Source organism: Dipodomys spectabilis, unplaced genomic scaffold (assembly GCF_019054845.1).
Source record: "Dipodomys spectabilis isolate Male_0828 unplaced genomic scaffold, ASM1905484v1 ptg000147l, whole genome shotgun sequence".
Taxonomy (NCBI): Eukaryota; Metazoa; Chordata; class Mammalia; order Rodentia; family Heteromyidae; genus Dipodomys; species Dipodomys spectabilis.
In genome coordinates, this window is record NW_024870824.1 from 17,324,618 (window position 1) to 17,395,040 (window position 70,423).

At 48.6% G+C, this 70,423-nt stretch overlaps 1 protein-coding gene and 1 non-coding gene across 3 annotated transcripts; one reads left to right on the forward strand and one right to left on the reverse strand.

Moving 5' to 3' along the window:
- The first annotated feature begins 10,117 nt into the window (after positions 1–10,117).
- Positions 10,118–56,238, forward strand: Ndst1 (N-deacetylase and N-sulfotransferase 1). 2 transcript variants are annotated; one of them, XM_042691959.1, is made up of 15 exons: positions 10,118–10,210; positions 23,906–24,804; positions 30,144–30,638; positions 36,246–36,333; positions 37,706–37,860; positions 39,435–39,620; positions 41,195–41,323; positions 42,183–42,365; positions 43,460–43,556; positions 45,554–45,677; positions 47,703–47,877; positions 51,016–51,186; positions 52,634–52,743; positions 54,171–54,273; positions 55,048–56,238. In XM_042691959.1, the coding sequence occupies exons 2-15, from the start codon at positions 24,292–24,294 to the stop codon at positions 55,165–55,167; spliced, it is 2,649 nt and encodes an 882-aa protein (XP_042547893.1). In that variant the 5' UTR covers positions 10,118–10,210; positions 23,906–24,291; the 3' UTR covers positions 55,168–56,238. The 2 variants fall into 2 exon arrangements, with proteins under 2 accessions (XP_042547893.1, XP_042547894.1); XM_042691960.1 differs by lacking the exons at positions 10,118–10,210; positions 23,906–24,804; positions 30,144–30,638; positions 36,246–36,333 and having other exon boundaries at positions 37,778–37,864.
- On the reverse strand, positions 15,916–15,979 carry Trnaa-ugc. The gene has a single exon. It is a non-coding gene; the product is annotated as a tRNA-Ala (tRNA).
- Positions 56,239–70,423: the final 14,185 nt, after the last annotated feature.

Genomic DNA, 70,423 nt, shown 5'->3' on the forward strand with positions numbered 1-70,423 from the left:
TTGTAGAAGGAAGGCATTGGCAGTGTGTTCCTGCCAGCTGTGAAGGTTCCATTTGGTAAAGGCCTCTGGATCATCCTGCCCTGTGGCTTGTGGTCCTCTTCCCATATAATCTCCTGCCGACTAGCCAAAGACCCAGGCTCTTCCTAAGCTACCCCACTGTACCCCAGCCCAGGGGAGCCTTCCCCTGAAGCCTATAGCTGGCCTGGTCACAGGGACTTGGGAGAGCTTGGGAAGGAGCAAGCTGGGCTCAGCAGTTCTCAGAGGTACCTTGTGCTACTTGTGAATCCTGGGGCAGGGAAGCAGGGAGCAAATGAGCAGACATTAGTAAATTACTTTTACTCACCAGCTTCTTGTCCAGCTGTCTGTCCATTTGAGGTTTATGGACTCTTTAAAAACTAGCATACATTCGTTGTAGAGGGGGGTTTTTCATTGTGACATTTCCACACATGTAGGTAATGTATTTCCATCAGTAGCTCCATCCCCTCCCTCCCTGCTTCCTAATACAATTTAAAGAAGTTTCATTGTTCTGTTTTTATACTTGCTCACAATGAATTCCCACTATATCCTTCCTCTTTCACCTCATTAGCCCAATTCTCTCTCATTAACATCCCTCCCAACAGAATCTGTTTCTTTTTCCTTCCTCAACCCTTGATTAATGAACAGTTTTCATTGAGGTTTTTTTTTTTTTTTTTTTGTATGTGTGGTGTGGCTTAAACTCTGGGCCTGGGCGCTGTCCCTCAGCTCTTCAGCTCAAGGCTAGTACTCTACCACTTGAGCCACAGCACCACTTCTGGCTTTTTCTGCTTCTGTGGTGCTGAGGAATTGAACCCAGGGCCTCATGCATGCAAGGCAAGCCCTCTACCACTGAGCCACCTTCCCAGCCCACACTTGTGCTTTTTTGAATACAGGAATCTCACAGAGGGCTGGGAAGGTGGCTCAGTGGTAGAGTGCTTGCCTCACATGCATGAGGCCCTGGGTTCAATTCCTCAGCACCACGTAAACAGAAAAAGCTGGAAGTGGCACTGTGGCTCAAGTGGTAGAGTGCTAGCCTTGAGCTGAAGAGCTGAGGGGCAGCGCCTTAGGCCCAGAGTTCAAGCCCCACAACCAACAAAAAAAAGAATCTCACAGAGTTTCCTGCCCAGGCTAGCTTTGAATCAAGATCCTCAAATCTCAGCCTCCTGAGTAGCTAGGATTATAGGTGCCTGGCGATTTGTTGTGTTTTTTTTTTTTGAGCTTGACTTGTTTTACTTAATTATTTGATATCTTCTAATTTCACCCATTTTCCTGCAAATGACATAATTTCATTTTTCTTTATAACAGTGTAATATTCTATTGCATGTGTATGAATGCACATGTACACATGCATGTATACACATGCATGGTGTCTTCTTTATTCATCTGTTGTTGGGCACCTTGGCTGATTCCAGCATTTAAATATTCTGAACAGAGCTACAATAACAAATACTCAGGTGTCTTTCTTGGAGATTGATTTACTCTCCTTTGGAAATAGGCCCAGTAGTGGTTATTTTTAGTTTTCTGAGGAACCTCCATACTGATTTTCACAGTAGTTGCACTCATTTGCTTTTCCACCAACATTGTATGATCTCCCCACTTTCCTCCCAGCCCCTCCAATCTGTTGGACTCAGTTGAAATCTTAACTGTGTCCCCAGATGAGTTCAAATGTTTCCTCCTGGGAAGGATCTAGGTGCTAAATGAAAAATCTAGGAAGTTTGCAAAAACTGCATACAGTGATCCATCTTTCACCTATTGCACGTTCCAGAGCCCCTGTGATAGGTGAAAACCCACCAAATAGCAGCGTTATGACCCTCCTGTATCACGGTTTACTTATTGTTGCTTTGTGGATTTTCACCCATGATAGGTGAGGGATCACTATGTTTTTTGTTTTTGTTTTGTTTTTTGTCTGTCATGGGGCTTGAACTCGGGGCTTAGGCGCTGTCCCTTAGCTCTTCAGCTCAAGGTTAGCATTCTACCACTTAAGACACAAGCACCACTTCCAGTTAATGGTGGTTAATTAGAGATAAGTGTCTCAGGGACTTTTCAACCCAGGCTGGCTTTGAACCGTGATCCTCAGATCTCAGCCTTCTGAATAGCTAGGATTACAGGCGTGAGTGCCCAGCTTTACATCAAAAATTTTTTTTTAAACCCACAATACAGTAAAGCCGCAGTAAGTGAACCACAATATAGTGAGGGACAACTTTGTAGTTTTTACCCTGCTCCTCTGGTTTCTTTTGTTCATACTAAAGCCAGACTCTAGAGGTTTAGGACCATGTCTTAGTTCATGGAGCCCTAGGATGGTAGGGTGGACTCCTGGTTGACTTCGGGGATCTTTCTCTCTCTGGGAGTCACATTTGCTCTCTGCATCAGCTTGCTGAGTTCTTATAGCTGTGGCCAAGCATGACTCATGACTCACCCTTCGGCTAACACAGGACATCAAGCATATCACATCAGGCATGTCATTTCAGGGTGGGTGAGGAGTCCTGGTCCAACTCAGCTAGGCCCAGAAGACTTGCCCATTACCGTAGGTACCAGCCCAGGAGAGGAGTACCTGGGCCCAGAGGAGGCTGGCTGGAAGCCTGGGCTATAGAAAGCAAGTACTGTATCTGTGGAGTCAGCCTTCCACAGGAGGACCTGGCCTGGGTGGGGGTGGGGGGTAGTGACCTTGTCCTCTGCTGTGGTCTTCCACTGTATGGTTCTGTAGCATACAGGCCGACATTTCAAATGTAAGCCTGCCAAGTGCAAGCCTGAACAAGCCATTTATATTGGGTAAACTGAGATACTCACCAATGTCATGCACGAGTATGTGGAAAACTGGACCAGAACCCAAGTCCAGTTCCTGTACAGGGTTACTGGCAGATCACCCAAGGGGCAATCGTTTGGTAGTGTAGGAGGACATGGAAGCGGAACCTGCCAGGGCCAAGCCACCCTGGAGGCATGGAACTAGTTGGGTATGTGACCTCTCAAGCACCCTCTCTCCCCTTCTTTGTTTTTCCCTGAACTTTATCCTAGAGGCCAGCAGTCCCCGTGCCCACTTCCGCCTGGCACTGGCTTCATGCTGTTTCTTCTGAGCACAAAGCTTTCTTCTGACCATTCTCCTGCTGACAACAGGAAGAGGGCAGGCGTGGCCCTGGCTTCCTTCCTTTGCTTCCTCTTGCTGGAGGCCTGGGGCAGCACTGGAGGACCACGAAGAGGAGCAACGGCCCCTCCATGCTCCTTCTGGGGACCTGAGTGTCAGGAACCAGACAGATGTAGACATTAGACAAGCAGATGTGTAGTCAGCTCCATTCCTGTCCATTAACTCATGCCATGAGCTCAGCAGTTGTCCTGGGAGAGTACTGATTGGTCTGGACTTGGTCATGTGAAACCTTGGGATTTAGTTGGCATGGGAATAATATCAGTCCCCAGGGGCCTGACTCCCAGGTCATGGAGACCAAAGGTAGGTTTGAAAGAGGGAAATAAGAGTGCCTCATTCCTCATCAACACATTAAAAAAAAAAATTAAACATTTACTTTGTCCCAGACCATTTTTTCCTAGGATCCATGACATAGTGGTGAACAGAGTAGACCAAGTCCCTGTGTTGGACTAAGGGCTTAACTGCTAGATGTGGGATGGAATCAGTAACCCAGCGAACAAATATTTGGGTGGGGGATAGCTAGTGTGATTTGAGAGCCTGGCTCTGCCCTGTCAGGTGGGTATCTCTGGGAAGGGGATTGCAGACTGTGGAAGGGAGGCAGGGAAAAGCTGCAAGTCTTGGCTGCAGGATGGAGCAGCCATGCCAGGGCTGTGAAGCAGGGTGGGCTCAGGCATGCAGGGAGCAGCAAAGTGGCTGTGGGATGGAGCCCATGCTTAGGGCTTCTTGCCCATCAGAAAGACTTTTTTGAGCCTGGGTGAAGGGGAAGCTGCTTGGCCTGCGGCTGAGGACTGGCCTGCCTTTTCCTCCACAGGGAGAAGAGCCGGGAAAAAGAGGAATGCAGGATGACCTGCTGGAGGTGGCTGCCATTACTAGAGTAGTGAGGACCCAGTGGTGAAAGGAGCACCAGAAGCAGGTTGAGCTGATGGGATTAGATACAAGGAGTGAGAAGAAATGAGTGTTGGCTGCCAGGTATCTGGAGGAACTGGAAGGACAGCCTTGTCACTTAAAGACAGGGAAGGCTATTGACAAGCTGGTTTGGAGAGAGAGAGAAATAGAGCTTTGGAGTCAGCTGTGTTAGGGAGGAGCACAGTCTGGTGGAGATAGATCCTGGACCTTGTGTGCCTCTGTGGCTTTTGGGGTGTGAGGGGTGCTCTGTGGGACCCCCTAGCTCTAAGCGTCTACTGTGGGAGAACTCCATGATCTCTCCTCTCTGCAAACCTCTTCCTGCATTTCCTTCCTCCTGGGCAGAGGGGGCTCATTGGTGTGGTGGAGATCCAAGCCTTTCTGTCTTATACGCCGCCTGGTGTAGTTGCTCCTGCGGGAGCGGGAGGCTGGAAGCCTCAGGCTTTCTCCTGGTTCTACTACCAACAGAGCTCTCCATCTTAATTTACTCTCCTTTGCATAGCAGTGCTGGCCCCAGAGTTCTGAGGAGGTAGGAGAGTATAGTATTTTGAATCTAGGCTTGGTTAGGCATGGTGGCTTACTTCTATAATCCCAGCTACTTAGGTGATCAGGAAGATTGAAGTTTGAGAACCAGCTTGCACAAAAAGTAAGATCTCATCTCAACCAGTTGAAAGCTGAGGACAGTGGCATGCACCTGCCATCCCAGTTATGCCAGAAGCATTGATAGGAGGATTGAAGTCCAAGTTGGCCTGCCCTTAAATCCAGAGACCCTATTCAAAAAATAATCGGCTAGAGATGTGATTCAAGTGATAGACCACCTGCCTGACAAGCATAAGGCCCTCACTTCAAACCCCAGTACTCCAAGAAAAAACAAAAAATAAATCTGGAGTCAGGCAGGTATGAATGTCTGCTCCATTAGGCTAGTGACAAAATCTCACTGAGCCTCAACATTCTCATCTGTGAAAATGGGCCATTCACAATGCCTGTTTCACAGGTTACTTTGAGAGTTAAATGAGAAATGTAAGAAACCATGTATCACAGGTCCCTGCAGAGCTGGGCACTGCTCACACCTCTAATCTTAGCTATTAAGGGGGCTAGGATCTGGGGATTGCAGTTCAAAGCTAGCCCAGTCAGGAAAGTCCAGGAGATTCTTAGCTCCAGTTGAACCACCAGAAAAAGGGAAGTGGAACTGTGGCTCAAGTGGTAGAGTGCTAGCCTTGAGCAAAAGAGCTCAGGACCCACCCTGAGTTCAAGCCCCACAACCAACAACAACAACAAAATAAAAGCCCCTGGCACATGACATCCAGTTAACGGAGAACATTAGTTAGTAACAATGGCTTTTGTGGCCCATTAGGTTAGGGAGCTTTGCTTAGTCGGTGGTGGGAGCCTTGGGAAGTTATTGCGCATGAGCATGGTTTTAAATGGTTTAATGGAAAGCTATGAGGACAGAGCTTAGGGCTGGTCATCTTCTCAAGTCTCTGTTCCTATCCACCTTCTAGAGGTGGAGGTTTGGGGACTGAGGGCTGATCCTAGGGATCCTTCCTGCTTCCCTCCCCAAGGGTCCTCAGTGACTTGGCATGGCAGCCTCTAGAAACCCTTGTCTTTCCATCCCAGTGGTTAGCTTTATGGAAGTAGGAGTGAGACATTGAGGTGACTTATGCAGCATATAGGGTTCATGGTGATACGTGCCTTTAGTCCCAGCACTTAGGAGGCTGAGGAGGAGGATAAGAGACTGAGGAAGAGGATTGCTTGAGCTCAGAATTTTGAGGCCAGTCTGAACAAAATTCTCCCTTAAAAAAATTTTTTTTACTAAGTAGTTGTACAAAAGAGGATACAATTCCCCCAAATCAGGTTATGAGTATAATGCATCTTGATCAGTGTCACCCTTCCATTGTTATCTCTTAAAAAAAAAATTGAGAATGGAGTTGTGGCTCAGATGGTAGCATGCTAGCCTTGAGCAAAAAAGCACAGCACCAAGGCCATGACTTCAAGCCCCAGGACCAGCACACACACACAAAATTAAAAATAAATAAATAGATATATTTTAAAAAAAAGTGTTAGGCACTGGTGGCTCACCCCTGTAATCCTAGTTATTCAAGATACTGAGATCTGAGGATCACAGTTTGAAGCCAGCCCAAGCAGGAAATCTGTGAGACTCTTACCTCCAATTACAGAAAAAGCCAGAAGTGGAGCTGTGGCTCAAGTGGTAGAGTGCTTGTCTTGAGCAAAAGGAACTCAGGGACAGAACCCAGGCCCAGAGTTCAAGCTCTAGGACCTGCCCCCAAACAAAAAACAAAACAAAAAAGATCCCCAGCCAAACAAAGAAAACCCTCCCCCCAAAAAGCAAAACAAAAATAACAAAAAAGCACATAGCATTCTGAGCAGGACTGGTGTGGCATGTCATTCCACTGGGCACTTGGACGCGACTTAGCTGTGGTCTGGGCCCAGACTGGGTGATGCTGTCTCCAGTGGAGCCGTGGGGAGGGCCACATCTGAATGAATGGAATGTGGCCCTCTCAGGACCCATACTTAACTGGTGCCTGGCCCAGCCAAGCCCTTTGCTTCTGTAAGTCTTTCTATAGCAGTTGAGTTATGCCAGGTCAGCCAAGGACATTTTAGGTCTCTGGGGCTTTGGGCAGGGCATTACTAGGTATTGTTCGCCTAGGATCTAAGTGCCTTTAGAGATAGTGGGGGGCTCTGGAAATATTCCAGGGACTTTCCCCAACAGCTGGTCTAGAGAGAGCAATGCACTTGACTAAGGTCTTATGGCATCCTCCTTATATATGTCACCTCCTTCTGTTCTTGTGTCCCTTGCCTGGACGCCTGGCCTCCTTCCCAGACAGACGTTTATACAGCCTCCCTCTTGTGGGCTCCTCATGAACTTGTTTATCCTTCTTTTATTGTAATCTTGCCGTGCCCTACCAGGCACACATACTACATGATGTGTCTGGCCTCCTGTCTTCTCCAGCCATTGCTTGTGGTGGAGCCTCCCAGACAGCCGTCAGCACAGAGGTGTAGATCTTAGGCTTAGGAGCCATTCTGCCTGGGTTTGAATGCCAACCCTGACCCTTCTAAGCCTGATGGTCCACCTTCCTGAAAGCAGTGCTTACTTAGGCTAGGGTGGGGTGCTTAACCAAGTGTGATACTTAACCGAGTGCTGGTGCTGCTGTGGTGATTTGGTATACCAGGACTGGCTGGCCTGGCATCATTGGGCAGACCCAGTCCTTCACAGGGAGGCATAGGCCATTTCTCAAACATGGTGTCTTGGTGTGCCTTCTGGGAAGTCAGTAGTTCTATTTCCCTCTTCCAAGAAAGGAGGGAGAAATCCCTATTGAGCTTTTATGAAATGGGAAACAGATTTGTACCATTCTAACACTTCACAGTGGCAAGTGGTAGCTGTGCTGTGCTGTGCTGATGGCAGTGAGGACATTGTGACCATGGTAGTGGACAGCTGGTGTGGCTGTAGGCTGGCCAGTATGAGGAATTGCCTGTGCCCACACAGCTCTCCCTTCTTGCCTGTACCCGGCCACCTCGCACCTTAGTCCCAGCATTATATACTAGAACACGTGGGAGGTGCAAAGTCCTGATGGCATTTTCCAGGCCCTGGTGGGTTTGGGGTGCCAGTGGCTGATGCCGTGGAATGTGGGGATTAAGAGCAAGAGAGGTGCTGATTCAGAGCTCAGTGAAGTGTTTCCCAATGGGGAGCTTGAGCAAGTTTCTATGAGGCCCTCAGGATCTGGAGGCCAAGCAGTTAGTAAAGCTTTGCAGGGTGAGCAAATGCGCTTTGCACCCGTTTGTGGAGATGTACTGGAGATCAGATTTGCTTCCTGTACCAGCATCCTGATAAGGCTTTTGAGGGGCCATGGTATCATTTGGCCCAGTTCCATTTTACGGGTGAACAAAGTAAGGCCCTGCAGCTGATGCTTGCCTTAGGTGCTGACAGGTTAGTTCAAAGCTGTGAGTGGAGTAAGATATCCTGATACCTCCAGGGCACTTGCTGCAGGTGAGGAGGAAGAAGGGGAGGAATAGGAGGAAGCAGAGAAGGAGGGATTTCATTAAGGTTATTACTGGTACCTTGCTCTTCTAACCTGGTCAGGGTCCTGGGCAGTGCCTAATTTAGGATGTAAACTTGAGTCTCCTGACTCTGTGCTGTTCAGAACACCTAGAGGCACCTTCCAGAGTCCTTGCCTTGGTCCCTTTAAAAGGAGTCTGTCTAGAGTAGGTCAGCAGGTACCGTGTGTGTGTGTGTGTGTGTGTGTGTGTGTGTGTGTGTGTGTGTGTGTGTCTGTGTGTGTGTGTGTGTGTGTGTGTGTGTGTGTGTGTGTGTGTGTGTGTGTCCGTCCCTGGGGTTTGGACTCAGGTCCTGGGCTCTCCCTTTTTTCGGTCAAGGCTACCATTCTACCACTTTGAGCCACAGCTCCACTTCTGGCTTTTTTTGGTAGTTAGTTGGAGTTAAGAGTCTCACAGAGACTTTCCTGCCTAGGCTGGCTTCCAACTGTTGATCTTCAGATCTCATCCTCCTGAATAGCTAGGATTACAGGCATGAGACACTGGTGCCTGGCTCATCTGATACTTTTTGCTCTTTCTATCCTCAGCTGCCTGATTTTCAGAGGAGCTGGTTCCTGTCCCGTCCTCCCTTATGGTTGGGCTCCGAGGTGTGTGCTAAGCCCCCAGGCCTCTGTGCTGGCTGCAGGCTCTTGTGGTACTGAGCCTCAGCAAGTCTGGAGGGACAAGTTGCTTTCATGTGGGCCTCCTTGGTCTCAGCAGGTCTCATGTTTGCCCACCAGGCCTCCAGGAGATTAGGGGGCTTCTGTGACTCCACATGCCTCCAGGCTTTTCCCTGGCTCTGAGTCATCCCAGCTGCTTGCCTTCCCCTTGCTTCTGGCCATAGGATCTGAGGCTTTTCAATGTTCCCAAGTCATCTATAGCTGGCTGGTTTGGGGGTATCCTTTGGGCAGTCTCCCCATCACTAAAGCTAAGCCTCTTGCTGGCACTAGATAACTTCCTTTTGTCCTTTTTGAGTCAGGGTCTTGCTGTAGAGCCCAGGCTGGCCTTGAATTCTTGATTTTCTGCCTCAGTCTCCCAAGTGCTGAGATTACAGATGCTCACGTCTTTTTAAGACCTGGCAAGGCTGCTGATCCCTGCAACGAATTCCTAGGATTTACCTATGTCTGGAAGGACCCCCTAGCTACTCACATAGTGTGACACAAAGGCTGGAAGGCCGGTCTTTATCTCTGGACTGAACACACCATCATATTAGTTCTGCTGCTCTTAAGTATGAGATTATGCCATCAGCAAGGTGCCTTGTGCTGTCCTTTGGCATCCTCTAAGATGTCAAATACCTTTTCAGGTAGTACTTCTGGCTGCTAGCTACCAGGAAGCAGCCTGTGGCTGGTTTGCTCTTTTCTAGCTTACCATGTGACTAGGACTGAGTTGTTTTTTTTCTCTCTGGGCCTTGGCTTTGTGAGGCGTTTTCAGCCCCATCACTTGGACATACTTCTGCCAGTCACTTTTCTTCCTCCTGGGGTGATGGGAGGGGCCTGGCAACTGAGCTGGCATAGGGCAGAGGCCAGAAGCCAACACCATGGACACTTTGACTACCAGCTGGTCCTGAGAAGATATTAGTCTTTTCTTCTTCCTTATTTGTAGGACAGTTAAGAAAACTGGGACCTGGAGGGGAAGGGACTTGTCTGAGTCACCTGGGGAGTCAGGCAGAGCTATAACTCTGTCTGCCAAGGGCTCTTACTACTCCTGCCTGCCACTCTCTTGAAAGGAACCAGAGTGCCCACTGGTAGGAGGGTTTGGGGACATGTGTGTCCTTTTGCATGAAGGGTACCTTCAGGTGGGCCCTTCCTGCTATCCTAGACAGATTTGGGGGAGTACTTTCTCTTTGTGAGGTCTAGAAGGTAACAGCTGGCGTTCCTGAAAGGGTTGGGGCAAGGAGCAGGCTTCCAGCATTGTGGTTGGTGGCTCAGGGTGCCCTAGAGCCACCTCCCTCCCTGCTTTTCCCTCCCTCCTAGGAGGGACTGGGTGGACAGTAATGCCATTTGTTCTGGCTCTCAGATTAGATGCAGCTGAGTAAAGTAAAGAGTGTGGAGCTGTTGAGAGCCAAGCCAGAGGAGCTGAGCAGCCGCTGCCTGGACTCCTGGAACTCTGGTGGGTCTTGTCATTCCCCTGTCTCCCTGTTCTTTCCTGGCGTCCTGTGCTCTCTGACTGCTGTACCTAATCCCTTACTGTGTCCACATATGCTCTGTGCATGTGCACACCAGCCTAAGAGGGGCCTCTAGTATGTAGCTGGCCCCTAGCACTGGCCAGGATACTATCTAATTGGGATCCGAAGCAGGTTATGCAGTTCCAGGCACTGACCTGACAGATTGCCGAGGGAGAAGGAGATAGGAAGAGGTGACAGAAGGAGTTGAAGAAGAGCTGAGTTTCTCTTGTAGCTTACTGGGGGGCTGGGAAGGTGGCTCAGTGGTAGAGCACTTGCCTTGCATGCATGAGGCCCTGGGTTCGATTCCTCAGCACCACATAAGCAGAAAAAAAAAGCCGGAAGTGGTGCTATGGCTCAAGTGTTAGCATGCTAGCCTTGAGCTGAAGAGTTGAGGACAGCGCCCAGGCCCAGAGTTCAGGCCCCACAACCGCCCCCCCCCCAAAAAAAAAAAAAAAAAAAGCTTATTGGGACAGCCAGGTATCCACAGAGACCCACCTGGAGCCAAGTCCAAGAGCTGAGAGTTTATCCTGGGTACAGTGAGCACTGGGGCACTCAGTTGCCACTCAGATGTACCAGAAGCATTTGTGCCTCCAGCCCCAGAGACCATGAGAGCAGGGCTTGCTCTCATGAGGCACCCCAGAAAGCTTCCAAGTTTGGCGTATTGGTGGGGCCTGAATTTGTGGGTCTGCAAAGAATCTGGTAGCAACTATCATCAACTTCTCAAAAGATTCTGTGACTCTAGCAGGTCCCAGCTTCTGCTAGGATCTGTGCACACCTTGTTGAAGAAACGGGTTCAGAGGAGTAATAGCCGGGGCTCTGAAATGTCTAGAGGAACTCTTCCTGCTGAGCTCCTTACTCAGCCCCCAACCTCCTGGCTGTTGGGGCCTGGCTGACTTCAGGGGACCCTGCCTCCTCGTGCCTCCTCGTCCTGGGGATGGTTGGGAAGCTGATGTGGATTACATACATGTCTTGTTCTGCATCTGTGAAATGGAGTATCCCTGCTTCTAGAACCTCTCAGCTGGCAGCCCAGAGCTGGCCATGCTGGAGGCTAGGGGCTTAGCAGGAGGGGAAGATAGGAGACTCTCAGGAACAAATCAATCTTTACTTACTTGGGAGCAAATGACAAATAAGCAGGTAATGATTGGGAAATGCCTGGCACAGACCAAGCCCATGAAACATGTTTTAGTCACCATTGTCCTTGGCCTGGCATTCCAGCTGAGATCACCTGCTTCAACCCTCACTCCTGCCCCCACCTCTTCCCTCGTATGAGGCCTTTGACTGGGGCTGACTGAGGTCCTGACTCTCTAGAAGCCATGGTACCTGCCTCCAGTCAAGCTTTCTGTGGGGCTGGAATGAAGTTTGTTATTGCTAGAGAAGCCAGCTCAGCAGTCTAGGGCTTGTGACCTGCAGATAGACTTTGAGGTTGTGAGGTAGAGATGCAGGGGCACTGGTACACAGATAGAAATTAATAGGAGGGGCTGGGAAGGTGGCTCCGTGGTAGAGTGCTTGCCTTGCATGCATGAGGCCCTAGGTTCGATTCCTCAGCACCACATAAGCAAAAAGAAAAAAGTCGGAAGTGGCACTGTGGCTCAAGTGGTAGAGTGCTAGCCTTGAGCTGAAGAGCTGAGGGACAGTGCCCAGGCCCCCCCAAAAAAAGAAGTTAATAGGAACTTGGCCAGGAGCTTGAAAGATACTGTCAATAAGGGACATTATGTAATGATTTTTTTTTTTTTCAGTCCTGGGACTTGAACTCAGGGCCTGGGCACTGTCCTGAGCTTCTTTTGCTCAAGGCTAGCACTCTACCACTTGGGCCACAGTGCCACTTCCCACTTTTTCTGTTTATGTGGTACTGAGGAATCAAACCCAGGGCTTCATGCATGCGAGGCAAGCACTCTACCACTAAGCCACATTCCAGCCCGATGTTATGATATTTGTAAGGAAGTGTTCTTTTCCTTCTGAGTGCTTGGACCTAAGAAAATAATTCAGGGTGGATTGACTGTCCTCGGCAGATTTAGGGGTTGTCCTCGGCAGATTTAGGGGTTGGCCAAGAGCTGTGTTTGGGAAGGTTCCTGGACTGGTGAACAGTTCCCTGCCTCTCCCCTCCCACCAGTGAGAGGGGGGCGGGGGCGGGGAGCTTGTACTTGGGTCTGAGGGCAGCAGCTGGCCTGACCTGCCTCCCTCCCCACACATCCCCTCCTCCAGGCCATGTGTTTGTTTATTTGCTCAGCAAACTCTCTCTTCAGAGCTATGCAAAGGTAAGCTCTCCACTTAGGCCCACTGAAAAAAAGACAATTTCATCAAGTGGGGTTGAGGTTCCTTATGTTTTTTTTTCTCAGACCTTCCTGTGTGCCAGGGAGTCCAGAACAAAATTCCTGAGTTGAGAACCAGGGAGTAAGCAGCCCTTCATGCTTGGTGAGCCTGTTGATTGATGGAGAATTTGCAGGGCTGCTTCCAGGAAGGCTCATTAGCTGCTGCTTGTGATGTTAAAACACTCACAACATGGATTGGAACAAAAACAGAGCAAGTCACTGCAAGGGGGCCAGAGATGGGACGGGCAGGGTGCCTAGCCAGGGCAGCTGTCAGGTGAGCAGAGGGGCTGTGCTGCTGAGTAGTGAATGCACCAGGCTTTGGGCTAAAGTGCTCAGTCACCTCTCCCTGTGCTAGAACCTCCGGGAATTTAGCTCCTTATCTATAGAATGGGAGAATAGAGATCATGTTGCTGTTCAAAGGGTGAAATATTAGTGCATGATGCAAAAGTGGTGTCTAGGAAATGGAAGTGACTATTATTAGTTCCTTTAGTCCCATAGGATTCAGAAAAGGAGAAGATGGTTGGTGAGGGTACAGCTGTACAAGCACCTCCTGTGGGCAGAACCCTGCTCTGCCTTGGAAGGCTTTTGGTGGAGCTGGGTGCCCAGGGTTGTAGCTGGGGGAAACATTTGATGCTGGGCACAGCCCTGGAGATCCAGAGGAGTGTTCAACAGGGACTTTTGATTCACATCAGGCAAAATCAACTCTCAACTGGGACTGCCGTGAAGGAGGATGGGCAAGTGGTTTAACAGACAAGGAAAGGGGCCAAGGTAGGTGGTAACACAGGCCATCCTGGTGGCACGATCCTAGGGGTCCTTTCCTGTCTTTGGGCCTCAGTGTCTTCATGTGGTTGCTGCAGGGTGGGCTGTGACCCTAGTGTCACAGGTGATTGACAGGTGACAATTTGGCTCCAAGCCAGGTTCAGAAAGGCACTGTGGGTGGTGTTGGGGGATGGGGCCCATGAATTCCCGCAGAGGAGGGATTTGCTTCTGGGCTCAGCCTCCCAGGGATGTAATTGTGCCAGAGAAACTGCACAGCTGGGAAGCAAATGTGGAGGATTTTCTTCACAGCACTGGCTGTGGTGGGTGCGGCAGGCCGAGGCAGGGTAACTGGTCGAGTGGGTGGGTATGGGGTGTGGCTGGGTAGTGGGGTGATTGTGACAGGCTGGGAGGCAGTAGGCCAGCTGTGGGAGTGGCTTTGGGTGCCCGTGGGACTGCCAGTACCTGGGCCTGCAGCTGCCGCCACCACCCTGTCCTCCCAGGTCCCTGTCCAAGCCCATACCACACCACTCGCTTGCTTTACCTGCTTCAGAGCTGCCTGCAGGGCTCTTCCTGCACTGGCCTCCATCAGCTCCCTGAATCTGTGTGGCCTGAGTGCCATGGTGCTGCCTTTCAGCAAGCTTGTCTGTGCATTGATGTGCACGGGATTAGAGTGTGTTCTCAGGATGGTGGGTGCATGGCATTCTCAGGAGTGGCCCAGTCCAGAATAAAATGTGCTTCAGGGGCTGGGAAGGTGGCTTAGTGGTAGAGCACTTGCCTTGCATGCATGAGGCCCTGGGTTCCATTCCTCAGCACCACATCAGCAGAAAAAGCCGGAAGTGGGTCTGAGGCTCAAGTGGTAGAGCATTAGTCTACAGTTGAAGATCTGAGGGACAGTGTCCAGGCCCAGAGCTCAGGCTCCACCACCACCACCACCAACAAAAAAGTGCTTCAGGGTCTGGGAGCATGGCTTAGTGGTAGAGTGCTTGCCTAGCATGCATGAGGCCCAGGGTTCGATTCCTCCGTACCACATAAACAGAAAAAACTGTAAGTGGTGCTGTGGCTCAAGTGGTAGAGTGCTAGCCTTGAGCAAAAGAAGCTCAGGGAGAGAGTCCAGGCCCTGAGTTCAAGCCTCAGGACTGGCTAAATAAATAAATAAAATGTGACAGGGTGCTAGATTTGTCCCTCAAGTACCCTGGTCATTGTTGCTTCAAGACCTAAAACCAAGATGCCCCAGAGCCTTTAGAAACCTTTGTTGAAGGTCTGAGTCCCACTGATGCTAAACAGACTTGGAGAACAGGGGCGTGGGGGGGGGGGGGCTGCTGGGTCATCTACTCATCCAAACTCTGGTGATGTCAAATCTCTGTTTCCTAAAGCTCATTCTCTTACTCCTCTTCTCTGGCTTCAACTTGACTTCCTATTAATTTGGTATGTGTCATTGGGCAGGTTTCTTCCTGAGCCTCAGTTTTCAAATCTGTTAAATGGGTAATCATTTTATTTGTTTGTTTTTTTGGTCCGGTCGTGGTGCCTGAACTCTGGGCCTGGGTGCTGTCCCTCAGCTCTTCAGCTCAAGGCTAGCACTCTACCACTTGAGCCAGAGCGCCACTTCCGGCTTTTTTCTTTTTGCTTATGTGGTGCTGAGGAATCAAACCCAGGGCCTCAAGCATGCAAGGCAAGCGCTGTACCACTGAGCCACCTTCCCAGCCCAAATGGGTAAACATTTTATTATCTTGTACCAAGCTGAGTGTACCAGAAAGTCTTGGAATCTGCCCCTTGAGATAGATAAGCAGTGTGGGGGGAAAAAAAAAACAACAACAATTTAAAACTGAAAGACCTGTTCCCAGGGGTAGAGGAAGGGAAACTGAGGCTCAGAGAAGTTGAGAGATTTGTGCAAGGCTTGGAAATAATGAAGCCAATGTTCAAAGCCCAACAGGCTGTCTTCAGCCATTCTTGAGGCCTTAATCATGGTAGTGGCCACTGCACTGCTATCCCTGGGAAGGCAGGGGTGAAGCATTGTGGTGACACACCAAGACATGCTAGTGGTATCGACACACATCTTCTGCCTCCTGCAGCTTGCAGGTCCTTAGGGCAGGGCTGTATGGACAGGCCTCACAAGCACCTGGCACCCAGAGGCTCTCAGAAAACAATCTTTGGGGGCTGGGAAGGTGGCTCAGTGGTAGAGTGCTTGCCTTGCATGCATGATTCCTCAGCCCTACATAAGCAGAAAAAGCCAAAGTGGTGCTGTGGCTCAAGTGGTAGAGCACTAGCCTTGAGCTATAGAGCTGAGGGACAGTGCCCAGGCCCAGAATTCAGGTCCCATGACCAAAAAAGAAAAAAGAAAGAGAAAAAATAATTTTTGCCTGCTCTATCCTCCCCCAAGCCTCCAGTGTCAGGATTTGTTATGGAAGTTCCCACTTTCCCCAGAGCCAGAGGACTCACAATTGGTATTTATTTATTTATTTATTTATTTTTGGGTCCGGTCGTGGGGCCTGAACTCTGGGCCTGGGCACTGTCCCTCAGCTCAAGGCTAGCATTCTACTACTTGAGCCACAGTGCCACTTCCGGCTTTTTTCTTTTTGCTTATGTGGTGCTGAGGATTGAACTCAGGGCCTCATGCGTGCAAGGCAAGCGCTCTACCACTGAGCCACCTTCCCAGCCCCTCACAATCGGAATTTAAAAGCAGCTGTTATTCCCAGTGTGTAGATGAGCAGAAAGTGGCTCCAAGGTAAAGTGTCTTGGAACAGCCACACAGAAACCACTAAATCTTAATTTGGACAGGTTTCTTCCTGACTTTGAGGCTAGGCTTTCATGCTCCATGACATGGAGAAACCCAGGGGCTTCTGCAGTCTAATACCAACTCAGTCATAATCATCTTCATTTTGGAACCATACCTTGGGCATTTGGCTTTGAACCTGGCACTGTGTTGATCACTTTTCCTACCTTTTCTCATTTTACCCTCACAACTAATTATCATCCACATCTACAAACGAGGAAAATGAAGCCTAGAGAGGTGCCCTTTGCCCAAGACCAAACAGTTAGTCAGTGGCAGATCTGAAATTGCAAGCCAGACCTCGTGAAAGGGAATGTCCCAGAGCTGCAGAAGACCCTTGGTTGGGGAAACTTGAGGGAACTCAACCATTGAAGTCTCCCAGTCCTTAGCCAGGCTCCCACTGTCTTCTCCCAGTTCCAGCCTTTCCTGCCAAGGTGCTAGAGATAATGAATGAGATGCTTTGGTTGTCATGGAGACACCATGGCAACATTGCACTTTCGGGAAATACCACGGTAACTAAAGTCACTGCTCCAGAGTCAAAATCATTCCTTACCCCACTTCCCTACCCAAAAGTGCTCTGTTCCCCACAATTCTTCCCAGGACCCATCAGAAAAAGAGGCCTTCAGAGCAAGTTTTCTAGAATCTGGAATGGGCAAGGGTCCAGTATAGGCTTCAGTTGAATGCATGAATCCTAGGAATGAGACCCAGAGCTAGTAAGAGCAGGCACAGAGACTGAGGCTTGCTATGCCTTCGAGGGCAAAGTATTTGCTCTGCAGGGACTCAGCTCAGGTGCATGCTGGTCCCAGTGCAGGAAGCTGAGTGAAGACAGGAGGCTGTCTGTGGAATGGTGAGGCATGCAGAGACTGTGCTGACAAGGTCTCCACATGCAGTGGAGACCCCCAGTGCCTCTGCTGCTCGTGGCTGGAGGGCTTGTATCTGGTGTCATTGGAACCCATCCTTGTTAATGAGAAGTTAGAAGTTCTTGCTTTTAGATAAACTTCTGATTTTAATCTGTTCATAGCAACCTCTCAATTAAAGAAAGATGCTGCTTAAGCCAAAGAACATGTGCCTGTGCTCTGGGCCCCCACATTGTGAGAGGCTTGGTGGAGTCTGAGGGGTGGAGTGGTTAGAGATGACTTCAGAGAAGCCCTGACTTTGAAACTGGGATGTGAAGGATGAGTAAGTGTCCCGAGAGGTTCGGGGAAGCATTGCTTGCAATGAGAACTTCACCAGTTAAGGCCAGAATGCAGGACCAAGACAGGAGACTGGCTGGTGAAGCTGTGGTTTTGGGGATAGGGCTGATGTGGGCTCCCTGTAGGGAGCTACAAGGCCTAGCTGCGCTTGAGGCCCAAGTGATTCCTGAGAGATTAGAAGTCCCCTAATTTGTATCCCTCATGATGTAAGGGTTCCTGAGGGTCTAGAATGGCCAGGGAGGGGTGAGGAGGCTTTGAGTGGGTGGCAGTGGGGTTGTACAGAGGCCCCTTGCCAGCAAGCTGAGTGGTCAGCAGATTTTTACAAAGCATCTGGCTCTTCCCCCATAGCTGGATATTTGATGATCTCTGGGATCAGGAGCTATTTTGCTCTGTGTCTTGTGTTTTGCCAGAGCTGTGTTCTTAGTCTCCCAGAAAAGGCCATGACCTCCTGTGATGGAGATTCTTCTTAGGTGTTCAGGGAGAGGAGGCAGCAGCGGCCACATGGGTCCACTGAGCAGGCACCAGCCCCAGCCCTTGTTCTCCCTCTGTGTAGCCAGCGTTGCCCCTGCCTAACTCCAGGGCTATGGGAGAGATGTGCTCCACCTTGCTGTGTGAGTTGAGGATGTTGAAAAAGTAGCAGGAGTGCATGGCAACAGCAGCAAACAGAAGCTCCTCAGCAGCTCCTGCCAGGCCAGGGTGCTTCTAAGGGTTTCCTGCACCAGAATCTTAGTTTTTACAACCTTGGGAAATATACAAACTCGTCATGCTTTACATATTAGGAAACTGAGGCAGTGAGAAGTTAAATGTCTTGCCTAGGATTATGTAACATCGAGGTAGAGGAGTGTGGGCTTGAAATGAAGTCACCTCTGCAGCCTGCAGGTGTACCAGCACCGTAGGCCTGGGTCCACAGGTGGACTTGGGGATCTGGTATGAATTTCTTCTTTTTTTCTCTCTCTTTCTTTCTTTCCTTCCTTCCTGTTCTACCATCCCTCCACCACCCCCCCTTTCTTTTCTTTCTTTTCTTTCTTCTTCCAGTCCTGGGGCTCGAACTCTGTGCTTGGACTCTATCCCTAAGCTTTTTTTTTTTTTGGGTCCGGTCGTGGGGCCTGAACTCTGGGCCTGGGCGCTGTCCCTCAGCTCTCCAGCTCAAGGCTAGCGCTCTACCACTTGAGCCACAGTGCCACTTCCGGCTTTTTTCTTTTTGCTTATGTGGTGCTGAGGAATTGAACCCAGGGCCTCATGCATGCAAGGCAAGGGCTCTACCACTGAGCCACCTTCCCAGCCCCTCCCTAAGCTTCTTTTGCTCAAGGCTAGCACTCTACCACTTGAACCACACCTCTGGCATTTTCTGAGTAGTTTATTGGTGATAAGGGTCTTATGGACTTTCCTGCCCGGGCTCACTTCAAACCTTGATCCTTAGATCTCAGCCTCCTGAGTAGCTAGGATTATAGGTGTGAACCATGTGCAACCAGTTGGTCTGAATTACTTTTTTTTTCTTTTTTTTTTTTGGGGGGGGGTCCAGTTGTGGGGCCTGGGCGCTGTCCCTCAGCTCTCCAGCTCAAGGCTAGCACTCTACCACTTGAGCTATAGCACCCTTCCGGCTTTTTTCTTTTTGCTTATGTGGTGCTGAGGAATGGAACCCAGGGCCTCAAGCATGCAAGGCAAGCGCTCTACCACTGAGCCACCTTCCCAGCCCTGGTCTGAATTTCTTGAAATTGTTACATACTCTAATAGATGTGCCTATATGTAGTTTGTCCTTCCTTCCTTCCTTTCCTGCTTGCTGCTTGCTTGCTTCCTTCCTTCCTTCCTTCCTTTCTCTCTTTATTTCTTTCACCAGTCCAGGGGGTTGAGCTCAGGGCCTGGCACTGTCTCTGAGCTTCTTTTGTTCAAGGCTAGTACTCTACCACTTGAGCCACAGCACCACTTCAGGCTTTTTCTGTTTATGTGACACTGAGGAGTTGAAACCAAAACTTCGTACATGGTAGGCAAGCATTCTACCAATAAGCCATATTCCCAGCCCTACAGCTATTTCTTTAAAAAATTTTTTTGTTTTTGAAAAGCAGTTAAAACAGCTTTAGTGCTAGGAGCCAAAGATTTATATGTATATTCCTAGCTACTCAGGAGGCTGAAACCTAGAGGACCAAAATTTGAAACCAGCCCAGGTAGAGAAGTCTAATTTCCAGATAACTAGCAAAATGTCAAGACTGGAGGCATGGCTAAAGTGGTAGAGGACCAGCTGTGAGTAAAAAAGCTAAACAAGAACACAAGGCCTTGAGTTCAAGCCCTGGTACTGGCAAAACAAAACCCAAAAAACCCAAAACTATTTTAGATTCACAGTACAATTGAGAGTAGAGAGTTTCTATATCATCCTGTATGTACTGCCCTCCCTATGTCTAGGTCCTCCACTAGAGTGGTTCATCTGGGAAAGGTGATGGACCTGCATGGACACCATCGTCACCGAGAGCTCAGAGTTGGTAGCAGAGTTCACTTTTGTGTTGACAATAGTTAACTAAGTACCTAATTATGTTTTGAGGCAGGGTGTCACTGTGCCCAGGCTGGCCTGGGACTGATGATCCTGTCAGGCATGTGTCACCATGTGTCTTGGTGTTGCACCATTCTGTGGGTTAGGAGACACACCCGCCATTGCAGGGCTATACAGAGGAGTCTCACTGTCTTCAGAACCCTTTCTCCACCCACCCCACCCCAATCTCTGGCAATCATGCTTTCGTTTCATGTACACATTTTTTAACATCTAAAAAATGCTCTCAGTTGCCAACAGGTGTCTGTGGCCCCCAGAGGATTTAGGTCATGGATTGCATCATTAACCAGGAGAAAGGCTGTTAATAATTGTCTAGTGGGAGCTGGGAAGGTGGCTTAGTGGTAGAGCACTTGCCTAGCATGCATGAAACCCTGGGTTTGATTCCTCAGCACCACATAAGCAGAAAAAGCCACAAGTGGTGCTGTGGCTCAAGTGGTAGAGTGCTAGCCTTGAGCAAAGCAGCTCAGGGACAGTACTCAGGCCCCGAGTTCAAGCCCCGGCACAAAAATAAAATAGAAGGGACTGGGAAGGTGGCTCAGTGGTAGAGTGCTTGCCTTAGCATGCATGAAACCCTGCACCACATAAGCAGAAAAAGCCGGAAGTGGCGCTGTGGCTCAAAAAAAAATAGACAGAAGGTCAATGACCTCTTCTCTTCTGTGGGGCTAAGTGGCAGGTGTGGGTAGGGCACCATCAGGACAGAACTGGTTCCCTGCCTGTTATATTCCTGGCCTTGGCCTCTAGTGAGTCTAGCTATAGCTGTAGGCAGCCCTAATCAGTGATAAGTGGATGCTGGCACACCCTGTGCATAAACAGGACTGGCCACTCCAGCCTTTGAGGCTCTGCCAGAACACCTGCTACTTCTTGCCCTTCTCTTACCTAGAATTGTAGGGAATCCCTGGAAGGCACCACATGGCCCCTTATCTCCAGGTTGTGTTCTGTGCTCACATTCCTCCTTGTCTGGCAGCTTAGACATCACTTCTTCCAGGTAGCCTTCCTCAGCCCTCTAACCCCTCCCAAACACCATTCCCTTCCCCAGCTGCCACACTCCTCCCCTGGCTTGATAGATACCTGCTTTCTTTTTCTTTCTTTCTTTCTTTCTTTCTTTCTTTCTTTCTTTCTTTCTTTCTTTCTTTCTTTCTTTCTTTCTTTCTTTCTTTCTTTCTTTCTTTCTCTTTCTTTCTTTCTCTTTCTTTCTTTCTTTCTTTCTTTCTTTCTTTCTTTCTTTCTTTCTTTCTTTCTTTCTTTCTTTCTTTCTTTCTTTCTTTCTTTCTTTCTCTCTCTCTCTCTCTCTCTCTCTCTCTCTCTTTCTTTCTTTCTTTTTTTTTTTTGATCGGTCATGGGGCTTGAACTCTGGGCCTGGGCGCTGTCCCTCAGCTCTTCAGCTCAAGGCTAGGGCTCTACCATTTGAACCACAGCGCCACTTCCAGTTTTCTGAGTTGTTTATTGGAGATAAGAGTCTCATGGACTTTCCTGCCCGGGGCTGGCTTTGAACTGCGATCCTCATATCTCAGCCTCCTGAGTAGCTAGGATTACAGGCATGAGCCACCAGTGCCCAGCTGCCTGCTTTCTTTGCCTTTTTTTCTTTTGTCGGTCGTGGGGCTTGAACTCTGGGTCTGGTCTCTGTCCCTCAGCTCTTCAGCTCAAGGTGAGTGCTCTACCACTTGAGCCACAGCACCACTTCTGGCTTTTTCTGTTTATGTGGTACTGAGGAATCAAACCCAGGGCCTCATGCATGTGAGGCAAACATTCTACCACTGAGCCACCTTCCCAGCCCCTGCCTGCTTTCTTGAGAGGTGCCTCTGCTTTCCCAGGGTGGCACATTAGTGAGACTGTAGTGTAGAGTCTCAGAGGAAGAGCCTCCAATCCCCACTAACAGGCAGGAAGCCCAGAGAGGGATAGGGCATGCTCCATGCCACACAGAATTTCACAACACAGGTGGGACAAAATCTGCTCTTAAACCTTAAAACAACAGAAAATGAAAGTCACCCTGAGACAATCAGTGTTAATTTTTTTTTAAATTTAGTACTAGTTTCTAACCTACACATAATGTTTTACCAAATGTTTATCAGACATTTGACCACATATGCAGACTGTTTTATAACTTTTCCCACTTCAACAATGTGTTAAGTGTTCTTTATACTGTGATGTCTGTCTAGAATTCCACCATTGCATTATAGCTTCTAAAGGCCCCCCCTGATTGCTGGGCATTTGCAGTTGTAATTTGTATTTGTGTAGGGAAATCTTCACACACTTGCAGTTACCACTTCTAGGATAAATCCCCGAAAGCATGACTGCTGGTCTCTGGGATGTGGTGCCCATGCTGAGCACATTATAACAATCTCAAAGACTCCACCCCAAGGCCATGCCCTGCCTGGCTACCTCAGCTCCCACCTCAGCCCTGGCTCTGATGCCTCCATTTGGGCATTTGGCTCTGGGGCCAGCCCTCAGCAGCTGGGTCTGTGGCTGTGGCTGGTGGGAATCCACAATGATTGCTGGGAGATTTCTCCCTGTGTCTTTGACTCTTATTTAGGGGACTAGAAGGCTGTGTCAGGGGCTGCTCTGGGGAAAGAGTCCTTGTTTGTATGTATATGTGGTTAGTATGTATGTGTGGTTTTTATGTATGTGTGTATGTGTGGTTTGTGTGTACGTGTGGTTTTTGTGGCCCTTGTTTGTGTGTATATGTGTTTGTGTGTATGTGTGGTTTTTGTTTTTTAGTTTTTGTTTTTTGCTGATCCTGGGGCTTGAACTATGGGCCTGGGTACTCTCCCTGAGTTCCTTTTGCTCAAGGCTAGCACTCTACCACTTGAGCCACAGTGTGGCTCAAGGCCCCTTATATGTGAGTCACTGTGAGCTCTTTCTGGTCATGGCGGGGCATGATAGTCCTCAGGCTGAGGGTGAAACTGCAGCTTAGTCTGGATGCTGAGTGGACACAGGCCAGGTGTGCTGTCCCTTGGCAGTCTGGGGTACTCAGGCAGAGGTTCTGGTCACCCAGTGTCCAGGCTGCCATGTGCACCTGCATTCATGTGCCCAAGGAACGGCAATGCATGGGTTGCATTTGGAGTAGTTGGTGATAGCTGCAGTTTCTGAGAATTTCTTGTGCTGATCCCTTAGACACATTTACTTGATCAGCCTTGATCCCAACCATGGAGGAGGGGTGGTAACCTTCTGATGGAGCTCACGGATGTACAGTGACACACTTGGACTTTCTCCCACAGCCCTGAGGTTAAGCCCTGCTGTGGCTGCTTCTGTTGGAGACTCAGACTTTTCATCTGTTGGATGGGGTGGATGGGTCATCCAGAGAGAGAAACTTGGAGGGAAAGGGGAAGAGTAGAAGAGGGGAAGGAAAGATGGAGAAGGAGAGGGGAGAGAAGGGCAGAGGAGAGGAGGAGAAAGAAAAGCAGAAGAGGGAGGAGAAAAGCAGAAGTGGTTTTTGGTTCAGATTTAGAATTCTGCCTCCTACTCATAGGTGTTAGAATTGTTTAGTGTTTCACTTTGTCCTTCTTGTTTCTGGATTTTTTTCTTTTTTTTTTCTCCTTTTTTCATTTTTGTTAGTCATGGGGCTTGAACTCTAGGCCTGGGTGCTATCTGTCAGCTCTTCAGCTCAAGGCTAGTGCTCTACCACTTGAGCCATCACGCCACTTCCAGTTTTTTGAGTGGTTTATTGGAGATAAGAGTTTCACAGCCTTTCCTGCTCAGGCTGGCTCTGAACTGTGATCCTCAGATCTCAGCCACCTGAATAGCTAGCTTTACAGGTGTGAGCCACCAGCGCCCAGCTTCTGGCAAATAACAGCTATGTATTTAGATATAATATGTTAAGTGCTGCTTTAAGTGTTTTTTTTTGTACGTTGTTGGACTTAACCTTCCAACCCGCTGTGAGACGAGTTCTATTTATTATCTGCATCATTTCACATAGGGGAAACGAGACTTGGGCATTAAAAAGCTTGGTTGCCTCCAGTCATGTCAGTGGACCTAGCAGTAGTGCTTGAACATGCATTCACCTAGTCAGGACTTGAGTGTCTGTAATCAGTAGGCCCCTTTGTGCCCCCATTCTGACTCTCCTGTTTTCTCCACAGCCTTAAGCAACCCTGTGGGCCCCACTGGGTGAGCGGCATGTGGCACCCCCAGGCCTGCCCAGCGAACTTTGGCCTGGTGTCCAGCACCCTCAGGAGGCCCTGACACCCTGGGGCACTTTTGCTCTGTGCAGGACCACGTGAGGGTTTGCCATGGTGACATAAAGGGGCACAGAGGAAGGAAGGAGCGAGACCAGCCTGCGGACTGTGCCCCTGGCTGGGAGAAAGGGCCAGGGGCTCCAGCCCTCCACTCTGCTGCCCACTGAGGACCTCTCTTCCTAAGTCTCTGTGAATTTCTTGGTTGGTGGATTATTCTTGTGTCTCCTGTGTGGGGCCTTGGGGTGACCAGGCAGGCTGGGCCTCCAGTGGTCGAGGCCTTTAGGACCAGAATGCCTGCTGTGGCATGCCTCCGGAGGCTCTGTCGACACCTGTCCCCACAGGCTGTCTTTTTCCTGCTGTTCATCTTCTGCCTGTTCAGCGTCTTCGTCTCAGCCTACTACCTGTATGGCTGGAAGCGGGGCCTCGAGCCCTCGGCTGATGCCCTGGAGTCTGACTGTGGGGACCCACCGCCTGTGGCCCCCAGCCGCCTGCTGCCACTCAAGCCCATACAGGCCATCACCCCTTCCCGCACGGACCCACTGGTGCTGGTGTTTGTGGAGAGCCTGTACTCACAGCTGGGTCAGGAGGTGGTGGCCATCCTGGAGTCTAGCCGCTTCAAGTACCGCACAGAGATTGCGCCTGGCAAGGGAGACATGCCCACACTCACCGACAAGGGCCGCGGCCGCTTTGCCCTCATCATCTACGAGAACATCCTCAAGTACGTCAACTTGGATGCCTGGAACCGGGAGCTGCTGGACAAGTACTGTGTGGCCTATGGCGTGGGCATCATCGGCTTCTTCAAGGTATGCAGGAACAGGGTTCCTGGGTGATCCTGAGCCCCATCCCCACACCTGCTAGTCGAGTGCCTGGCTTTGCTTATCTGGGAAATTGGCACATTCGAGCACTTACCTCCTAGGCCCTTCATGAAGGCTAAGTAGGTGAGTGCCTGGTGCCTAGTGAGTGCTGTACAAGGATCAGGGCTTTACGGCCTGTCATACCTGGGGTGCAGCACACAACGCACGCTGTTTGGAGGAGGTTGTGCAAGGTGAGTCAGAGCATGCCCTACTAGGGCCCTGAAACCCGCCATGGCAGTCTTCCCAGAGGAAGGGCGTGCATTTTACAGACAAGCAATCAAAGGCTTAGGGTTCAGTTACTTATCTGAGCTTATAGGTGGGATCACCAGGCTAAGTAGGGTGTGGTGTTTGTGCACCTCCCACACCACAGCCATTTTGTATTGGGAGAAAGGAGGCAGAATTGTAGAGTGCAGGCAAGGAGTTACTCTGAGTTCTGTGGACTCTGAGAACCATCCTTGGGACTGAGGTCCTTGTAGAAAGGGAGTCATGAGAAGCTCTCCTTTGGGAGGCAAAGACAAGAGCTGTGAATGGTGGGGGATCCTGAGGCTGTGGTCATATGATATGAGAGGGGACATGAGCTGGGACTGACTCTGGTTGGGTGCTTTGGGCATACTTGCTCCATCATTTGGCATATATCTTTTGAGCACTTATACTGCTCTGAGCCTTGTGGTATAGGTACTGGAGCATCATGAGAGTGGGATGGGTGATGGGCACAGAATAGTTAAATCATAGAGTGTGACAGGTGGTGATCCATGCAAAAGGAGGCAGACCAAGGGACTAGCAAAGAGGTGTAAGTGAAGGAGGCTCACATTCCTTTTTTTTTTTTTTTTTTTGGGTCTGGTCGTGGGCCTGAACGCTGTCCCTCGGCTCTTCAGCTCAAGGCTAGTGCTCTACCACTTGAGCCACAGCGCCACTTCCGGCTTTTTTCTTCTTATTTATGTGGTGCTGAGGAATCGAACCCAGGGCTTCAGGCATGCAAGGCAAGCGCTCTACCACTGAGCCACCTTCCCAGCCCTCACATTACTCTTGATAGCCAAGGATAAAGTGATAAGGTGGCTTAAAGGAGTGGCCTGGCTCAGTGCACAGGTCCTAGGGCAGACCCTTGCTTAGTTTGTAGGAGAAAGTTGGAAGTGACTGCCCACGTTTCCCAAGTAATCCTGTGCATTTTGCCTTGGGCCCTATGTTTGGTGCTGGGTGTGGCTGGCCTCTTGAGGGTTTCCTGCAGAGTATTTCACATCTGAATGCAGCATGCATTGTGAGCCCTTACAAGTCCTGCAGTAGAGTAGCCTAGCAAGCAAAATCTACTCCCCTGCTGGCTTGATCTCTTTCACAGGGCATGCTTTGGGGAATGCTAGCCTAGTTAATGCTTCACAGAGGTACACACAGGTGTGTGTATGTGTCTCTTTCCTGGTCTCTCTATCCTTTCCTGCCATGAACTTCATTAACGTTGATTTAGACCTCCAGGCCTGGAAATCAACCCAATGGCTGACATTTATTGAGAGCTCTATCAGTGCCATGCACTGCCTACATGCTTTGTGCAAATTAATTCACTTCATACTAATAATCATCCTCCAAGACAGGTAGATGGCTTCCTCATTTAAGAGAGAAAGAAACTGAGGCAGAGGGAGGTTAAGAAATGGGGTCAAATCCACACTTCTACAAAGTGTTATCTCTGATCTGAACCTAAGTAGTTCGGTTCTAAGAGGCCTTTGTGTTAACCAATGTGTGATGAGTCCCAGAGCTGCCCTGCCCATTACTTAGTAAAAGTTTGCAGCAGGCCACATGTGCCTCTGATGGATACCCACAGTTTCTGGGACTAGGCAGTGGGTGAAGAGTATTGGGCACAGTTTGTACAACAGAGCAGGGACTCTAGTCAGCCCCAAGTCCTTGCTCATGAAGGGCAGACATACTCAGAGTCTTTTTGTGGTCTCTTCCTACCCTGTTGAATCAGACCTACTCACCTTGGTTTTGATCAGAGGTCTGGAATTTTCTGTTCAAATGGGAGCCCTCTGGTGGTCAAGGTGCATCTCCACTCTTTCTGCAAGGTGGGCATCAGGTCAAATACTTCAGGGCATTGTGAAAACAGCTGCTTGAAACTCCAGACCGTGGGTTCAATATTAGAAGCAGATTGCCTCAGCCTTACAACTCTAGGTGCCCTAGATCTGAATACACTATGGCAGAGGTTGGGTGGCAAAGGCCTCCTGACATCTTTCATGGAACACTGAGGATGTGGTAGACCCCAGTGTTGCTTTTTGTGTGTTAATAGTGCTAAGTTTCTGCAGTTGTCTATGATGTAGGTACTTTATTTTCAGGTCAGGACCTGCAGCTAAAAAATGAAATGGCTTTACCAGAGTGACATAGCTTGTAAGCCAAGATTTGCCCACCAAGCTTGTTGCTTCTGATCTGACCACAGGAGACTGTAAGAGAGATCTGTTCGGTGGAGGAGCTGAGGCCCAGAATGGGGATGTGGGTTTCCCAGGACACCCAGCCAGTTAACGATTATGTCTCCCATTCCTGGTGCAGGCTTCCTTCTTCTGCTGGAGTGGCCCCTTTGGAAGAGTCAGTGTCTCTTGTGCAGGTCCTCTGCACCGAGTAGTGAGAGGGATTCCCAGTCCAGGCTGAGGCCTGCTGTAGGGCTGGCCTTCGTGGTGTCCAGGCTCCCCTTTCCTTTCCTGGCTGGCATCTTTTATTGTTGACTGGGTAGCTGTCAGCAGCTTGGTGTTTCTCTTCCTTGGTGTATGAGCTGCCAGCACCTGGCAGTCAGCCGGGGTCAGGACAATGAAATGTGATCCTTCAGCTCTCACAGTCCAGTGTCTTGTCTTCCCAGGCCTGACGTGGCCCAGACACACACACACGCACACGTGCGCACACACACACAGGCAGGCCACACACACACACACATACACACACCCAGGCAGGCCTCACACACACCAGGCAGGCCCTACCCTGATTTGAGGTGGTAAGGAGCCTGGAGCTGGGGTACAGCACCTCTGAGGTGGGGCTAAGCCCAGTGTTGAAACAGATGGAAGGAGTTGCTGCCTGGCCTTTAGAGAATTCAGTTTTTCTTCTTACTACAGTTCACAAGGTCAGACCTTCTGCAGCCTTTGTAGAGATAAGAAGAGAGGCCATCTGTGGAGGGGACTAGCAAAACACTTAGTTCTGGGCTGGCACAGCTCTGTCCTGTCTTAACTGAGACCCTACCCCCGCTCACTACTAGCTATCTGCCATAAAACCCTGGACACAACCCTACCTTGCTCTCTAAACCCATTGTACCCATGCCCTCTGTCCACTTTTACTTTACCCCATCCACTTAACTTACTCTGCACGTGGCATTGCACAGATCCATCCAAGATGCAAATGGTAACCTGCCATCCCTGCCTGAGCACTTTCGCCCTTCAGGTTTGGATCCTGCTGGTCTCATCTCTTTCCCTTCTTGGTCTCTCTGCTGGCCTCTTGGTCTTCCTGCTCTTCCTTTTCTTACCTTAGGCCTTTTGCACTTACTGTTCTTAGACTTGACTCCTGCCTGAACCTCAGCAGATTACTCATCCTTCAAGTGTTCGTTCAAAGTCCCCTTTTTCTAGGAGCCTCCAGATCCAGCGGACTACCAGGCACCTGCATAGCTACAGCTGCAAACCTCTCTGCTATCATGTGCACTATGGACTTTGCTGTTTATTCCTGGGTTCTAGTGGATATTTTCCCCCCTTGCTCAGTGTTTACAGTTCATGAGGGCAGAGGTCATGTCTGTTTTTCTCAATGTGTACACTGCACTTAATACTATAAACACTGCTTCCTCACTGTATCTCGTTCCATACTCAGACAGCACAAAACACATGAAGGATTGTGGAATGAACAAACGAAACTGTAATAAACAGTGGTCATGTGCCAGGTACAAGCAGCTGTCTGTTCCCTTTTTCATTCTTTTTTTTTTTTAAAGCACATATTTATCCCACTGGAGCTCAGGGAGCCAGAGCAGGGAAGTGGGTAGCCCTTGTCCTCAGGGAGAGAGACCGTGAATAGATAGGCAGTAGCTGTGATGAGAACCACTGTAGTTGAGGTTTCCATGTGGTCCCCAGGCAGAGTACAGTGGGATGCATGAAGATTTGAGTTTGTGCACCCCTCCTTTACTTGTCTGTAGAGGAGAAGGCAAATGCATTGGGCTTGGAAAGCTGAGGTGCTTTCCAGCACAGGAAGAATGGAACTGTCATAGGAACAAGGACCAGTTGTACCTTATTCAGAGTCAGGTGGCTAGGAGGGCGTGAAGAAGCAGGAGCTCAAGGCTACCAGGAGGAGATGATGGTAAGCTGGAGGTCTATAGAGACGCACAGGGAACTAGTCAGAGACCAGCCTCATGACTGCCAGGAGGGACGGGTGGACATGGGAGTCACACCTGTGAGGGTGCAAGGGGACCTGGGGGGAGGGTGCTGTGGGAAGAGCTCTTTTACCCCAGAGGTCATGTCTTCTTTGGTCTTCTGCATTGGCACTAATCTCAGATTCTTCCTGAAGAAGGGACTGCGTGGCCAAAGCATGTTCAGAAACTCTTGGTTGCTGAGCCTGGCTCCAGATAGTGGGTCACTGTGTATGTAGAGCAGCTTCTGCTCCAAGCCTCAGTTTCCTCTCCTGTGCCAAGGTGGATGTGAACACTGAGTGTGCTCAGGCCACAGGCCCTGTGCTCAGCACCTTGTCAGTGCCAACATCCATCCTCCTCCCTCCATTCTAAGGTAGCCGCTATTACTAGCCATACTTTTTTTTTTTTTGCTGGTCGTGGGGCTTAAACTCAGGGCCTGGGCACTGTCCCTGAGCCTTTCTGTGCTCAAGGCTTGCGCTCTACTAGAGCCACAGCACCCACTTCCAGCTTCTTCTGGTATGTGGTACTGAAGAATCGAACCCAGGGCTTTGTGAATGCTAGGCAAGCACTCTACCACTGAGCCACATCCCCGTCCACTAGCCATACTTCATGGCAGAGGAAACTGACGCTGGAGAGGGGATACAGCCTGCCTGAGGCCAGGATGCCTGGTAGTCTCTACTACCAATGTGTCACCTGCTAGACTTTGCTGTGTGTGTGACTTAGCCTCTCTGGGCCCCACCTCATCACCTGTGGAATGGGGTTGACAGCATGGCATTGCAGGTCTACTGGGAGGCTGGGCAGCACTGCTGTGTGCAGGCTGTCTTTGAGTTGTACACCTTCACTCTGGCGGGGATGGGGGAATGGGCTGGGCTGTGGTCAGCTCTGCTGGCACAGAGTTCTGGACCTGACAGCTGTATTCCCTTCCTCCCCACCCTGGCTGCAGGCCAACGAGAACAGCCTGCTGAGTGCACAGCTCAAAGGCTTCCCCCTCTTCCTGCACTCCAACCTGGGCCTGAAGGACTGCAGCATCAACCCCAAGTCCCCGCTACTGTACGTGACGCGGCCCAGCGAGGTGGAGAAGGGTGTGTTGCCTGGGGAGGACTGGACCGTGTTCCAGTCAAACCACTCCACGTACGAACCGGTGTTGCTGGCCAAGACGCGCTCCTCGGAGTCCATCCCCCACCTGGGTGCTGACGCCAGCCTGCATGCCGCTCTGCACGCCACTGTGGTCCAGGACCTGGGCCTCCATGATGGCATCCAGCGGGTGCTGTTTGGCAACAACCTCAATTTCTGGCTGCACAAGCTAGTCTTCGTGGATGCTGTGGCCTTCCTCACAGGCAAGCGCCTGTCGCTGCCTTTGGACCGCTACATCCTGGTGGACATCGATGATATCTTTGTGGGCAAAGAGGGCACGCGCATGAAGGTGGAGGATGTAAAGGTAAGACTTCACATTTTCACCATGATGCTCCCTGGTCTGCCCGGCCCCTGTGCTACTTGTTGGTGAAGCCCCGTTGCCAGGCACAGTGGATTAAGCCTGAACTGCTGGCTGCTTGGGAAGTGGGAATTTGTGGTTCCAACCTGGGCAAAATGAAAAGTTCACATGATTCTATCTTGACCAATGGTTGGGTGTGCCAAAGCTGTGAGGAAAGCTATGAGGTACGGAGATGTGCCTGACATCTCAGCAACACAGTACAATTAGGAGGATTGCAGCCCATACTGGCTGGGCATAAAGTTACACTGTTATACTGTTAAACATGGTTATAAAAATAAGCAGTGTAACAAGGGGCTGGTAGAATCACTTGCTTAGCAAGTGCAAAGTCTAGTAAAGTCCTAGTACTGTCAAGAAAAAAAAAGCCTACAACCCCCCCCCCCCCCATTATTATTATTATTGTCTTAGTAGAAACAAGTGCCATTAAAATCTTTGTGGAAAAAATTAGAGGAATTTTGCATCTAGGCTATGGAGTTCAGGTGTTTATCTACAGAAGAAGAGACCCGGTCACCCAAACTGCCATTTATCTGCTCTTTTTTTTTTGCAGGGATGGGAGGGAGAGTGGGCTAGAGTTTGAACTTAGGGCCTCTGGCTTGCCAGACAGGCACTCTACCACTTGAACCATATCCCCAGCCCTTTCTGCTTTTCTTATTCTTCAAATAGGGGTTGGTTTGTCTTTGTTTTTTTTTTTTGTCCAGGGCAGGCCTGAGTCACAATATGTTTTCTCCATAGCTTGGATGATAGGTATGTGCCACTATGCTTGGTTTAACTCTTAAAAATGTTTGTCAGCTGGGTGCAGTGACTCATCCCTGTAATCCTAGCCGCTCAGGTGGTAGAGATAGGAGAATCCAAATCTTATGCTGGTTCTATACAAAAAAGCAAGAACCTAACTTGGACAAAGGCTGGAAGTGTGGCCCTTAAGTGGCATGTGGTGGAGTGCTTGCCAAGCACGCTTAAGGCCGGATTTCAAACACCAATATCACACATAAAAGGTGTTTTTTTAATTTTTTAATTGAGATTAAGTGATTATATAAACTTCACAATATTGTAGGATAGTGATACTTAGCTAAAGTCACAAACACATTTTAACTTTTACAAGGTGAATTGTCATTATCACACTATATAAAGCTTGTGAACCTCTCAAACTTTGACAATACAACTCTTTCTTCCAAATAGGGTGATATGTACACTTCTTTTCTTTTGCTTAGTATAAGATATTTCTTCTTTCTCATTCAAAAGGTTTTAATATGGGTGCTGGTCCTGAGCTATTTTTCTCAAGGCTAGTGCCCTACCACTTAAGGCACAGCTTCACTTCTAGCGTTTTGGTGGTTAATTGGAGATAATAGTTTCACAGATTTTTCTTCCCTGGGCTAACTTTGAACCATGATCTCAGCCTCCTGATTAGGAAGGATTACAGGAGTGAGCCACTGGTGCCTGGCTTATGCATGAAAGGTTTGAGTAAATATCAGAGCTCCAAGCCTGGAACATAGCTCAAGGATAGAACCACCTGCCCAGAAGGCAAGGCCCTGACTTCATACCCAGAACCACCAATAGCTGGCTAGCGAGAGCCAGAGCTCCTATGAAATGTTTGTTTGAGTTGAGTGACTCAAACTAGCTAGTCAGGCCTTCTACCACTTGAACTATACTCCCAGGCCCCTCCCCTTTCCCCCCATTAGTTCTATTTTACATAGGTTGCCTGGAGCCCATAGAGCAGTATCCTCCTACCTGTAGCTTTCTACCTCTCACATAACTGGGATTATTTCATCACCTGTGGCCTGAATCACACAGGCAATGTATTTTGACTGCGGTATATATAGGTAGTACAATGCATATGTTGAATTCAAAAAGTATTTATCAACAGAACCGTACATAAGAGCACTGTGCAAAGCACAAAATTTTCCTCACACGTGAACTGTCCACGTGAAAGGGAAAGCTTCAGAGTAAGGCTATCAAGCAGTGTTTAAAATTCAGTTTTCATCTACTCAGCATTTTACGGAAAGTTATTTGCAAGTGTAAGTGGTGCATGGTAGTGTAAGTGGGTATCCGCGTGGGTTGCTCAGCCAGGGGTCAGCCCTAACAATAAATCCAATGGAAACAAAACAAGGGATTAAATTCTGAGACACTGCTGTCTGCTGACCGGGTGTCCTCCTTACAGGAGATTAGCAAGTGTTAGAAACATATTAGCACCAAACCAAAACCTCTCTTCCATGCTTCAGGAGGCTTTAAATGGACTCATGAGAGGAATACCTCCCTCCCTGAGCAGTGTGGACTTGCTGTGCTGTGCTGTTCATGCACTTGAAGTCTCCTGGTGGGGTTGACCTGAGGTCTGAAAAAAAGGGGTCCTGTCATGATCAGATGGGACTCTCTGCATCTCTTTATACCCCAGATGAAAGGGGCAGAGTGGAAGTGGTAGGGGAGCTGGCACTCTGTGACAGGCTAGGACCTCATTTGGTCAAGTCAAGTCCCATGGTCGCCCTGATACGCAACTTGGGCAAGTCACTTCCCATCACTGAGCCTCTGCTGGAAACTACACTGTTGTTGACTGCACCTAGGTTTCACTTCACCGAGCTGCCTGGCCAGCTGGTGTGAGGGAAGGTCACCCCCCCCCCCCCCCGCGCCCCCTCCCTGCTGTCCCACACACAGCTGCCACCTCCTATACCCATTTCCTTTCTCCAGCCCTAGCCCTACCCCCAGCTCTCCAGGCTGCTGAAGCCGGTTAGGCCAGTGGCTTTGATCTACCCTTTTGCATTGTGTTTCTTCCTGACATTTTGTTTCCTCAAGGGCTCTTGCAGAAGGAAAATTTACAGGTTTATTATAGTTGAGCCTTCCATCTGAACATCTTCTCTTGATGCCACCACTGACTTCTGACAAAGCAGACTACCCCATTTCCTCTATAGGATGCTCTTCCAGTCCTAATCTGGTTCTCTCCTGCTTGGACCCAGGGCCAGGGCAATTCACTGGGAGACTGCAGTCCAGGTTGAGTCTCCCAGGCAGTGTGTATTGTAGCTGCTGAGCTCACTACATTTCTGTTGCCCATTTTGGCTTCTTATTTTTCCCATTTTTTTTCTTTTGTCACTTTTATTATCTTTTGTCTTTTTTAATTAGCTTATATACATTTACATATACATATGTTAGCTTATATACATTACTTAAGTATTAAAGGATTTTGATGGTAAATTGGAGATAAGTCTTGTAGATTGGTCTGCCCATACTGGCTTCAAATTATCACCCTTGGATGGTGTCATCCCAAGTAGCTAGGATCTCAGGCAGAGCCCAGACTAGTGCCCTGCTTTCCTGGCTTGCGCTTCTTTTTCTAGGGAACCTTTGATGGACCTTCATGTCTTCCTTCTTTCCTTGTTTACATAAACCAATGAACTCTTTAAAAAAAAATTAAGTAGCTATACAAAGACGTTCCAATTCCATTTGTCAGGTTGTGATTACAAAGCACCTTGATCAATGTCACCCATCATTCTGCCCCTCACCCCTACCCTCGAGTGACATAGTTGAATATTTACATAATATACAACATTACATACTATACAACATACAATGTACAGAATATACAGCAAGTCAATTAACTCTTGAGAAGCTCAGGTCAGTGCTGCCAGAAAGAGCAGCCTCTGTTCTGTGCAGGGCTACAGTTCAAGAAACCCCTTCACTGTGCTGGGAGCGTGTGTGGTTGTGTCTGTGGCCAGGAGGAACAGCAGTCTTTGCTATCTTTGAGGCACAGGTCACAGCAGCCAAAAAAGGGGACAAAAGAGCTGCCATGACAGCAGCTGGCAAAGCCTTGCCTATAGGGAGCACCCCTCCCTCCTTCCCTCCCTCCCTTCTTCCTTCCCTCCCACAATAGGCCCAGTGTGATACCACTCAACAAGGGGCAAGAAGCCCCCAGAGGGGCTATTCTGGAGATTACAGGGTGGTTAAACTCGGCACCAACAGGGGCCCATTTTCTTTTCTTTTCTTTTTTTTTTTCTGCTTACTTATTTTGAGACAGGCTCTTAACATGTAGTTCAGGCTGGCCTTTAACTCATGGCCCTCCTTCCCCAGGCTCCCAAAGCTTTTTCCCAGCTCCTTTCCCTATTGCTAAAGTGAGAGACATGACAGCATGTAGGAGACGAGACAGGTCTGCAGTAGCACACAAATTGAAGCGCCCTCTTCTGGGCACTTAGCAAAATGCAGATATCAAAGCACTTCTGCAGCAGGTCTACATGCTCACGAGCTCAGGAGTAGGAAGGGGGCACTTAGCAAAATGCAGATAGCAAAGCACTTCTGCAGCAGGTCTACATGCTCACGAGCTCAGGAGTAGGAAGGGGCAGCATGTATTCTGCTTTGGTTCCAAACACAGTTGACAACTGTGTTCTTCCTTAGAACTGTGAATGTCTCCTCACTAGTGTGTACAGTGCTGGCTTGTGGCACAAAGTGTATAGAACCCATAGAAGCTGCACATTTCAGGGCATGATGAGTGCCAGGCTCTGCTCAGCCTTCTCTGGTGTGTTATCTCATTTGGTTCTCAAAGCAGCCTGGTGAAGGGACTGATATGTTACAGAGGAGCACACTGAGGCTCAGAGAGGTGAAATAACTTGCCCAAGGCCAAGTTATTTGGAGCAGGCATATCTAGTAATCAGTGCTTGGCCTTGGTCAGATGCAGGTGGTGACAGTATCCCTTAGGGAGGGCCAGGATTTGTAGTTGGTAACATGTTTGAAAGCAGCCTCCTTAAGGATTCCTAGCAACCTGACAACCATGCAGTCCTCCCCCTGGAGTTCAGCTGCACGCATTTCCCTTCACCAACTTGCTGCAAGTATCATGCGTGCTGTGCATGGGACATTACAGCCCAGGCATGCAGTCCATCCTTGGAAAGCTCAGGGTCCTGATGTCAGCCTTGTATTGCACTGGGCACAGAAACCCTTTGCACAAAGGCATATGGGCTCTGACCACAGATGGTGGCAGTGACCACATGTAAGGACTGGCAGTAGCCACCAGCTTTCCTCACTTACCATGTATCAGGTACTTTCAGAGGCTGTGCTTCACTTCATTCTCCCAAGAGTCACATGAGGGAGGGAGATACTATTGTCTCCTCTCACAGCTGAAGAAATCAAGGTGCAGAGAAGTCCTGAGTCTTGTTAAGATTCGGTAGAGCCAGGCAGGAATCTGGCCTAGTGTTGAAGACTAGTCTTGGCTGGCTTTGTGGGGTGCACCTGTGACAACACACCCAGCCCTCTGCATGGACAGGACTTATACATGGCTGAATACTCCATGTTGCTAGTCTCTACAATTTGAGTTGTTTTATTTTTTATTTTCGGTACAAGGGTGATATTGCATACATATACACAAGTCTAGTGATGGGATCAGGGTAATTTAAAGGCTCCTACAGCACCCTATGATTCCCGTGTGTGTTGCCTGTGCAACATTCTTCATAATCCTTCAAACAAGGGCCTCATTTCTATTTTCTTACTAGGCCTGTGAGCTTTGTGGCTGGTCCTGCTGGAGCAGAGCTCATGGAAGGTGTAGGGGTTTCTGACTTCCCCTCACCTCTTCCCTTCTTCTCTGTTTCCTAGGCCCTGTTTGATACACAGAATGAACTACGCACACATATCCCAAACTTCACCTTCAACCTGGGCTACTCAGGGAAATTCTTCCACACAGGTACGTAACTTGCTCCTGCTTACTAGTATCTTCTGGGGCCTTCTCCATGTCTACCTCTTGAAGCCTTGTCACAGGTCACCAGATAGGCTTGCTGGCCACACTGGAGTAAATCTGACCCTTCTGGGCCCCCAAAGCCAATAGACCACAAGAGTAGGCCCAGGCCCAGGCAGAGGGCATTTAGGGCTCAATAAAACAGCTATAGTGGTTCCCATGCACCCTTCCTGGCTTTTCAGGCTGTCCTTGGTGGGGTCTCTCTTGATCTCTCGCTCTCTCATCTTCCCACCACTTAAATACTTATATTGATTTGTTTTTGTGTGTATAAAGGAAACAGCTGAGTTCTGAGAACATTACAGAAGTATGTGGCATAGAAAATGAAGTACCTTGTAGTTGTAGCCACCTCAGCACTGGCAGGAACCATGTCTTGACTTTAGTTTGGAGGCAGAGGGGCTGGCTCACACCTATCTTTTTCTCTGGGGCTCTTTCAAGCTCCTCCTGTGTTGCCTTCTGGGACTGGGCAGTTAAAACAACCATGGATTGGCCATCTGCAGTGGCTGCTTCCCCCTCTGTGTTCTCTGCTTACCAAGAGAGAGCAGCCTCTCTAGAATCTAGGTGGAACCATCTTGGTCAGCAGTTAAGGTGCAGGGAAAGAATGTGTGACATAGCCCAAGCCAAATAGGAGCATGCTTGGTCATCTGCATTTCTTTCGTTGTTGTTGACTGTAGTGCTTGAACTCAGGGCCTGAGTGCTGTCCCTGAACCATTTTTCCCCCCTCAAAGCTAGCACTGTACCCACTGTACCCACTTTTGAGGCACAGCTCTAGTTTTCTGGTGGTTTGAGTCAGAGCTCCACTTTTCAGTTTTCTGGAAGTTAATTGGAAATAAGAGTCTTGTGGACTTTCCTGCCCAGACTGGTTTTGAACCAAGACCCTCAGATATCAACCTCCTGAGTAGACAGGATTACGGGCATGAGACACCAGCACCCAGCCTTATCTACATTTTGTAATATTCTTACCCTTTAGCCTGGCAGAAGTGGTTGTAATAATACATGTGAGACAGAGGTTTAGCATCCTGTGCATAGATTGGTAGCTAAAAGGCAGAGGACCCCATTTGGACCATTGCAATGAGTTCAGACCAGACACGTGAACAGTAGAGAAAATGCTTGGGATTGGGATTGTTGATGCCAAACCCCAAAAGGCCCAAAGAAAAAAAGGTCAGCCATGGACACTTGTGAAGCAGGACTAGACTAGGCTAGACTAGAACCTGTGTTTTGTGTTCCTCCACCCTGCTCCTGTGGGGGCTGTGTATTCCACTGGGGCTCATTTAAAGGCCTCACGGCTGAACTGTGGGAGCTGAGAGCTGTCCTTGTGCTGCAGGTACTGATGCGGAGGATGCTGGGGATGACCTGCTGCTGTCCTATGTGAAGGAGTTCTGGTGGTTCCCCCACATGTGGAGCCACATGCAGCCACACCTTTTCCACAACCAGTCTGTGCTGGCTGAGCAGATGGCCCTGAACAAGAAGTTCGCTGTCGTGAGTAAGATTCCCTACAGGGCAGAGCTGGAGGAGGGGGAAGGGTGCTGAAGGGCGGGGCTGGGCTGGGGACCTGTACTTCCAGCCTCCTGATACTTTTACAGTTTTTTTTTTTTTATATTTTTTTTGGGTCCGGTCGTGGGGCCTGAACTCTGGGCCTGGGCGCTGTCCCTCAGCTCTTCAGCTCAAGGCTAGCGCTCTACCACTTGAGCCACAGCGCCACTTCCGGCTTTTTTCTTTTTGCTTATGTGGTGCTGAGGAATCGAACCCAGGGCTTCAGGCATGCAAGGCAAGCGCTCTACCACTGAGCCAACTTCCCAGCCCACTTTTACAGAGTTTTATACCAGCTTCATTCCAGGACCTGGGGCAAGTGCTACCTTTGTAGCAGTCTGAAAGCCTCAAGAGAAGCTACTTGTTCAGGCCTATAATCCTAGCTAATCAAGAGGTTGAGATCTGAGGATCCATGTTTGAAGCCAGCCCGAGCAGGAAAGTCCATGAAACTCTCTTCTCCAGTTAACCACCAAAAAGTCCTAGTGGAGATGTGGCTCAATTAGAGCATTAGCCTTGAGCAAAAACACTAAGGGACAGCACCTAGGCCCAGAGTTCAAACCCCAGTACTAGCGTGCGCATGAGCATGCACACACACACACACACACACACACACACACACACACACACACACACACACACACACACACACACACACACACGCCATAAGAGAAGAGAATAGTCAAAACTTTTTTTTTTTTTTTGGTTGATCATGGGTCCTGAACTCTGGGCCTGGGCACTGTCCCTCAGCTCTTCAGCTCAAGGCTAGCGCTCTACCACTTGAGCCACAGTGCCACTTCCGGCTTTTTTCTTTTTGCTTATGTGGTGCTGAGGAATCGAACCCAGGGCCTCATGCATGCAAGGCAAGCGCTCTATCACTGAGTCACCTTCCCAGCCCAGTAGTCAAACTTTATAGACAAGAAACTGAGATTCAATGGAAGTGGCGCTGTAGCTCAAGTGGTAGAGCGCTCGCCTTGAGCTGAAGAGCTGAGGGACAGCGCCCAGGCCCAGAGTTCAAGCCCCACGACCGACAAAAAAAAAAAAAAAAAAAAAAAGAAACTGAGATTCAAGAAGGTCACAGAAGTACTTAAACCCCAGCCTGTGTCTCTCCTGGGATTAAGCTCCCACCAACTTGAATGGAAGATCTGGAAAGCTTGGTGAGAAAAGATGGATACTTGGTAGACCAGCTTGGGCTTGCTTCCTGGACAATTAAGGGCAAGAGGAGCAGGAAAGCTCCCCTCTCCCCCTCTCCCATCCTGCTCTCTGGGGTATGTGAGTCTTCTGAACTGGAAGATGTGTGTCCTTCATGGAGAATTGGGAGAGGGAGACCCAGTGCTACCCATCACTCAGTCCGACATCCTAGACACTTCCCTTTTCTTTCTGGGCCCTGGTCTCATCATATGGGCTCAGACCAACTGGCTGGCTATATTTGCCTTGGATTTTTCTTTCACATACTACAAAGTGAGGATAAGGCCTACAGGAGAAAGACCCCTGTCTTCATCCTGTTCTGCTCGTCTTCTTCCTAGGAGCATGGCATTCCCACAGACATGGGGTACGCAGTGGCGCCCCACCATTCGGGTGTGTACCCTGTGCATGTGCAGCTGTATGAGGCCTGGAAGCAGGTGTGGAGCATCCGCGTGACCAGCACGGAGGAGTACCCCCACCTGAAGCCAGCCCGCTACCGCCGTGGCTTCATCCACAACGGCATTATGGCAAGTGGCCCCGGCAGCAGGAGGAGGGGGTGGTGGGTAGCAGGCACGTGCAGGTGCCATCCTGGGAAGCAGGGCTGTGCTGAGCTGGCATAGGTACTGCGGGCCAGATTATGCTCCCACTGTGGCCCTCTGAGATCCATCCTGCAGAAGGTGCACCGTCAGTTCGCCCACTTCTATGAACTCCTTAGATTTTGTGACAGAGGATCTAGGAGTGAGCAGTCTTCAAAGGGGTTCTGATGAGTATGAGAGATGGAGCTGTTAGACCCATTTCCTCACTTAAAAACTTCTCTTGAGCTTTTACAACGTGTAAATTCTTTTCTAGGGATTGGGGACATAGAAGTGTGCACAAAGCAGACAAGTTTCTGGCTTTGTAGACCTGGCTGGAATTCTAGTGGCAAGAGACAACGTGCTTATGGAGGTGTAATGTATATACTAATCAGATGATGATGGTGCCTAGGGAGAGGCAAACAGAGAAGAGAGGTAGGGGAGGGGCTGTGAGTAAGGGTTAGGGAAAGTCTTCCTGGGGTAAGCCATGCTACTACTGGTGGAGGAACATTGAAGACAGAGAAAGCAGCAAGTGCATAGGCCCTGAGGCAGGCTTGTGCTGGGTGTGTTAGAGGACCAGCTAGTAGATCAGTGTGTCTGGAGGGGAAGAAGTGAGAGGAGATGATGGATGTCAGAGCAGTGATAGGCCAGAAGGCATAGGGCTATGGAAGGGTGGTCATTGATGGGCGTCAGCTACTGCGCAAACGTGGGAGGGTTTCAAATGGGGCATGGTCTGACTTACATTTTAAAAAAGATTTCTTCATCCTGCCTGTTGCCTGGAGTTTAGAGTGTAGGGTACAAAAGTGGAAGCAAGCAAATCAGTTAGGAGGCCATTGCCTTCCTCCTCCAGAGGAGAGATGGGTCCCAGTGCAGGAGGGGGACATGATTGTTAATTGGGCTTGTTAGAAGCTGGAGCCCCTCGTCTGCCCAGGTGGAAGTAAGGTCTAGGAAGGAGACAGAAGTCAAGAGTGACTCTTAAGGTTTCTGGCCTGAGACATTAGAAGGATGTATTTTCATCAGTGCAAATGGGCAGCTGTAGGAATAAAAAGTTCATATATATGTCTGTGTCCGTCCATCCATTCATTCATGCACTTTCTCAATACTAGGGACTTACATTAAATGTTGAGCACTAATTGGTGAGAAGACAGGCCCATTTTGGCTCTCTTACAGCCTGGTTTCCAGAAGGGAGACAGCTAGTGCATGATATGCACATGACCAGGTGATGTGCTGATATGCTTGCAGATTATGACCGACAGAGACCTGTTACAGAATCTTCACTGCAAATGGTCTAGGCTTCAGAAAGTTATTCTGCTACTCTTGAGCCTGCTTTGTTTGTGCAGAGGACATCAGCAAAGTATGATATGACAAGGGTCTGTGTTCACTGGGTATGGTGTCACAGGTGCAGTCACAAGGATCCCCAGGGGGAAGGGCTGTGTTTCTGAGGAGACGTGGCCCTTCCCCTGGGAAAGAGCCCTCCTAGCACCATCCATGCCTGGGTATATCACAGCCCCTCTCCTGCCTTGTCCTAGGTCCTCCCTCGGCAGACCTGTGGCCTCTTTACACACACCATCTTCTACAATGAGTACCCTGGTGGCTCCAGTGAACTGGACAAGATCATCAATGGGGGCGAGCTTTTTCTTACTGTGCTCCTCAATCCTGTGAGTCCTATGTAGTCTGCTGCTGGGGGGGGGGGGGGGGTAGGGGCTGCTCAGAGCCTCTCTGCAGATGCAGGGATTTCTTGGGATGGGGAATGGCAAGAAAGAGGCCAGAAGGAGAGCCTGGAAATTGAGAGAGCGCCCTTCCAGTTCCAGCACTGCCCTTTCTCTGCTGCTTGAGCTGGGGGAAGACCTCAGAACTTTCTCTTTTGTATTTTATGCTCATAAACTTTCTTACAAAACTAGTAGCATTTCTCTGCATATTCTCTTTCTGGTCTTCATTCATACGTGCACACATGTGTTCCTGTATATGCACATTTGTGTGCACTAAGACAGATGTATACACACACACACACACACACACACTCACACACACACATACACACACACACACCCTTCACTTGAGCTTCCTGGGTCTCTCCTGGTTTGTGAAATGGAAGTAATCATCCGGGCACCAGTGATTACTTGAGGCTGACATCTGAGGATCATGGTTCCAAGCCAGCCCAGGCAGAAAAGTCCCCATGAGACTCTTTTCTCCAGTTAACCACTCAGAAACCAGAAGTGATACTGTGGCTCAAAATGGACTCTGTTCTCTTCATGTCCCACATATATTACCCCCTCCAAATTAATAAAACAATAGCTCCTAAACAGGTCACCCTTTCACTTTAGGTTTGGGGGGACAGTCACACTTGGGTTTGTCCTGGCGTTGCGTGGCTCAAGGTCACACACTGAGGTTGCTGATGGCCCAGTGCGCCTTGCACTGGTCTTGGGCAGCCTGCAGCAGGGCTGGGATGATGGTGGTGAGAGTGATGGCAGCTCAGTGCTCACTGGCTGCTGCTTCACTCCTGTGCTCCTGGAGCAGATCAGCATCTTCATGACACACTTGTCCAACTATGGGAATGACCGCCTGGGCCTGTATACCTTCAAGCACCTGGTGCGCTTCCTGAACTCCTGGACCAACTTGCGGCTTCAAACTCTGCCCCCGGTACAGCTGGCTCAGAAGTACTTCCAGATCTTTTCTGAGGAGAAGGACCCACTCTGGCAGGTGGGTCAGGGTGGCCTTATGCCTTGCTTCAGCATGGGTTGAGACTTGGCCTTTCCATTCCACACCTTCTCGAGTAGCAGCTCAGGTAGCTGTTTGCTCACCGGTGGGCATACACTGGTTCCTGTGCACATATGTTCACACCTACACATAGGTACACACCTCCCTTCTCGGTGCATCATGAACTCATACACAGCTTTGGAAAAGACAGCCTTTAAGAACTGCTGGTGAGGGGCTGGAAAGGTAGCTCAGTGGTATAGTGCTTGCCTTGCATGCATGAGGCCCTTGGTTCGATTCCTCAGTACCACATAAGCAGAAAAGGCCGGAAGTGGCCCTGTGGCTCAAATGGAAGAATGCTAGCCTTGAGCTGAAGAGCTGAGGGACAGCGCCCAGGCCCAGAATTCAGGCCCCATGACCAACCCCCCCCCTCCAAAAAAAGGTAATCTCATATAGCTGAAGTGTAGAGGGTGACTGCGCCGCCTCAGGAGACTCTTCTCAAGCCTCTCATGCCCCTTCAGCTTGGAGCCATTGGGAAAAGACTGAGGGGATGGTTTGGAGCTGTCCTTGGGAAAGTCTGCACCTCCTGGCTGTTAAAAGTTGGAAGCAGGAGCTAGACTTGTGGCACATTTGCAGTTCAGACCAGAGGTCCATAAACCACAACTCCTGACTGAATCTATTCTTGGCCAGTTTCTCTAAAGAACGTTTTCTTGGCACCAGCCCCACTCCTGCTCAATCTCGTGAATACTGTTGGCGCACCGCTCTCATGTCACAGTGGCAGAGATAGCATCCAAAACCTCCAGTGTTTACTAAACATTTCCCAAAAGGCTTACTGAACTCTGGAGGAAAAGCTCACTGACCCCTGGTTCAGGCATTACTAGTCCAGCTGGGCATTTAGCCAGGCTCTGTGGGGGACATGACACCAACTATGCCTGTCATAGCTCAGTGTCTAGACGTAAGGATGTGATGAGGGTATGTATAGGCATTTTGCCCATGGTTGGGGCCATACATCCCTGTGTCAGGCCACAGATGCAGTGTGTGGGGGTCTGTTTCATCGTGGGTTTCCGGGCCTCCCTTACTTCCTGTCCATGGTGTTTTAGGACCCCTGTGAAGACAAACGCCACAAAGACATCTGGTCCAAGGAGAAGACATGTGACCGCTTCCCTAAGCTCCTCATCATCGGGCCCCAGAAAACAGGTAGGTCTCTCTATACCCTTGCTGTCTTACACCACCAACCTCTGGGGACTACCTGCCTTTCTTTTCCCAAAAGTGGGAGTAACTTAGAGCAAACATGAATTGCCCATCACCATGGAGATTGGAAGGGAGTGGAGGGTGAACCATTGCCTTAGTAGTGCTCCTTCGGTCCTCCTGGGAGTCTCTGAGCCTAGGCAGAAAGGAGGCCTGATCAGCTTCTCTGCAAGTGTGCACAGTGTCAGGCAAAGAGGAATGATCAGTTAGTCGTGTCTGCTGGAGGTGCAGGGCAGGAAGCATTGATGTGATTGAAGAGCATTTACCATGCACATGTTTCTGTAAGGCCTAAATGGATGCTTCCATTTTATAGACAAGAAACTCCCAACTGGTGTAGTGGTACATGTCGGCAATCCCAGCACTCAGGAGGTGCAGGCAGGGGATGGAGAGTTTGAGGCCAGCCTGTGCTACATAGTCTCACAGTACCAAAAAGGAAAAAAAACAAAACAAAAAGGAAGAAAGGGGCTGGGAAGGTGGCTCAGTGGTAGAGCGCTTGCCTTGCATGCATGAGACCCTTGGTTCGATTCCTCAGCACCACATAAGCAGAATAAAGCCAGAAGTGGCACCGTGGCTCAAGTGGTAGAGCTGAAGAGCTGAGGGACAGCACCCAGGCCCAGGGTTCAGGCCCCATGACTGCCAAAAAGAAAGGAAGGAAGGAAGGAAGGAAGGAAGGAAGCCAATGTTCAGGAAGTTAAGTAACTTGCTGTAGTATACTTGGTTAGAAAATGATCAACCAGAGCTGGGAAACTGGTTCAGTGGTTTCAGTGGTACAGTGCTTGCCTCATATGCACGAGGCCCTGGGTTCAAGTCCTCAGCACCACATAAACAGGAAAGGCCAGAAGTGGTCCTGTGACTCAAGTAGTAGAGCTCTAGCCTTGAGCTGAAGAGCTGAGGGACAGTGCCCAGGCCCAGAGTTCAGGCCTCATGACTACCAAAAAGAAAGGAAGGAAGGAAGGAAAGAAGGAAGCCAATGTTCAGGAAGTTAAGTAACTTGCTGTAGTATACTTGGTTAGAAAATGATCAACCAGAGCTGGGAAACTGGCTCAGTGGTACAGTGCTTGCCTCATATGCACGAGGCCCTGGGTTCAAGTCCTCAGCACCACATAAACAGGAAAGGCCAGAAGTGGTCCTGTAACTCAAGTGGTAGAGCTCTAGCCTTGAGCTGAAGAGCTGAGGGACAGCACTCAGGCCCAGAGTTTAAGATCCACAACTGACAAAAAGAAAAGAAAAGAAAATGATCAACCAGATTGGTTCCAGGACTTGACCCTGAAGCTTATGGAAGGTCTCCTTAGGAGGAAGAAGGGGAGAGAGAATAAGGGGAGGGCACCTCTAAGAACTCCATCAGAACTGGAAGTCTTGGCTTCTTAAGAATTTCACATAGGCCAAGCACTGTGGTACATACCTGTAATCCCAGCACTCAGGAGATTAGGCAGGAGAATTGTGAATTTGAGGTCATCCAGGGTAACATAGCAAGACTCTGACACGAATGAATGAATGCACAAATGTCTCACATTAACAGCTTGAGGGTCAGAGCTCCCTTTCCCTGGGTTGTGCCCAAGTGCTAGACCGAACAAATGTCCAGGGCTAGAGAGGAGCTGCAGGAAACATCTAGCTGTAAGGTTCAGAGGAGACATTAGTCCATCTCACATGGCTGCCAGAGTTCAGTGGTAAGAGGATTCCAAGGCCAAGTCCTTGTTTTATGATAAAAGGTGCTGTAATAGATTAGTGATGTCTTCAAGGGGTATAGGAGTTGGGGTGTCCACATGCATGCCCTACTTGCCATCTTGGATTTAGTACAATTTGTTTCTTATATGGATGTGGAAACCTAAGACCTAGGGAAAGCAAGCTGCTTTTCTAACACCTCCATTGAGTATTGTGGAGGTAGGCCCAGAACCCAGATTCCATTGTGGGCTCAGCCATGGTCTCGGCTTCCTCCCTTTCTACAGGTACCACAGCCCTCTATCTGTTCCTGGGCATGCACCCAGACCTAAGCAGCAACTACCCCAGCTCAGAGACTTTTGAAGAGATCCAGTTTTTTAATGGTCACAACTACCACAAAGGCATTGACTGGTAAGGGGCCTTTCTCTACATAGCAGGACTGGAGGCCATCGTGGAGCCATCTGGAGAGGCCTGCAGGGCCTAACAGGGAACAGCTGGCACGTGCTCACACGCAGCGGAAGTGTTTATAAACAGGGAGTCCTGGTGGGAGAGCTTTGTCACAGATGGGATGATTGATAGGAAAGCACTTTGAGCTGCTGCATGACCTCGGGCAGAGATTGCTAAACTTGGAATCCAGCCCTCTCCTTGCTTGCATGGAAGCATATGAGTACTAGAGGAGGGGAGGGGTTCACTCCACACTCCGAGATCTTCCGGTGAAAGTCCAAGTATTCTGACCAAGTATTCTAACTTTTCTCTCTGCAATTGGCCAGATGTGGGGAGAAGGTATTCTTGGGAGGCCTCCAAAGGTATTGGACGGCTTCTCGTGAAGTGAGTAGAGTCACAACTTCCCCGCCAGAATTTTCCCCAGATGTCACCTTAAGTGTGTGGGGGCCAGTGTGGGGTGTTTTATTTTTCAATTTTTAAGTCTTGTATGAATATATATTATCTTTATTTGTTGTTCCTAGGTTATTGGACATTCTGGGTGGAGACTATGGGATTTTGTCTTTTTCTGTTGATATGTCTGTCTTTCATCTGCCTATCATCTCTCTGTCCATCTGTCATCTGGTATGTCTGCCCATGTGTCTGTCTATCCCTGTACCTATGTACCTATATATCTTATTTCTGTATGTCTAACATGTCTCCTCTTTTATCTAAAACCCCTTATAGCCAGATGTATTCATCAAAAGGCAGCATATTTGAATTTAGAAAGGTAATATGGTGTGAGGCCTCTGCTTAGTGACGCCTTCCACAGGGCAATACATTAACATGCCTGCGGCAAGGCCTATGAATATTTATACAGTAAGATCAAGAAGTTGGGTGTTGTTGCCAAATGGCTTTGGTATAAGCTTAGGAAACAAAGCTTCTGCTTTCTTTGCTTTCCCAAGTTAGATTTTACAAAGAGAATTCAGAAATATGAGATAGGAAGATTCTTTGGTTTTGTGGGTGGGCCTTAGGTGGTCACTGGAATCAAACAAGCCCTGGGTGATTTTGTCAGAGGGGTCCTTGGGATTCCTTTGATAAGAAAAGAGTAGAGTTTCTTCACACTTAATTAGGATGTCTTGTTTCCCATGAATTGACAATTGACACATCTATCTTACATGGTAGGAACCCTGGGAGAGTTGGGGTGTTGGTTAAATTTATGCAGGTGGTCATCTCTCAGGGTGGGATGTGGGACAGTTCTCTAGAAGGCTATGCGCATGGGCAGGCCAGGAGTGTGGGTATGGTGACAGGTGTTCATGTACAGCAGGCCAGGGGTGCAGGTACAGTGTGTATGGTGACAGGAGGTGATCCTTCTGGTCTTCAGGTCCACACATACAGACTGGAAAGAGAGCGCACTCTTTTTTTTTGGGGGGGGGGGAGCTTGAACTCTGGGTCTGGGTGCTGTCCCTCAGCTCTTCAGCTCAAGGTGAGCACTCTACCACTTGAGCCACAGCCCCACCTCCGTTTTTTTTGTGGTTTATTGGAGATAAGAGCCTTACAGACTTTCTTGCCTGGGCTGGCTTTGAACTGCGATCCTCAGATCCCAACCTCCTGAATAGCTAGGATTACAGGCCTGAGCCACCAGTGCCCAGCAGAGAGCTCACTCTTTAGAGGCCTCGCTCCCTTCTCCTCTGGTCCTCCCCAGGTTGCAGGGAGCCACACGGAGCCACAGCTAGCTCCCAGGGGCAGAGTCAGTTAGCTGTGGGAGCATCTAGGGCTTAGGATAGAATGGCACAGCTCCCACACCTGCCCCACCACTCACACCACACCCAGAGTCTTCAACCCTCCTGACTCCATAGCCTCTACTGAAAGGATCAGATTTGAACAGGAGCCTATCTAGTGGCCATTCCTTGCCAGGGGAGAGTCCTGGTTGTCTGGGGCAGTGTGGCCTGCTTGCTTTCTGAGGAATGTCTGCCCTCAGCAACCCTCACCATGTCCCTGTCTGGCTTTCTGCAGGTACATGGAGTTCTTCCCTATCCCCTCCAATACCACCTCCGACTTCTACTTTGAGAAAAGCGCCAATTACTTTGATTCTGAAGTCGCGCCACGGCGGGCAGCAGCCCTACTGCCCAAGGCCAAGATCCTCACCATCCTCATCAATCCAGCGGACCGGGCCTACTCGTGGTACCAGGTAAGCAGGCTGGAGTGCAGAGTCAGAGTGGGGTTCCCACTGACCCTTACTCAGCAAATATTGACTAAGCACCTGCTTTGTGCAGCCCTGAGTGAGGCATCAGGCGTGTGGTGATGGTTAAGTACAAGTCCTGCCTCTGAGGTGTTCCCAGCCTGGCGAGGATGACAGGCAGAAATCAATGACTTCTCAGTCAGTCCCGGCTTCTTGATGGCTCCTGTGTCCAGGGGGTAGACCTTGATATAGCTTAGATTTGGTGAATGCTGATCTGGGCTCAGCTGGCTGTGGGTTTCCCAGTGGACATGGTTGGGTGGGAACCTGGGAAAGGGCAGGACACAGGGCCTGCCATTCTATAGTGCTGCAAACAGCCAGACTGCAGGACTGGCTGGATGAAGCCTAGGCCCTGCCTGGCTATGTAAGAGCCAGACTCTCATTTCTGTGACCTGACTCCATTTCTTTTGAGTACAGTTCATTGGGCCTCCCGGTGTGGAGGCTGAGGGTGCATTCCTCTTCTGTCTGCTAGGCTCCCAAGAGTGCTGTACTGTACTACCAAGGTTTTGGTTTTGGAAGTGGCCCCAGTGCCCACTGCCACATTCCTTATCAACTAGAGCTATTCTTGGTATTGGAGGACGCTTGGGCCTTACCCTGTAGTTGCCTGGGGGGTGTCATCGTCTTGGCCAGGGAGGCTTGGCTACTTAAAAAAAAAAAAAAAAAAAAAAAAAAATATATATATATATATATATAATTTATTGCTTTAAAATATAAAATTTTATTGTTGTTGTTAAGGTGTTATACAGAGGGGTTGCCATTTCATAAGTCCAGTAATAAGTACATTTATTGTTTTGGACAATGTCACCTCTTCCTTCACTTTCCCCCAGTTTCCCACTCTCATCCCTGCCCATAAGTTGCCTAGTTGATTTTGTTCACCCTTCCTCCCTCCATTTATGCACCCACCTTTGCCCCACTAAAGAGAAAAAACCCCAAAGCCAAAATGAACACCACCACCACCAACAAAAATCCATTTCCTGGAATTTGTTTCATTAAATAATATTTTAATGTTCAGAGGAGTTACATCTTCCTGTTACTCCCCTAAGATTATCCTCCTTTAGTCTGACTGTGAATGCCTACAGTCCTGTACAAGTTATCATGTCCAGGTACATTTTAGACCTAGCTTCCATATATGAGTGAGAGCACATGATATTTGTCTCTCTGAGCTTGGCTTACCTCACTTAGCTTGATTTGTTCTAGGTACATCTGTTTCCCTGCAAATGACATAATCTTATTCTTTCTGATGGATGAGTAAAATTCTATAAGTACCACGTTTTTGATCCATTCAGCCATTGAAGGGCATCTGAGGTGTCTCCATAATGGCTATGTGAATAGTGCATCAGTGACATGGAGGTGCGAGTGTCTTTACCATATCCTGACTTGGAGTGTTCTGGGTAGATGCCCATGAGTGGTATGGCTGGGTTACAGGGAAAATCTGTTTAGTTCTTTTGAGGCACTTGGAAAGTGCCTTGAGGACTGGTTGTACTATTGTACATTCCACCAGTAGTACAGGAGGGCTCCTTTCCCCCTTACCCCTGCCAGCATTTGTTGGTGTTCAAGTTCATAATGTCGGCCAATCCAGGCCAACATGTGGGGTGAGATGGAATCTCAGAGTTGTTTTGAGTTGCATTTCCTTTATGGCCAGGGATATTGAGCATTTCATCATGTATTTATTTGCCAGTTTTATTTCTTCTGAGAAATTTCTCTTTAGCTCCTTTACCCATTTATTGATTGATTTCTTAGTTTGGGGAGGGGTTACTTTTTTGAGCTCCTTGTGTATTTTGGACATTGGCCTGGCCACTTTTGAGCCTCCTCACCTGAATGCTTGCTGGGCTTCACTGTGTGCCCTGCAGTGCCAGCAGGTACAGGGAAGATCATCTTTGCTTCTAGTCCCTCAGACTTCGCGCCCTCTAGCTGCTCCCGCAGCCTGGGGAGGGGATAGTTCCTCTTGTCCCCTGGAACTTTGCCTCATACCTTGATATGCACCTTTCCTGTGCCTGTAGTCAGGGGAAACTGAGGACACAGCAGGCAGGCAGGCCACTTCTCTTCCCTACCTGTGCCTAGCACTGAACAGAGAACTGCTCTCTGCTCTTATGGGGAGATGGCGACATAGAGAAAGCTGTCGCAGGTCCAGCTGGCCTCCTGCTCTATACTCAGGGCGATGTTCCACTTCTGACACCTCACAGGAGCATCATGGCAGTTTTCTAGAAGGCAGGAAAGGTGGTGGGGAGGAGGGGGTGGGAGATGAGTGTGTATATCTACTTCACATATGATGTGAAGTTTCATGTGGTAGCATTTTGAACCTAGTCTTCTAAATCTAAACCCTTACTCTTTTTCTAGTCTACAATCAAAGGGTGAAGGGAAGGAGATAAGGAGAAAGACTCATTCATACCAGGAGGGTCCAGGAGAAGCTGGAAGAAAAAGAAGGGTGATGTTCTGTCTGAGGGAGGCCAGGAAGAGCCAGAGGCCATTGTGAACATTGCCTGGGCTGTTTTGACATTGGAGGAGGGCAGGTCCCTGTGCTCTGGACTGGAAATTCTCCTGGTGTCAGTGTCCTTCAGCATTATTTTTCAGTAATTCAGACTCAATCCTTCCGATTTCCATAAAGGAGAATTGAGCTGCTTGGTGTGCATAGCACCTATGTCTCTTCTAACAGGACATGTTCTGTTTCAACAAGGAGTGTATGAACTTTGGGACAAGACTTAGAGCAGGTATTTTTCTCTGCTTGGCATTTCAGAACATGGCTTTTGTTTTCCTGTGTTTAGCAGTAGCTGCCTTCTGTATATGACTGATTCCCTTTATCCTTTCATGATGGTGGCATTGACTTTTCTTTTGAAATAAATGGATGTGAAAAAAGAAAGGTGAGTCATTGTCAAGAAAACAATGCTGACATTGTGGTGCCACAGGATTCATAGAGACTGTGTGAATGGCCAACATTTATTTTAAAAAGATGGGAAACTGAGACCCTGGGTTTAGTGACTTCCCTGAAGACAAACAGCAGAGAGGCAGAGCTGGGGCAGGCTCAGGATCTCCACACCTCTGCACATGGACGGCTGTCTCCATGTGACATGCCACCTTCTCCCTCATCTGCAGCACCAGCGGGCTCATGATGACCCAGTGGCTCTGAAGTACACCTTCCACGAGGTGATCACAGCCGGCCCCGACACGCCCTCCAAGCTGCGGGCCCTCCAGAACCGCTGCCTGGTCCCAGGCTGGTACGCCACCCACATCGAGCGCTGGCTCAGCGCCTTTCACGCCAACCAGGTAGCCATTGCCCCCACCCCTTGGAGTGCTGATCTCAGTCTCTGGGGACTCAGAAAGCCCTGGGGTTGGGTGGCTAGGAGGAAGAGAAGGGGCATGGTGACAGGGTCAAGTCACATGAAGCCTTTTATTTCTTATTTTGTGCTGGTCCTGAGGCTTGAACTCAAGGCTTGAACTAGTGCCACAGCTCCACTTCTGGCTTTTTTTTGGTGGTTAATTGGAGATAAGATCTCACAGACTTTCCTGTGTGGGATGGCTTTGGACCCCTGTCCTTAGATACTAGTTAGGATTATAGGTATGAGCCACCAGTGCCTGACAAGAAGACTCCATCCACCCTTTTGTGGTATTGGGGATTGAACTCAGGGCCACTAGGCTTATTAGGCAGGTGCTCTACCACTTGAGCCACTCCATCAGCCCCCTTTGCATTTATTTCTTTATTATTAATTTATTTATTTTGTTGATCATGGGGCTTGAACTCTGGGCTTGGGAGCTGTCCCTGCGCTCTTCAGCTCAAGGCAAGTGCTCTACCACTTGAGCCACAGCGCCACTTCCAGTTTTCTAGTGGTTTATTGGAGATAAGAGTCTCATGGACTTTCCTGCCCGGGCTGGCTTGGAACCGCAATCCTCAGATCTCAGCCCCCTGAGTAGCTAGGATTATAGATATGAGCCATTGGCGCCCGGCTATTTTTTTTTTTTGCCAGTCCTGGGGCTTGAACTCAGGGCCTGGGCTCTGTCCCTGAGCCTCTCTGTGCTTGAGGCCAGCACTTTACCACTTGAGCCATAGCATTAACTTGCCAGGGCTGACCTCAAACCATGGTTTCCCCGTCTCCATCTCTCAAGTAGCTGGATTACTGGCTTCGGTCACCATGCCTGACTCATATGAGGTCTTTTAAAAAGCCGTTAGAGATTGGGGGAGGAGCATGGTATGTGGACTAGAAGCTTGGTGACAGGCTAGAAGGGAGAGGCTATAGGGTTTTTTGTTTTTGTTTTTGTTTTGCCGGTCCTGGGCTTTGAACTCAGGGCCTGGGCACTGTCCCCAAGCTTCTTTTGCTCAAGGCTAGCACTCTACCACTTGAGCCACAGTGCCACTTTGGGCTTTTTCTGTTTATGTGATACTGAGGAATTGAACTCAGGGCTTCATACATGCTAGGCAAACATTCTACCACTAAGCCACATTCCCAGCCCTGAGGCTGTAGGTTTTTGAGGGTGGGTTACGTTTGGGGGTTGATAGCTTAAATTCTGGGAGAGGACAGCGTGGCTCAGGGGAGCTGGCAGTGAGCAGAGATTGCACACAGAGAACAGCATTAGGCATGGAGGCCTGCTATTCCAGGGAGGAGGAGGAAGTAAACTCAAGCTCTCAGGGTCCCAATTTGCAGCCGGACCTGTACCTGCCAAGATAGCAGCTGACCCCAATTGCTCAGGTGGCCTTTTACTCTTTCCTTCTTTTCAGATTCTGGTCTTGGATGGCAAACTGCTACGAACAGAACCTGCCAAAGTGATGGACTCAGTGCAGAAGTTCCTCGGGGTGACCAACACCATTGACTACCACAAAACCTTGGCGTGAGTAGTGTATGGCCTAGCCTTGCCCAGGCACCCAGGCTAAACAAAACAAATAGCAGCAGAGGCACCCCAAGCCTCCCAAATCCCAAAACTTGAATGATGACATAGGTTAATTAGAGTTGGCAGACATGATAGAGCACACACTGCCCTGCTGGTTATTCAGAAGAAAAGCTAAGGTGGTAGTACCTTAAGAGAAGCAGATGATGAACCTGTTCTGTACTGGTCAGCCTATCCTGGAGTATCTTCACTTAGTTCGGATTGGGTCAAACATTTTTAGTGTTTTGTCAGTTGGTCAGACCAGCAATGGGCAGTTCCAACTTCCATAAAGGTTTTTCTAGCATTGGGCTTAGACTTAAAGTGTAATTTCTTTAGACTTAGACTTAAAATAATTTCCCACTCACCTGAAGTGCAGGTGTTGAGAATGCCTCTGCACAGCTGGTAGGTGCTACCTGTGTGAGAGGCTCAGGGTAGGAGAGGCTGCCAGAGACTGGAGGCCTAAGAAAAGGGAGGAAGAAGTCACCCTCCCTGGCTGCTTTCTTGGCAAAGTCCTGCAGTAAGATAATCCTAGCTACTCAGGAGGCTGAGATCTGAGGACCACGATTCAAAGCCACAGCCTGGGCAGGAAAGTCCATGAGACACTTATTGTCAATTACCACTCAGAAAAAGCCAGAAGTAGCACTGGCTCCAGTGGTAGAGTGCTAACTTTGAGCAAAAGATACTCAGGGACAGTACTGAGGTCCTGAGTTCAAGCCCCAGGACCAGCAGGGGGGAAAAAAAAAGAATATTCCCTCTGCTTCTGATTGTACTAGAGATGGAAGGTGGAAGAGGAAAATTGATCCCATAGGGATGGACTGTGGTGTCACTGATGCATGGCTGAGGAACTCAGACTCATCACTGCCTGTGACCTGCTTCAGTCCTTGAGGCTTTGAGCCTTAGCCATCTATAGCTTGGATGTAGGAGAGGATCTCCAGCCTTTTAGGAATGTTGAATAGAAAGAGAGCATGTGGATGGAGCCCATGTCTCAAAGTTTGTATATGCCAAGTGCTCTGTCAATGTCACTGTCATCTTTTTGAAGCTGGGACTGGTAAAGGGGTCTTCTTGAGTAAGCATGGTGCTGTTCACTACCGAGTTGGAAGATGCTCAGAAGGCACCTCTGGGGATTGTGGGAAGGGGAAGCATCCTCTTGTGGATCTTAGGAGGAGGTAAGGCAGGAGCCTTGGAGCATGAAAGGTGCCTTTTGCAGGAAGAAGGGCAGATGTGGAGTGGAGCCCAGGCAACACGTAGGCCAAGAGATAACACATGTCAATCCACAGTCTTCGTGGCCCATGAGTGTGAGGGACACAGACATTCTCTTCTGGGTGCAGACCACAGGTGGGGAGGAGGAGGCAAGGCCTCTGGCTCCCACCCATAGGCTTCCACTTCCACAGGTTTGACCCAAAGAAAGGATTTTGGTGCCAGCTGCTCGAAGGAGGAAAAACCAAGTGTCTGGGCAAAAGCAAAGGCCGGAAATATCCAGAGATGGACTTGGATGTAAGTGGTGGACATAGTGCCAATGGCAGCCGGATGAGTGGGAAGGTCCTGCGTTGGAGGACCCTCTGCCCCTACCTCCTCACCCAGGCATGGTGGTGGCATTTCCCAAGAGGAGGTTCTGGCGACTCAAGACTATCATCCTAGCTCATCAGTAGGCTGAGATCTGTATGATCTCTGTTTGAAGTGAACGTGGGTTACAGGCTTGGCTCAAGTGCTAGAGCACCAGCCAAGCAAGCTCAATATCTAGTACTAATGGGAAGAAAAGAGGAGGAAATTTGGGTGAGGCATGAGGGGTGAGGGGCTCATTGCCTTCAAAGACTGGAGGGTTGGAGGATGAAGCAGATGGTGTTCTCTGCCTGAAGACACTCCTTCAGGGGAGGTGACCCACACCAGGGGCCAGGGCTCAAGGCAGGGAGGGCTTTGTGCAGGACAGGGGTGCACGTGTATGCAGTGGACATTCAGAAAGGGTGTCTTAGGGACTGAGGTGGTAGAGAAGGCCTCCGTGGCAGGAGCACATGGAGTTTGGGTTCACAGAGATAGGCTGTTCTCCTAGGAGAGTGCAAGGACACACAGGAAGGTCATAAAGGTCAGCATGTTTTCCTCTTCCTCTCTGCCTCTGGTTTTGATGAATGCTCTTTCCTCCTTGACACTATGAGCTCTATTTCAGCCCTCCTCCTAAATGGTAGTTTCTTCTGGAGGCTTCTGTTTTGGGCAAGTTAGAGGCCCTGTGTGCGTCTGAATACTGCCCTCCCCTGAGCCATCTTTCTGTTGCAGTCCCGAGCCTTCCTGAAGGACTATTACCGGGACCACAACATCGAGCTTTCCAAGCTGCTCTACAAGATGGGCCAGACGCTGCCCACCTGGCTGCGGGAGGACCTCCAGAACACCAGGTAGCCCTGGCCACGGCAGGCAGACTGGACACCTGTGAGCTCGTGGCAGCAAGGGCGTCCTGCTGCCTGAGCCAGACTGACCTGCAGAGAGGGGTGCCAGGCCAGCCGAGCACAATGAGCAATACTCCGTGGAGGCCCGGCCAGGGCCAGGAGCAGCCCAGCGGGTCTGCGAGGGCCTCCGAGTACCGCCTGCCGGATATGTGGCCTGCAGGACCTCCCTGGCACCAGAGGTCCATTCCGTTCACAGCCTCGCTGCAGAGGCCACTTCTGGTTGGTGGAAGGCCACTTTTCTGGTGAGAAGGAGTCCCGAGAGACTCCTTCCTATCCCTCACTGTGTTCTACCACCCTGTCCTCTCCTCCATCCTGCGGCTCCCTGCTCCCTCAGGTATCCCCTCAGTATTAGCTGCCAGAGCCCTGTCCTCCGAACAACAAGGAGAGGAGCCTAGCGGGGCCTTTTGCCAAATCAGGGGGAGAAACTCGATGCTTCCCTGAGTATTCCAAGCGAGGACCTTCTGAGGGATCAGAGGTAGCCCCTGGATGTAAGTGTCCCCCCTGAGAAGGCGCAGAACCTCCACATTTGGGTTAACACTGACACATCTCACCTTCCTTTTTGGAGAAAGAATCTCTGGTTGCTTCAGTATCCCACCCAGTGCCCAGGGTGTTCTGCAGGTCCCAGGCCCTGCCACGGGGCCTAGAGACGCAGGCCTCATGGCTGTTCCCTTTCTTCACCCTGGATGTGACGTGTGGTGTTTCCTGTGGTGAAAGGCTGAGGTGGGCCTGCGGTCTGCCCGTGTCCATGCTCCTGTGTACGTATACCATCCCCACACCTACTGCCTTGACCGGCAGACTGGTGTCCACAGTTTTGCCCCCAGTGACCTGTGGCTGAGGGTCCCCAGAGACCTCCCTGTTAACCTCCCAAATACTAAGAAGCTAAAGTATTTTAATATTTTGGTTTTTTTTTTCTTGGTGCCAGAGTTTATACCCTGGGTGCTGGGGTCGCACTGTGTTAAATATATATATATATGTATGTGTATATATATGTATGTATACATGCATGTATATACACACATATGTATGTAATGTGTATATATATATTATATTTTTTTGGTTGGGTTTGTTTTTAATTCAGTCGTTACACAATGATGCAGCCCAGCTCGAAGGTGGCACATCCTAGTGCTGGAGGACAAGATGGAAGGGAGGAGGGAGGGCGCTTCTTTGCATGTCTGGGCCTCAAGGAGTCAGAATGAAGGTGCCCAGGTCTCTGCTCCCTCCTCCATGTGCCACTGCTGTCCTGGGGCTGTCCCAGGGGATCAGAGGGGTGATGCCAAAGGGAAGATCAACTCTCTCCAGGAGTTCTGGCTTCAGGTATCCCAAGGCCCTGGGGGGAGAGTGGTCAAAGGGAATAGTGGGGCTGGGGCAGGAACGTTGGGGCCCAGAGCTGGCTTGCCCCTGCCCCCCCTCACATGGTGCTAGGTTGGGAGCTACCCTGGGAGTGGGCGCCAGGGCCACCACAGTCTCTGGGCTCCTCGCAGACACAGTATCCCTGGGCTGTTGTCTGCTTGGGTTCCACTCTCCCCTTCCTCTCCCCTTTAACAATGTGAAGTGACTGAGGCTGAGGGTGTCTTTCTCTGGCCCCCTCCACTGCCAGTTCTCCTTCCCCCTGATACCAGGACATTCTTCCAGGAGAGCCCTGCCCTGTTCAAAAGACTGGCATCTTGGGCTTAGAAAGGTCCTTTGACAGGTATAAAGCAGGCCTGGGTAGGGAGGTGACTTGCTTGGCTGGTGCCAATAGAGCTGATCAGAAGCCAGGCCAGGATTTGAACTCCAGACCCCCAGATTTCGAGTCCAGTGCTCTTCTTCCAATGCCACACTGCCTCTAAGCCCATCCTTGGGACCCTACTGTGTGTTAGGCTTCCAACCCTTCCTTAGTCACAGCTGCAGTCATTCCAGGATATGGGGACAAACCACTCCATCCCAGCCAGGTGCCTTTGAGCCTCCTTGTTCCCAGGTCTGCATTTGCTTCAGCTGTGTGGGCAGGCCTTCCTCTTGCAGCCCAGGCTGTCTCTGTTCTGAGCCAATGCCCTCTTCTCATGTTCTCCGTGGGGTGGAGAAGAACATTGGATGAGATGCGCACAGATGTGTGCAGAGAGCTCGTTGCCACCATGCTTCTCATGGGGGCCCTCGAAACCTGGGCACTCTGGCTGTTGTGGACCCCGCAGGAGTGAGGAGCGCAGTGCCCTGAGCGCAGGCCAGCCTGTCTGCTGTGTTCACAAAGATGCACCAGCAGATGGGAGCCTGTGACCTCCCTGGTAACAGCTCTAAGCCTTACTTCCCATCTGTCAATGGGGATGGGGTCCGGGATCAGAAAGCCAAGCCCTGCTGGCTGGAGCAGCCCTTGTGGGACAGAGAGCTTCCCTTTTCTCTGCCTTTGGCCTCAGGTAGGAGCAGGCAGGTTTGAGACCCCAGGATGCAGGGGAGAAAGTCTAGATTTTTGCTTGGTCTCTTCTAGCAGCCTTGGAGCTGGCCCTGTCACCTATTCTCTGTCTGTGTAGGTCACTGTTGCTATGTTTATTCCTACTAATCTTCCTTGAGGACTTGCTGGAACTTGTAGGTATTGAAAGAAAGGGAGGGTAGTACTGTCCTAGTAGCCTTCAGCTACTGGGCACACCAAGCTCCCTTTTGAGAAGGGCAAACCTGACGTGACCAGACATGGGAGTAGCATCAGTTTCAAGTGTCCATGGATCACGGTAAGCATTTTGGGGAGAGAGAGCACTGAAACTGTGCAGGTCACTCGGCTGTCCCACCAGCCTCTGGTCCAGAGTGGGTGCAGGTGGGCTACTTGTCTGTAGTTCAGGATCTAGAGCCTTCGGCGATCCTGCCATCTGATTGCCTGGAGGATGAGTGGAATATTTAAAGATGGCCTTTTGAGCCTCAGTACATGAGCAGCCAGCACTTCTGAATTCACGGAGGCAGGTGTGGGTTCCCACCGAGGAAGGTGCCGGCCTGACCCACAGAGATGGCCTCTGCACAGGCTGTCCCCAGTGGGAAGAGCAAATACAGAAGTGTTTTACCAAGTGTTTGATTATGAATGGATACAACCCAGCACCTGGTTTTGAAATTACTAGCTTTCTGCTGCTACATTTGTTTCTCCTCCCTCATTTCTCCTTTAGCATTTGGACCTAGTTTAAAAGCAACTTGCACATGTCAGGAGGTGTACCCCTAGGTGCTTCAGTCTTCATCTGCTAACAGCCCAGGCCTTCTCCATGATACCACTCCCACAGCCAGGACAGTAGCCACTTCCTAACTTCTGATGTATACCCAGAGTGTATACCCAGAGCGCCTCCACTTGTCCTCCAACTACCTTACACCGGGCTTTGGAAGTGGATCCAGTCAGGGTGCACACAATGCATTTTGTATTTGTTCTTAAAACTCTTTGCTGAAAGTCTTCCGTCTGTTTCTATTTTTTTTCTTTTGTGCCAGTCCTGGGGCTTAAACTCAGGACCTGGATGCTGTCCCTATGCATTTTTGCTCAAGGCTAGTGCTCTACCATTTGGGCCACAGCTCCATTTCTGGCTTTTTGGTGATAAGAGTCCCCCAGATTTTCCCACCTGGGCTGGCTTTTAACCACAATCCTCACATCTCAGTCTCCCCAGTAGCTAGGATTACAGGCGTGAGCCACCGGTGCCCAGCTCATTCATTCTAACTTTTAAAATGACATTCTTTTAAGGCCAGCAGGCCAGCTGTCACATAGAAGTCCCACATTCCAGATCTGTCTTGTCCTCGTGGTCTCCTGTGACTCGCCTTCTTTATCCCCTGCATTTTCATTGGTAAACTTGCCTTCTGTGCTGTCTCCATAGTTCCCTCCCAGCAAGGTGCACCTTCCCTGTCACCTGTAGTGGGGCAGAACAGGCAGAGGGGTCAGTGGGAGCTGAAGGAGCTGTGGGGAGAGGAAGGACTCCGTGTAGAAGGCAGCCACACGGTGAGGAAGGGTAGCGATGGCCCTGTGAAGGAGACGGCACTGATGGAGGCCGGGCCAGGTCAGGTTCTGAACATCTCTGGTTGGGAGGGGTGGGATGAGGATAGCCCGCAGGGCCCCAACAAACAGCATCACTCCCCCCCCACCCCTTTTTCTTTCTCTCCCCTCTCTGCTTTGTGGTCCCTGAATTTGCACTGGACCAGAGACAAGCCTCTGGCATGCACCAGGAAGAGCTAGATGGGGCAAGGCCTCCCCTAAGCTGCAGTGTGCAGGGACAAGCACTGGGCTGCAGGCAGAGGCTCTGCAGTTTGTCCTTAGTGGGTCCAGTTGGTGAACTCATGGCCATCATTCTCCCAGACCTTCACCTGCCCATCTACAGAGAGCAGTAAAATGCCTGCAGCAGGGATTTTCAGTGTGCAAGCAGGAAACGGCTCTGCTATAGATGGGGGAGGGGGGCTGGATGGGGGGCAGGCACAGGCCCTCCAGGGTTCTGGGTAGCCAGTTGCAGGCTGGATGCTAGCACTAGCTCAGGGCACCAGTGAGTGAGCAGCTTCTTGGATGGATGGGCCTCAGGGAGGTCACGGGAGGGCCAGGGGGAGCAGGACTGGATTTTCTCTGAGAAGCTCATCCCTCCTGAGCTTGCTCCTCCCCCTCTGGCCCTGGCAGGCTTGAGGGTGGAGAGGGTTTGCTATGACTGGGCTAGCTTTTCTCATGGGCTAGAGGGCTCCTTTTTTAATTGGTGCATGAAATTCATGTCGTTTCCTGGGGAGAGGAGAGGGCTGACCAGAGGGGGTGGGGGGCATGCTGGGGAGCAGGCAGAGGTTTCCTTCCCTGTGAGGGAGGGAGGAGGTGGAAGGGGTGCTACCCAGCTCACCTAACGGGGGCTCTTGAACCAGCCGTTTTGGGTTGTGTTGAAAGTGGGAACCTTTCTCCATTAATGTACAATCTCGAACTAACTGCTAATAAAGTGGGGTTCTGTTTGTACGGATGGGTCCTGTCTGTCTGTCTGGCTTTTGTGTGAGGCCTGCCAGGGAAGGTGGGTAGGGAGGTTTGCCCACATGGCCCAGATCTGCGGACACATGGTGATTTGGTCCAGCCAGGTCACGCACTGTGTTATGAACGGGAGCCTTTTCAGAAGAAGCTAAAACCTGTGCTAGGCTTCTTGAGACCAAGAGCCTTCAGCCATCCTGGATTATCAGAGGGCAGGCGAGAATGGCTGCTAAGTGGAGAGAAGACTCAGAAGCTAGGGCCACTTGTCTTAAGACTGGAGACCAGTCACACTTAGTTTTTGAGCCTTAGTTTCCCTTGTCTTTTAGTGATGAGGAGGGAGCTGGACTTAGGGGTGTTACCTGGAGAATTTGCCTATATTCAGTGCAGATTGCCAGTCCCTTTCCAGGAGTTCAACCCCATCCAGGTATGGGATGGGATATGCATGCTGCTCCAGCAGGGCACACCCACTTTAGGAGCTCTGGCTTGGTTTGAACTGAAGGACCCTACAGGAGCCCTAATGCAGAGAGCTCTGCTGTCCAAGAGCACTTCGGGTGAAATAAGTGAGTTTCTAAGCCTCCCAGCCTCATTAAGGGCCAGGCTTGAGTTTCCTGGGGAAGGCCAGCACCCTTCTCGGCAGAGCTTCCCAAGAGAAGCTGTAAACACACCCCACGAATGAATCTCATTCAGAAGCTGTGAGAGGAGGGCTCAGGAATGTGTATTAACACATTCCCTGATGCTCAGCAAGCTTTGGGCACATTGACTCAGGCTACCACATGTTAGCCAGAGAAGATCCCAGCACCCAAGGGCTGCTCCAAAATCTGGGAGGAGAAACTATGGGGTCAAAGTGAATCCACCAAGTCCCACCTGCAGAACCCTCTGTGGGCTTATCAGCTGGAAACATGGTAAGGGGCAGGAGGCATGGCCCGTCAGAATGTAGCTGGAGGCTAAAGCACCGGGCGCAGATGCTGAGCCAGGTAAGGAGTTCTGAACTTTTGAAGCTTTGTTTCCTGGAAGATTTCATAGAACACCATGGAAAGACAGATGTACTTTGCTTGGGGTGGGTGGAGGGTCTGGACTTTGACCAGCTCAACTCCTCATCTCTCATCCTATCTTGGAATCCTAAATTCCTGGAAACAGGAAAATCCAGCTGGGCTATGTTAATGAGTTCAGTGAAGAAAAGCCCTTCAAGCCCTCCGAGTCCCCTTGGAGAAATTCTGGATCATGCTGGAAACAGTCGATATGTCTATTGGCAGGGGATCTGCTTAAATAACCTCTGGTATGTCCACATGTTAAAATATGAAGCCCTCAAAACTCCTTAGCTCAAATCTCCAAGTCCTTCAAGGGAAGTTTCTCTTAAGACAGATCTCTACATATTATAGATGGTTGATAGATAGATAGATATGAACTTTACTTATAATAATTAAATAATTTAAGAGCTTATTGTCCTTAAATTCCTGCTGAACTAACTGTTCAAGGGTAACGGAAGAAAAATGAACCTGAACTTGGGGATTGGAACTCCATCAGGTGCAGTTGGAGAAGTGTCCACCAGGGGGCACTATCACACCAGCCTCTTAAGCACAGACCTCCACAGGAAGACTTGGCTTATAGGAAGTTAGGTAAAGATACAATGTTAACATCATTACATGACATGGAATGGTAAAGAGCACTTCTCCCTTTGTGAGTCAGGAACTCTTTCTCAGGGCTCTCAACCCTCCTTACTACTGTCAGGTGGACATTTTCACACCAGGAGTCAGATCCAGAGAAGTCAGGTAACTGCTTGAGTTACCACGGGGATCCTTGCCCTGGAGGCTCCGCAGTCTGAAGTCCTGTCGGTGGTCCTGTCTCCAGGCCTGAGTCCCAGAATGAGTCACTGCATTGGATGCTGGGCTGTGGAGTGCCCACAGTGTGGGGAAGAGCAGAGTAGCTCTCTGAGCCTGGCCCTGCCTTCCTCTCTCAAGTCTAGGCCTGGGTGGTCCAGGGGAGCTGCCCAAAGGCACTTAAATGTATTCACGAATCCAAAAACCCAGTAAGTGGAACACACAATGAGATGTCTCTTTTAAGCCCCTGACTTTTATCCCTTTGTCACTCTTTCCAGAAATTATGCAGTGGCAGGCCTGAGTGCCAAGAGCTGGCCTGGCTGTGATGCGGAGTCTAAAAACAGATCTTGGTGAGCATTCAGCCGGCCTGCTGCACAGCAAGAGTTCTGTAAAGCCACCTTGTCAGCCTCAGCCTGAGGAATGCCACTGATGCTTCTGTCCTGAGGCTGAGACAGAAGGGTCTCTTGGTCAAGTTGGCCCAGATAGACTCACCTCATTTGATTGATAGGGCTTCCCAAGACCCTTGGAGTTGAAGGATTGGGTAATCTGGGACCTGAGAAGGACCTTCAGAACACTCATGCAACTGATAGCCCCATAGAGATGAAAGGGAGCAAGGGAGGCTGGTGAGAACAGCTCACTCATGAACTGGGTAAAAGCCAAAAGGGGCGAATCCTAGAGGTTCCTCCACACCAGCGCCGACTCAGGAACAGACCAGCCAGAGAACTGTTAACATCAGGAGACACTGAATCACCAGTGAAATAACTCCTAGCAAAGAAAAAGAGTGCCAAGATGAATTTGCTGGTGAATTCCAAATAGATAAGGGGGAATTAACATCAGTCTGTCTCAGACTCATGAAAATTTTGAAGAGGAAGGAACATTTCTAATTCTTTGAGGCTAGGATTGTCCTGATATTGAAGCCAGAAAAGGACTAAATGAAGACTATAAAGCAATATCCTTTATGAATATAGATGCAAGTGTCCCTAAGAAAGTACTAGAAAATCAAATTCAGCAGCATACTAAAAGAATTATATACAATAGTCAAGTGGATTTTATTTTCGAATGTAAAGATAGTTCAACCAATGAGAATTGGCCAACGTTATAAACCGCATTAGTAGCACAAAGAGAAAAAAAACCCTCATGATCATCTCAATGCATAAAACAACACAAAAATATGTATCTCCTCATGATTAAAAAATTCTCAACAAATGTAGGATGGATTTCTCTCAGCATGAAAAAGGTCATATATGGAAAACTCTCAGCTAACGCCATTCTAAGTAGTAGAAAATGGAAAATTCTCAAGACCAGGGACAGGAGTATCTGTAATCTATCACTTCTGATCAGGAACTTCTAATCAACACAGCTTTGGAAGTTGTAACCTGAGTGAAAGGAAAAAAATAAAGAGGATCCTACTTGGAAAGAAAAAAGTAAAACTATATCTACATACCAATGCCATGTTCGTATCTAGAAAACTAATGAATCTATACACACAAAAATTCCTACAACTAGAAGTGTCGCTGTGGCTCAAACAGTAGAGCACTTGCCTTGAGCTGAAGAATGCAGGGACAGTGCCCAAGCCTAGAGTTCAAGCCCCACGACCGACCAAAAAAAAAAAACCAAAAACAACAAAAAAAGATTTCTACAACTAATAACATCAGAAAAGTTGGAGGATACATAAATCAGTTGTATTTGCACTTGTACTAGCAATGAACAACTCAAAAAGGGAATGAAGACTATCCATTATAGTAGTATCAAAAATATAAGGGGGTAGGAATACATTTAATCAAAGATGTGAAAGGCATGTGCTGAAAACTATAAAACTACCCAAGTAAATGGAATGATTTGCTGTGTTATTATAGAAAACATTGTTAAGATGATAATACACCTAAGGGATATGCAAATTCAGTGTAATTGGCCCAGGGGGAATACTAAGGAGTACAGAAACAGTGCTTGTCCTTGTCAAAATTCCAACAGGGACTTCATTTTTCAGAAATGAAAATATCCATCCTAATATGTGGGATTTCAAGAACTCCAGAACATCCAAGACAATCTTGAAAAAGGACAGAGTTGGAAAGCACACACTTTGTGATTTCTAAACTTAACCACAAATCTATAGTAATCAAAATAATGAGCATGCATGCTGGCTCACACATGTAATCTCAGCTACTTGGGGGAGATGGAGATAGGAATGCAGTGGGAGGCTAGCTTAGTCAAATAGTAAGACCCTATCTCAAAAACCAAGCCAGATTCACAGGGAGTCCAGCTATTTCTAAGAAAAGACTACCAATGACTCTAAGACAACATGGCCAGCCTGGATAGTTAACGGCCTGGGTATCTAGAGACATTTTCACCAATCTAGAGCTATTAGATTTGTAAAAGTAATAAAAAGACCTTGAAGAATAGGTATTTGGATATAAAAAGCTGAAAATTGGAAATGAAAGAGCCTAAGAACTGAAAGTGTTTTGTCTAATCAGAGTTTAATTAATTATACTTACAACAACAAAAAGCTGAGTGTGGTAGTGTCCACCTGTAATCTCAGCTACCAAGACGGCTGAAGGAGATCTGAGGTCCAAGGCCAGTTGAGGACTAATTTGAAAAACAAAGCTGAGGAGTAGCCCAAGTGGTAGAACATTTGCCTAATAAGTGCAAGGCCCCGAGTTTAAACCACATACCACTAAAAAAAAAACCAAAAAATGGTGATTGTCCGTGTAGAACAGAAATATATACCATGGAGTAAGATTGAGAGCCCAGAAATCAACTTTTACATCTGTCATCAACTGACTTTGGAAAAGGATTGTAAATCCATTCCCTGGGGAAAGAACAAACTTCAACAAATCCTCTGTGAAATCTGGGTATCAAATACAGATGAAGGAAGCTGGGCCTTTACCTTATGCCACATGCAAAAAATGAAGTCAAAATGGATCAAAGATATAAATGTAAGAGCTAATTAGAAGAGATCATAGGGACAAATCTCCATGACCTTAGATGGTCCTTCCTTTCTATCCTCCTTCCCTCCCTTCCTCTTTTCCTTCTTTTCTTCCTTCCTACCTGCCTTCCAACAATACAAGTCTTGCTATGTAGCCTAGGCTGACTTCAAACTCTAAATCCTGTCTTGGCCTCCTGAATTCCTGGATTACTAGTTTTGCCAGTGCATCCAACCTGATAATGATTTCTTAAATATGTTTTTTCCTCTAAAAATTAAAGAGAACAGATAATAGGTAGCTAACTGCTGGTAGGAATGTACACTTATACAACCACTTTGGAAAGCAGTCTGGAGGGTCCTTAGAAAGCTAAAGATTGACCTCCCTTACGACCCAGTCATACCACTTCTAGGCATCTACCCTGAACAACAGGAACCAATATACAAGGACACGTGCACCTCCATGTTTATTGCAGCACTGTTCACAATAGCTAGGATATGGAAACAACCCAGATGCCCCACCACAGATGAATGGATCCAAAAATTGTGGTATCTATACACAATGGAATATTATGCAGCCTTTAGAAATGACAAAATAATGGCATTTGCAGGGAAATGGATGGAGCTAGAAGGAATCATGTTGAGCGAGGTAAGCCAAGAACGAAGAGACAAACGGTACATGGTCTCCCTGATAAGTGGATGCTAAATCCAAAATGTTAGGTGATACGACAAAACTAACAGGACTTAAGAAACAAAGAACTCCCACTCATCTGGTTGAACCACTACTAAATATCCCTATGCTGCTGATCACATATATGGTATATAACATGTGAACACCGTTATATGTTACAGACTGTGATAGACAATTTGCTCCAGGAAAGTTAGAATGAACTTGTAACTTTAAATGAGCATCATTATTCCACAATACTGTGAAATTCCGGAAATTATGTAATCACTTAATCACAATAAAAAAAAAAAGAACCTCGGGGAAGGGAGGGAGGGAGGGGATGGTAGGGGGAAAACAATGGAGGGGGTAACAATGTTCAAGAGGAAGTGTACTCATTACCTCACTCATGTAACTGTAACCCTCTGTATAGTATCTTTACAATAAAAAAAAACTCAAAAAAAAAAAAAAGAATAGGTAGCTATATTCATTAAAATAATCATTAGTAGCTGGGTGCCAGTGGCTCACACCTGTCATCCTAGCTTCTCAGGAGGCTGAGATCTGAGGGTCCCAGTTTGAAGCCAGCCTGAGCAGAAATGTCCCTAAGACTCATATAAACTACTCAGAAAATGCTGAAGTGGGGCACTAGACTTGAGCACAAGGAAGTTTAGGGACAGTCCTAAATTCAAGCCTCAGGACTGGCAAAAAATAAAATAAAAATAAAAATGTTAAAAAAACCTTTGTGGGTCAAATGAAACCCTTAAGATAGTAAAAAGACTACACATAGAAAGGCAGAAGATATTTGCTAAACATATAACTAATAAAGGCTTTTTAATCCAAAATGTATCAAGAATAATAACAAAATGACAGATATGTACCACTATCAGTGTGTGTGTGTGTGTGTGTAGCTTGAACTCGGCCTGAAGCTTTCACTCAGCTTTTTCCTCTCGCACCTCTACTTCTGGCTTTCTGCTGGTTACTGGAAATGATAGTCTCCAGAATCTGTCTGCTCGGGCTGGCTTTGTACCACTATCTTTAGCTTTCAGCCTCACCTCTTAATCTAATAGCTGTGAGCCACCAGTGCCTGACCAGGAAAGTAACTTTTGGAAAGGATGTGAAACAGACCAGTGGCTCACGTCTGTCATCCTAGCTACTCAGGAGACTAAGATCTGAGGATCGTAGTTGAAAGCCAGGCTGGACAGGAAAGTCTGTGAGACTCTTACCTCCAATAAAGCACTCAGAAAACTGGAACTGGTGCTGTACCTCAAGTGGTAGAGTGCTAGCCTTGCTCTGAATAGTTAAAGGACAGTGCCCAGGCCCAGAGTTCAAGCCCCACAACTAACAAACAAACAAAAAAAAAGAAGCCAGGCGCCGGTGGCTCATGCCTGTAATCCTAGCTACTCAGAAGGCTGAGATCCGAGGATCGCAGTTCAAAGCCAGCCCAGGCAGGAAAGTCCGTGAGACTCTTATCTCCAATAAACCACTAGAAAACCAGAAGTGGCACTGTGGGTCAAGCAGATCACTCACCTTGAGCTGAAGAGCTGAGGGACAGCGTCCAAGCCCAGAGTTCAAGCCCTACGGCCAACCAAAACAGAGAAAAAGATGTGAAGAAGTTTGAACTCATCATACATGGCTGGTAGGAATGTAAAGTGCTGCCTCCACAAAAAGTTAAATAATACTCGTAACAGAAAACAAACTATCTAAAAACAGATGAATTGTGGTATGTAGGTACAATGCAACATTAGCTAAAAAAAGGAATGAAGTTCCAGTACATGGTGTATAGCTTGAATTCAGCTTGAAATCATGCTAAGTGAAATAAGCCATAAACAAGACTATGGCATGCCTCTATTTACAAGAAATATCTACAGAGGTAAATTCACAGTGGTAGAAAATAGATAGGACTGTGGGGAGAGGAGGAATGAGCAGTTATTGCTTAATGGGTCCAGAGTTTCTGGTTGAGGTGATGGAAAATGCTGGAAACAGCAACAGTGGTTACATAACATCAGGAATGCACTGAATGCCAGTGTAAATGGTTACGGCATCAATTTTACGTTGTATGTATTTTGCCACAAAAAATACATGTGCAGCATTCAAGGGAGTTCCATTTTTAAAATTTGAATACATAAAATAATACCTTAAAGTGTATATTTCAGTGGCCTTTTAGCATGTGCATAAAGTTGAGTAACCAGCATTTCTATCTTATTCCAGAACATTTCATCACCTCTGAGAGAAACTTCACAGCCACCAGTGGTTTTCCCTACTTCCGCTTCCAGCCTCTGAGCTGCGCTCAACTGCTTTCTCTTTCGATGTCTTGCTTATTTTGGACATGCCACAGAAATGGAATTCTACAATATGTGGCTTTGGTGTCTGGTTTCTTTCACTTAGCCTAATGTTTTCAAAGGTCATCCATTTTGTAGTGCCTGTCAAAATTTACATATGTGTGTGTATAGGTGTGTTGGTCATGGGGCTTGAAATCAGGGTCAGAGCACAGTCCTGGAGCCTTTTTGCTCAAGGCTGGAACTCTACCATTTGAGTCTTGTGTCCATTTCTGACCTTTTTTGGGTAATTAATTTGAGATCAGCATCTCATGGACTTTCCTACTCCGACAGGCTTCAAACCATGATCCTCAGATCTCAGTCTTCTAAGTAGCTAGGATTACAGGTGTGAGCTACTGGCTGTCAGCAAAATTCATTTTTTTAAAAATTAACTATTCAACAAATAAGTAGTTGTACAGAGAGGTTACAAGCGTGATCAGTGTCACCCCTTCTGTCATTCCCTCCCATTATTCCCCCTCCCATCCCCACTCTCAAGTTATGTAGTTCAAAATTTTACAGTTTTAGGGTTTTTTAAAAAAAGATTTTATTATCTTTAAGTAGTTGTATAAAGGAATTTCCATCTAACAAAACAGTTTATGAATACAATATATTTTGTATGTCACCTCTTTCAACATTCTCACCCATCCCTCTCCTACCCACCCCTTCCCTCAGTCTTTTTGTGTCTAGTGAGTATCACTGCTGAATTAGTTCACCCTTTGTCCCACTGTTTCTGTGCTTCCCCTTCCCCTCTCCAAATCAGATAAACTTATAACAAGACAAAGAATACAGAAATCAAAAACAGCTACAGAAGGGAATAAACCAAAGGATAAAAGGAAAGAAGAAGAAGAAGAGGAGGAGGAGGAGGAGGAGGAGGAGGAGGAGAGGAGGAGGAGGAAGAGAGGAAGAGGAGGGAGGGGGGAGGAAGAAGAACTGAAGGAGGAGGAGGGAGGAGGGGGAGGGAGAGGGGGGAAGGAAGAAGAAGAAGAACTGAACAATAAAAACCTCTTGCTTCAATTTCTTGGAGTTCATTTCTATAAGCATCATTTTAAGAGTAGGCCTGAGGACCAATGGAACAGAAGACCCAGAAATGAACCCACTGACTTCTAGTCACCTAGTACTTGATAAGGGAGCCAAAAACAGGATAGAAGAAAGCCTCTTCAACAAATGGTGCGGACAGAATTGGCTATACACATGCAGAAAACTGAAGTTAGATCTTTGTGTGTGTCACCCTGCACAGAATCAACTCCAAATGGATCAAAGGCCTCAGTGTAAGACCAGATACCCTGCAAATACTACAGGAAGGGGTAGAGGAAACACAAGGGCTCCTTGGTATGGGTTGAAATTTCCTAAATAAAGATCCAGAATTATAATGAATCAACAAACCTTTGGATAAATGGGATTGCATCAAACGAAGAGTTTCTGCATGGCAAAGGACGTAGCTGGCAAGATAACTAGAAAACCCACAGAATGGGAGATCATTACTAGCTATGCATTGGACAAGGGCCTCATATCTAAAATATACTCAGAGCTCAAAAAATTAAACTTTCTCCAAACAAATCCTCCACGAAACAACAACCCAATTTATAAATCAGCTAAAGACTTAAAGAGAGACTTCTCAATCTTCTGGATACTCTACCATCTGTAAAGATATGGAAAGACCTGGGAAAAGTTCTGTAAGTAAGTCTGAAATAAGTCAGGCCTACAGAGACAGAGGATACATGTTTCCCCTTGTATGTTAGATTTAGCTTATAAACTTGCAAGTAAGTATGCTGGGTGTCATGCAAGTGTATCCAGATGTATTCACTGAAATACGGTAGATTCAAGGGAGAACTTCAATAGCTTAATTCCTTAGAAAAGTAAAGTCTAAGTTCAGCAAAATAAAACACCAGGAAGTAGGTGTTTGAAAGAGAGTGAGGTCAAGGGGAAAGGGGTAGGCAAATGAGGAGGACAAGCAGGGGAGAATGAAGTCAAGAATCCAATGTATATGCTACAAAATGAAAAATCTGCATTTTCAAATGGCTGAATAGAATACATTCTAGGGTGTATTTTGTGCATCGGTTGATGGGCGTTTGGGTTGCTTCCCCTTTGGCTGTTGTGCATGGAAGCATGGGTTGGGACTCCCTCAGGTAGCTATATGCACTTACAAGGGGAATTGCTGGTCCTGAGGTAAACATAGAATTCTATGTTTAACATTTTGAGGAATGTTTTCTACAACATTCAGCTCAATTTGTTTTCAACAATGTGTGAAGATTCTAATTTTTCTACATACTCACCAAAACTTGTTATTTTCATTAATTTCTTTATTTTTGTATTCTAGTCAACTGAGTGGGTGTGAAGTGGTATCTGATTGTAGTTTCGATTTGTGTTTTCCCAATGCTGATCATTTAGCAAGAACTTGGTGGTCATTTGTGTATCTCTTTAGAGAAAGCTTTATTTGAATGCCCAGTTGTGGACTGGGCTGATTTTCTTTCCCTTGTAGAATTCTAAAAGGTGTGTGTGTGTGTGTGTGTGTGTGTGTGTGTGTGTGTGTGTGTGTGTGTGTGTGTGTGTGTGTGTGTGTGTGTGTGTTATCAGGGCTTGA

Coding starts and splice junctions, on each gene's coding strand:
- Ndst1 (XM_042691959.1), top strand. CDS start 24,292: ATGCCTGCTGTGGCATGCCTCCGGAGGCTCTGTCGACACCTGTCCCCA. Junction 36,334..37,705: donor AGGGAAATTCTTCCACACAG/GTACGTAACTTG, acceptor CTTGTGCTGCAG/GTACTGATGCGGAGGATGCT. Junction 47,878..51,015: donor GGGCCTACTCGTGGTACCAG/GTAAGCAGGCTG, acceptor CCTCATCTGCAG/CACCAGCGGGCTCATGATGA.